General features: G+C 38.7%; 2 protein-coding genes across 2 annotated transcripts; one reads left to right on the top strand and one right to left on the bottom strand.

Moving 5' to 3' along the window:
• Positions 1-14,425: 14,425 nt before the first annotated feature.
• LOC122043887 (NAD(P)H-quinone oxidoreductase subunit 5, chloroplastic-like) lies at positions 14,426-24,266 on the top strand (the record flags this gene model as incomplete). Its single annotated transcript, XM_042604452.1, has 3 exons — positions 14,426-14,751; positions 19,847-19,999; positions 22,859-24,266. Coding segments are annotated over exons 1-3 (1,887 nt in total), but the record flags the coding sequence as incomplete, so codon positions are not given.
• Positions 24,267-37,561: 13,295 nt separating this feature from the next.
• LOC122043888 (subtilisin-like protease SBT4.3) lies at positions 37,562-41,958 on the bottom strand. The gene is made up of 11 exons (XM_042604453.1): positions 41,877-41,958; positions 40,478-40,500; positions 40,292-40,383; positions 40,128-40,219; positions 39,805-40,042; positions 39,187-39,700; positions 38,983-39,068; positions 38,698-38,907; positions 38,505-38,616; positions 38,206-38,419; positions 37,562-38,106 (listed from the first exon to the last, which is right to left on the bottom strand). The coding sequence occupies exons 1-11, from the start codon at positions 41,956-41,958 to the stop codon at positions 37,562-37,564; spliced, it is 2,208 nt and encodes a 735-aa protein (XP_042460387.1).
• Positions 41,959-72,089: the final 30,131 nt, after the last annotated feature.

The following is a 72,089-nucleotide window of genomic DNA, read 5'->3' on the forward strand; positions in this document are numbered from 1 at the left end:
ATTTTCACCAGATCGAGTCAAAACTCGATCTGAACGTTGGGGGATAAAATTTATTCCCCCCAGGGCGCCTGGAACCCTTCCAGGCGCCCCGACCAAGGCTATAAATATAGCCTTGGTCCAGAAGCTTTCAATTAACTCAAAATTTACATTCCAAACACTTGTGCGCTTCTGTTCTAGTTTAGCTTCTGTCTTTTGTGCTTTCACTGCTGTAAGAGGCTTCTCCGCCTGAAGGAGATATTTTAGTGCACGTTCATTCCTTGGATTAACAACCTCCTTGGTTGTAACCAAGTCAAGTTGTGAGCCTCTTCTTTCTGCTTTTTATTTATTGCTAATTTACTTTATGCAAGTGTTCTGTTGAAAGTTCGAGAAGGGTCTTTTCTGTTTATTTTTTTAAGCTATTCAACCCCCCCTTCTAGCCAGCCCAACGGTCCAACAAGTGGTATCAGAGCCGAGACGCTTCAAGAGGACTAACCGTCGAACGAAGCAACGAGATGGTCGGATCTAACATCCACCCACCAAAATTCGACGGGGACTTTGCAAGCTGGAAGAAGCACATGGAGGTATTTTTCAGCACCGATTTTGATTTATTACTAATAATGGAACTCGATTTTGAAGCTCCCGAGGGCAAAGCGAAAAATCAATGGACAAAGAAAGAGCAGGCCGAGTACATGGCAAACAAGAAAGTAGAATTCCATTTGCTAACCGTACTTCCGCCACAAGAAGTCAACCGTGTCGGCACCTACAACTCGGCAAAGGAGCTTTGGGAGAAGTTCCTTGAATTACATGAAGGAACATCCGAAGTCAAGCTTGCAAGATGGGACTTACTTCGCAACCAGCTCACCAACCTCCGTCTTGAAGAAGGTGAAACAATTGCACATCTACACTCAAGGATACAGGAGCTCATCATCGGACTTTCGAATCTCGGAGAAGAGGTAAGTAATCGAGATTCGCTCAGGTACGCTTTAAATTCCTTCCCTAGAAATTCAAAATGGGCATCACTAATAGATGCTTTTTACATTTCGAAGGACTTAGAAAAAATTTCATTAGAAGAATTTTTTTCAACATTTGAAGTACATGAGTCAAGATGTGCAGGAATGAGGGAGCCAAAGAACAACGTCGCCCTCAAAGCTTCGAGAGACGAACCTAAATCAGAATCTTCTCTCGACGACGAAGAAATGGTAATGATGGTAAGACGATTTAAGAAGTTATACAATTCTAGAAAAACTAACCATCCACAGGGTAGAAAGAAAAGAACGATCCGCTGCTACCATTGCGACGAAGAAGGGCATGTCAAGGCCAACTGCCCCAAGCTGAAGAACAAAGACAAGGAAAAGGGTAAGAAGCCTATCCAAAAACGAAAGGCCCTGAAGGCGACGTGGGACGATACCTCGTCCGAATCGGAAGTCGAAGCATTCTCCGGACTCGCACTGATGGCGAGTCATCGAGACGACGACTGCGATTCAAGCTCTTCCGAAATGAGCATCGAGAGCATCGATGAAGGGGGAGACACGTCGGAAGAAAGCAGCAGCTCAGGGGGAGAAACAGACAACGAGATCGACAAGGTAAGTCAGGTATGATCTCTTCCTCCCGATAAAATGTTTAAGTTCGTTAAACTTTTAACAAAAGATTGCTGCAAATTAGATAGTGAAAATAAAAATTTAAAAGTAATTCTAGCTAAGTCTTGTCCCTTAGAAGAAGTAGATAAATTAAAAATAGCAAATGAAAAATTGAAACTTGAAAATGATGATTTGAAAATTCAAGTAGATAACTTGAAAAACTATGCATGTTCATCTAAAACCAATTTTAGAAGATTTAATAATTTAAATTGGTACTTTAAATATCACCCGGGACAAATTAGGAATATTTCAAGAAAATATGTCCCTAAAAGCTTTTTAATTAATCCAGTAGGGTGGAACCTATATTGGGTTCCTAAAACATGCCTAAACTAAATTATAAAATTAGCGCTTTAAGTGAGAAAATTAAACAAAGAATTTCCTTATGAGGTTTTGTCAAGGAAGTGGTTGTTGCTCCAATAACCAAGAAGGTCTAGTGCCTCGCCACGACCTGAAAGCCAAAATATTGAAATAAATGTTTAATTAACTTACTAATAAAGCATTAATACAAGAATTAATTAGTGCTTTAAAAAGGTTATTCAAAACATTTTATTTTAGAAATTTACTTAGAATTTTTTTTCCCCTAAGTCATTTTTTTTGCGCTTAAAAATTCTCAAAAATTTAAGTTAGGATTTTTTTCTTACTTAGAAAAATTCTCAAAAATCATTTCTTCCTAAGTTAAAAAAAAAAAAAAACTTTTTCCTGAAACTAGAAATCTCAGCTTAAATTACTTAGAAAAATTTTCTAAATTTCTTAAAAACCTAGAAAATTTTTTTTCTAAGTTTTTAAACCCTTAGATTGTTTTTTCTAGGAACCTCACTTTTTTTGTGATCAAAGGGGGAGAAGGGAAAGTATAAGTCTAGGGGGAGGTAGATAGATTTAATTTTTTTCTATCATTTTGCACTTAAATTGTAAATTAAGTTAATTTACTTAATTCTATTTTAACCCTAGCATAACTTGGGTTGATCACACCAAAAAGGGGGAGATTGTTGGAACACAAGGTTGTTTTGGTGTGATCAACAAGTTAAGTTAGGTCCTGTGTGTATTTAACCTTGTGTCTAAGTGTGCAGGAGCTTAGGAACACAGGTAGTCGAGCGGAAGACGCAGCTAGCGAGAAGGACGGCAGTCCGAGGGACGAGGTGCTGCGGAAGAGTACCCCAGTGGACGAGAAGGAAGCGTGCGGTGGTTCCGAGGGACGAAAGCCAGAGCAGAAGATTGCTCGGGGAGCAAGAGACGCAGCTAGCGAGAAGGACAGCACGCGATGCATCTGAGGGATGAAGACTGCGGATGAGTACGCCGGCGGACGAGAAGGAAACACGCGGCGATTCCGAGGGACGAGAAGCCGGAGGGAAGCCCGCTCGAGAAGACCGGAAGTTGGGTTCCAGTGAGCCCTTTTCCAGATGGCAGAGATCACCCAAATGAGCGGATCCGGAGGAGAAGAACCGGACCGAGGCGGGACTGAACCAGAGAAGAGGTCCTGGATGAAAAAGTCAACGGTCGTTGACTTTGGGCTCCGGGGTGCCCGGACCCAGTATTTTCACCAGATCGAGTCAAAACTCGATCTGAACGTTTGGGGATAAAATTTATCCCCCCCCAGGGCGCCCAGAACCCTTCCAGGCGCCCCGACCAAGGCTATAAATATAGCCTTGGTCCAGAAGCTTTCAATTAACTCAGAAATTTACATTCCAAACTCTTGTGCGCTTCTATTCTAGTTTAGCTTCTGTCTTTTGTGCTTTCACTGCTGTAAGAGGCTTCTCCGCCTGAAGGAGATATTTTAGTGCACGTTCATTCCTTGGATTAACAACCTCCTTGGTTGTAACCAAGTCAAGTTGTGAGCCTCTTCTTTCTGCTTTTTATTTACTGCAAATTTACTTTATGCAAGTGTTCTGTTGAAAGTTTGAGAAGGGTCTTTTCTGTTTATTTTTTTAGGCTATTCAACCCCCCTTCTAGCCGGCCCAACGGTCCAACACATATAACATGTACATGTAGATGCAAGATGTTCCTTTGAAAACATGCATAATGAAATGAACATATGCAACATGTGTTTTTTTTTAATATCACATACATACTTGAACATAATATCAACATAAGGGCCCAGTTTGTACCACATACATACATAAATGTGCGTAATCCCTAGGACAGGGTAGCTAGCCCCGAACCTACAAGGGATCTAGGTACGTTCATAGTCTGTCGACCTAGGGGCATACTAAGGAGCCCATCCCTTTTTACGAGGCCCGTTTCATAGACCATCGACCTCGGGGCGCTTATGGAGCCCACCCTTGGTACAAGCCATACAAAAAGTAAAATAGCATGTCATACATATCATGTATCATAGTTCTTATCATGTCATCATACATATCATGTTCTTGTCTTATCATACATGTCATATCATGAAGAGAGCTCTTGATCCCAACTTAAGGGAAGCATCTCTTAGGCTTTTCTTCTTACATAAGCCTTTCATAACATATCTCATAAACCATAACATGTTCTTATCATAACATAGAGCATAGCATGTTACATGAAACATAGCATTTATCATGTCATGAAGCATAGCATATCATCTCATGAAACTTAGCATATATCATATCATGAAGCATAGCATATCATATCATGAAGCATAACATTTATCATATCAAGAAGTATAGTCTATATCATTCCATGAAACATAGCATATCATATCATGAAATCATAGCATATAACATATCATGAAGCATAGCATATCGTATCATGAAGCATAGCATATATCATATCATGAAGTATAGCCTATATCATTCCATGAAACATAGCATATCATATCATGAAATCATAGCATATAACATATCATGAAGCATAGCATATCATATCATGAAGCATGGAAACTTAAACTAACCATATATCAAGAATCATATATTATGAGGAAACATAAGCATGCATAGTTAGATTCAAAAACTTTTCCCTAAACCTATTCTTTCAATCTTGGCCGAAACCTTACTAGCATGTATTCTAACCTTTGGCCACCATAAGGAGCATGAAACTTCAACCAACTATAGATAAATAATCATACATTGTAAAGAAGCATAAACAAGCATAGTTAAATTCCAAGACCTTGCTCTAACTCATATACTTGCTTGGCCAAACCGTAAGGTGAGGTTCTAAGATCCATTTGTACAACATGTAGCATGGAGACTTATCTAATCTCATACAAAAGATCATACAACATGTAGAAACATAACTAAGCATAATTAGGTTATAAAAACTTAACTCTAAGCTTACACTCTACCTTGGCCGAAACCTACAAGTAGGGTTTCAAGTCTTCTAGTGCAATATGTAACATAAAGTCTTAACCTAACTTCATACAAGGTATCATACTTCATGAATGAACATAAATAAGTATGTTTAGGTTTTAAATTTTAACCCTAAGCCTCATATCTTATCTTGGCCGAAACTTCACTAAGGTTTTCATTTTTTTTTTTTTTCATACAACATGAAGCATAAAAAAAATCTAAGCTATCAATACATAAGAGTTCATTCATCATGAGGGCATAAACAACATATTATCATTTAAGTTTCAAAAACCTTACTCTAAATTTCATTCCTATTCTTAGCCAAAACTTGAAGATAAACTTATCCTAATTTTATACAACATGGAGCATGAAAAACCTAAGCTATCAACATATAAGAAAGTCTAACAAGTTTTAGGAGCATAAACCATATGTTTCCTTTTTAAAGTTTTGCCCTAAACCTTATAACTCATCTTGGCCGAAACATTAGGTTAGAGTTCTTAAACTTTTTAATATCATATGAGATATCCAACTTAGCTAACAACATATAAAAGATACTATATCATGAAGGAACATAGACAAGCATGTTACCAAAAGAAACTTTGCTCTAAACCTTCTCCTTTTTGTCTTGGCCGAAACTTCAAGGTGAGGTTCTAAATTTCTTCTTTTTTTTTTGTACAACATAGAGCACAACTTGTAAACTTGTTTATCCTAAGTGGCCACTAACCTATCTTGGCCAAAACTTGCAAGGAGATCTCTAAGGTTTCGATAACATTCACATACAATGAAAATCGATAGCTACTTGTACTGCAGTGAGGGGATACTCACATCCTTGCTTGATTTACTTAGGGAAGAAACCTTGCTTGTGGAGCCTTCATAGAGAGGAGCTTCTCTTGATTGGGTTTCGGCAATGGTGTGGAGGAGGAGAGTTATTTGGTCACGGTGGAGAGGAGGAGGGAGGAAGAAGAGACGAAAATGAAATTATCTCTTTCTCTTCTCCTTTTATTCCTCATGAAAAGAAGAAGGGAAAATGAATTTTTTTTCCTTCTCTTTTCTTTTACTCATCCCTTAATGAAAAGAGAAAGCAAGAATCCTCTTTTCCTTTGAGAGGAAGAAGGCAATTCCAACTTCTCTTCCTAAATGAAAGAAATCTTCTCTTACTCTTAACTATATTGTCCCTTCTCTTCCTAACAATACATTCTCTTGATTCATTGGTTATCACATGCATGTATCTAGTAAGAGGTCCAAGGTTCAAACCTTGGTCATCTCTTTTTGGTTCTATTTTATTATTTTTTGCAAATTTCCACATAAGGCCTATTTTTAACCATGGTAAAATATATAAACTTGCTAGATATCCTATGGGTGTTACATCAGCCAACCCTTAATGAATTTCGGACAGTTGTTTTATTTTTTTTCCAAAAAATAAAACTCCAGTAGTGAACCATGTGGGGGAAGTTAAAGCAGATCAATTGGTAGCACACAAGTGCTACATAGATATTATCAAAATTGAAGCCAACACCACTTGAAAAAGTCAATGGTCGGAAGTTAACACTATTCGGGAGGTACCCCTGACTTTGGTTTATGAAGAGAAAGAAGAAGTACAAATTTGACCAAGCTGATCAAAAGTTACTATCCATATAACAGCTAACCTGACACAAGAACTTAAAACTGAGCTTGTGGCGTGCTTGATGTACGACAATGATATCTTTGCCTGGAAGCCTGATGTGTGTAAATTATATATGTTCTTAAGTATTTTTTAACACACATCTACTTGTATTTCATGCATATAATCTATGTCTATTGCACCCTATTTAATTATTATGTTATATTTTCATTCTATTTGTTCGGAGATATGTTCTTCGCATGTTTTTATTGATAGGATGAAATTTAGAGCGAAAACAGAGCAAAAGACGCACATTGGAGCAATTTGTGAAAATCCAGCAATCTGGTTGTGCCAAAAGGCATGACCATGTGTTCTTGCTCGTGATAAAGCAAGGGTAGGACATACCTTAAGGCACGGATGTGCCTCCCACCAGAGGCCAATCAAGGAGCGACCTTGCAAAATCATACAGTTGTGTTCCTCTTCCAGAGCTGATTCAGAGGATGATTGTGCCAAATGGCACGACCTTCCCCCCCCCCCCCCCCCCCCCCACATGTGGCCATTCATGCCATGACCATGACAATTGGCATGGTCATGACTCTCCACCAGAGGTCATTCAGGCCATGACCATGCCTCAAAGTATGACTGTGTGGCAGAGAACTCGAGGGGGTTATGTCACACGAAAATAAAGCTATGTTGAATCTAGGCAGACTGCAGATTGATTTTAAAATGACCATAACTTTATGCTTGATTGGACTTATGGGCTATTCTTTATACTAAAATGTAGCTAACTTCAAGATCTATAATTTTACTTCAAGGTTCAATAGAGAATATCGCGGTATATCCATGTGAAAAGGCACGACCGTGACTCCCATCCACGACCGTACCACACACTCTGCCCAGACTACAAACCAAACTTTGAACCAACATAACTTTTCATCTTGGTTGGAGTCATGGCTCGATCCAAATATTAGGTTATAGATAATTTCAAGGGCTACAACTTTGGTTCATGGTGAATTTCGAGAAAACTGGGTTTAAGAGGTGAAAAACCTATTTTACCAAACCCTGAAATCCAGGATAATTTGGGCAGTTTGGAGGAGATATAAAAGGGTCAAGAACCCCATTATTTGACTTATCTTGGGTTTAGGACTTCATCCCTTTCTTGGGGAAGGGTTCTTCCCATAAGGGGAAACCCTAGAGAGGTCATCTTCATCATCTCCAATGATCTGTCCATCTTCGGAGCAAGAATTCCAACCAAGAAGACCGGTGACACACTGATAAACATTCTCTTCTCTCTCAATCCATGTTTTGAGTTGTAGATGCTATATTTATTGTCTCTTGGTTGCATTGTCCTTGCAACGGAGTAGATTCTCTTGGTTGATAAACATTCCTTGATATACAAGATGAATTATGTATTTGGATATTTTCTTATTCAATTAAGTGTTTATGCCATGTTGTATGTGTGTTATGCTTTCTATGTATTTAATAAAATATGTGAATGGTGTAAATACATAGATGTGTATTGAATGTTCATCTTGTAGAGAGGATACTCTAGATTGTATGACCGGGGGGTCCTAGTGAAAAAGATATTCCTTTAAACGAATATCAAGAGTATCACATTAAAAGGGAGGACAATTCTCCACAAGGAAACATCTAATTATGCTTAATGGGTTATCTCTAATCCTATATTAATAAGTATCTTGTGTAATCTAGCGATTGTATGACTAGGGGCCATAGTGACAAGGGTATCACTTTAACCAGACTTGCTAGGTTATCTCTTCTACTTAGTAGCATCAGACACCAATAGGGGTAGCACTTTGACATGACCGTTGTAGGGTAGTGTCAGTATTTAGTTAGACTTCCTACATGTGCATAAGGATGGAGGTAAGGAGATGAACAATGCATAGAGACATTAACTAGTATTATAGTGAAACCAAACTCCTAGAATCATTCCCCCAACCAACTTCACCTTTACTCACTTGCGCTCCCTCTCTCCCTCTCTCTCTACTCTTCATACTCTCTCTCTTCTCTCAATCTCTCTCTTTTTAGCGTTCGTGAGCCAATTAACCTTTAATTATCTAGATAATTCACTATGTAAAGTTAACTAGTGTTTAATTAATAGTCCCTATGGAATCGATATTTTATTACTTGATGACAATCGTGCACTTGCGGATTGTACACATCAGAGCCCATGGAAATCACGAGCATATCGCCTGCAGTCATAGAGCATGAACTCAATGTTTATCCAGATGCGTGACCGATAAAATAAAGAAAGCAAGATTTTGGAGCTAAGTAGAATAAGATCATCCGAGCAGAGGTAGATAAGCTGCTGGAGGACAGCTATATCCATGAGGTATAATTTTTGTGTTGGATGGCTAATGTCGTCCCGGTGTCTAAGCTAGCAAACAAATGACGGGTTTGCATTGACTTCCTGGATTTAAATAAAGCTCACCCCAAAGATTATTATCCCCTTCCTTGCATCGATCAAGTGGTAGACTCCATAGCTGGCTACGAACTAATATGCATATTGGATGCTTACCCAAGTTAGCACCAAGTCCTGCTGGACAAGGATGGCCAAGAAAAGGTTAACTTCATAACCGTTGAAGGAACTTATTGTTATAATTTTATGTTGTTCAGACTAAAGAATGTAGGAGCAACATACAATGGCTCCTGAATAAAGTATTCTGAAAGCAGATCGGATGAAATATGAAAGTTTATGTGGATGATATTCTTATCAAATCTCTCCACGTGACGGATCTATATGCAAATATCGAAGAAATTAAACTTGCCAAACATTAAGGGAATATAGACTTAAGCTAAACCTCAACAAGTGTATGTTCGGAGCAAAGAGCGGGAAGTTCATGGGTTACATAGTCACTGAGCGGGGGATAGAGGCTAATCCAAGCAAGGTACAAGCTTTCCAAAACATGACTCCACCACATAATCTAAAGGAAGCACAACGTTTGATCAGGCAAATCATGGCATTATCTCATTTCATATCAAGATCAGTTTACCAGAGTTTATCCTTCTTTAAGATACTTCGCCGAGCTACCAAATTTTAATGGGGCGTCAAGTGTGATAAGACATTCCAAGAGCTGAAAGATTATTTGTTTGCCCTGCCCGTACTTGCTGAACCAAAAGTGGGCGAACCTTTGTGGGTGTATTTGTCTGCTAATGAGAGTGTCGTGGGATCAATGTTAATTCGGCAAAAGAGGAGCAAAAATCTGTATACTTTTAAGTCATCTATTAAAGAATGTTGAATGTCGTTACACCATCTTTGAAACATTGGCATACGGGCTGGTCTTAGCCACTCGAATGTTGCGTCCTTATTTTTTCTTCTCATCCGATTATTGTGCTGACTAACAACATTTTAGGTTGAGTGCTTATCAACCCGGAGGTTTCACGAAGTTTGATTAAGTGGATCAAGGATCTTAGTGAGTATGATATACAGTATGAGCCCCTAGTAGTCATCAAGGCTAAGCCTTAGCCGATTTTATAATAGAGATACAAAGCTTCGAGTAAGAAGAAACCTGGAAAATATACATGGACGGGTCATCCATCCAGCAAGATAGTGGGATAGAAATTCTAGTGATATCGCTCAGGGAAGACAAAATGCATATGTCAGTTCAGCTAAATTACCGGGCTACCAACAATGAAGCAGAAGATAAACCATTAATAACTGGCTTGTAGGTCGTCTGACACGTAGGGGATGCCCGATTTTTAATTTACTCAGATTTCTAGTTAGCCGCTCAGCAGTTGATGGGTAACTTTGAGATTAATAATGAGCAGCTTAAACTATACGCAGAGGCATTTGGAAAGTTGAACCCCAAATTCTAAGAGGTAATTATATAAAAGATCACTCGGTCGGTAAATCAAAAGACGAATGAATTAGCCAAGTTGGCTGACTCCATAATTTCATGAAATTTGGATAAGTCAATTGAGCAAACAATGGTAATAGCTCACATCGAGAGGCAGGCCGAACAAGAACTCCAGATGGATGGCTACAATAAAGATGTTGAACCTATGCGACCAGACTAGGCAATATTAACGGTCTGCTACCAGAGCCACAAATATTTTAAAAACAGTAGGTCCTTTAAAGAAAAAAATGTCCCCCAAACACTTCCGCGAACCCAAAAATGAAAACCACCTCCTCCTGGTGGCAGTACTAGAGTGAAGAGTCCGGAGGCAAGGAGGTAGAGGTGAGGAGGGGAGCGTCGGCGGCTTTGTCGGCGCCAGTGAAGGGCGTGAGGAGGAAGGTCTTCCTTGGCTGGCGGCGGAGGAAACGTGAACCGGCCTCCTCTCTCCATGAACAGTGCTTCCTTTAAATCAAAGCCCTACTCGTGCCAAAAGACCAAAATGCCCTCTCCTATTTCCCTAGTCACTCCCATGCCCCCGGCTGCATCCGCATCATTATATATTGACAAATTAGTTGATTAGTAAAAGGTTGATTAATCGATGATTAAAATAATTCAATAGAAAGGTTAATCAATTGATGGATAGATTAATGAATGAATGTAATAATAAATCTATAGGGTGATAAACCAGTTTTATTATTCTAGTACTTAGATTGACTTTGTATCATATACTTATAGGATTCAAGCTTGATGTGACCTTTGGACTTGAAGACGGTTAAGATATTCTACTCTTAAGGTGGGTAGATTTTGCTTATCTTCTTGATAGTTTTGATTATAGTACATGATTATTTACTTCTATGTTTTGATGAGTTTGATATCTTATTGGTTATTCTTATGTGTTGATCATTTGTTGATAGTTATGTAGTTATGTTTAATATTCATGATTGTGTTTATGAATATGCATGATATTACCATACTGTAGTGTAGGACAATGGATATTCTGCTAGACCCCTTAGTAGATGATTTGATTCTATGTTTATTGTTAGGATGATCATACCATAATATAGGATATCGAGCATCTTGCTAAACCTTCGTTTATTGTTTCATGTTGTATTGTTGGATATTGAGTATCCTAATAGACCCTTATTGTTATTTAGGCATATAACTTATGTTCATGAATTTACGTTATAATATGGTTATATACTTAGACTCGTGCCTATAGATCACTATATTATAAGTAGTATAATTGTATACTAGTGCGAGGGCATATATGTTAGTGAGATTATACTGACCTATACTTGATGGAAATCACTCTCTAGTAAAAGGGTAGTGTATTCCACTAAATTTTCCCCTCTGAATCAACCCCTAGGATTTCTTGATATTGATTTCGTTGTTTATTATATCTGTGATGATTCCATTGAATTAGTCGAGATATTAATGCTAGGTGACTAGTAACTTAGGGACTTGATTGTTTATTTTCAGTCCATATATTAGTAGGATTATATCGTAATATAGGGTACCGATAGGGCTGTAAATGAACCAAGCATTCGTGAATAAGCTTGGTGTTCAACTTAGTAAGAGCTTATTTATGTTCGTTCAATATACATAAGATTAATTAAACAAACAAGTTTGAACAACTTGTTAAACTAAACAAACAAACTTGAACAGCTCGTTAAGCTAAACAAACAAGCTTGAACACATATGTGTTCAGCTCGTTAACGTTCGTGAACAACATTCGTGAATAATGTTCATGAACAACGTTCATGAATAATGTTCACGAACCATATTCATTAATAAAATTCTTTTCAATATGCTAAATAAACAATAAAATAAATAAATAAATTTAAATTATCAAGCTCAATAATCAATCAAATAACTAAAAGTTCCAAACAATCAAACAAATTTGAATTGAGAGCTTCATAATATCTAAATAAATCAAGCTCAAGCCAAGCTTGAATTGAGAGCTTGATAACATCTAAATGAACCAAACTCAAGCCAAGCTTCAAACAAACTCAAGCTCATAAAAATTAAACCAAGCCAAGCTTGAACACTTATTTCAAAAGCTTGGTTAATTTTAAGCTCAACTCAGCTCGACTTGGCTACCTTATCAAAAAAACTTGAACACCCCAAAGGTCGGCTCGGCTCGGCTTGTTTATAACCCTAGGTACCGAGTATCCTAATAGACCCTTGTTATATAGGCTCATGCCTATACATTAGTAGAATTATACCATAATGTAAGATTTCGATGATCCTACTAAACCCTTGGTTGTTATACCTTATCGACCATTGTCTCTCATTCATGGTTGAGAGAGTCATCAACAACCATTGGTATATCATGTCGACCATTATCTCACATTTGTGGTCGAGAGAGTCGTCAGCAATCATTGGTATATCCTGTCGACTATTGTCTCCCATTCATGATTGAGAGAGTCATTAGCGATCGTTAGTATATCATGTCTCTCATGCGTGGGTGAGAGAGTCGTTAGTGACCATTGGTATATATCTTGTCTGCCCACGGGATCATCCGTGGTAGAGCATTCTCCCGTAAACAGTGACTAATTATTTACTCTGCCCGCCCACGAGACCATCCGTGGTAGAGCATTCTCCCATAGATAGTGACTAGTCATTTACCCTAACTGCCCATAGACGTTCTCCTGCAATCAATGTTTGTTATATACTTGCTATATGTCGGTCATATATTTGTGCGTACAGGTTTGGATGTACTGTATGTACTCCCGATTTGTTGGTCATACTCAATTGAGCAGGTTAGTGAAATGCTATATTATTGATTATACTTTTGGTTAGCTGGTGATTATGTTGGGACACCTACGTTGGTTAGTAAATATTATACCTGAGACTGCATCCTTTGATCTCCTGTCAGTTTATTATTCATGCACTATCTTCTTCTACCCACTGAGTGGTTGTACTCACTACCATTTGCTTTTCCCTTGACTTTCAAGTTAGCAGATAGAGGATGTATTGTGTCTCTCAGAGGTCCTGGCTGCCAGTCCCGCTCGAGTTGGATTTATATTGAGTTGTTTATTTTTATGGTTTCCGTTGCTTATAGTTGTAGTTCTTTCTGTTCTGGATTTTTTTGAGTGCTTCACATGTATATGTATACATACACACATTGTCATTAATGACTTGGTGTTGTTATATTACATCAGTATTTTTTTTTATATTGGCTTGAATTGGTGTGATCTCGATTATTTCGTATATTGTCACTAGGGGGTGACACGAGAGTCTAGGACATAAGCGCAAGGGCATGCTCGCTTATAACTCACAGTTGGGGTGAGAGTTTGAGACAGTCGATCGGATGATCGTTGAGAGTGTAAGCCATGCACGCTTATAACTTACAGCTGGTGCGAGAGTCTAGATTTTAACCTCAAAGATTGAAGGAACAACGTTGGAGGCATGGTGTATGACTCGAATGCCTTAAAGAGTGGAGGTACGGTGTATAACTCGAATGCCTAGGAGGTGGGAGGCATGGTGTATGACCCGAGTGCCTAGGAACTAGAAGGCACAGTGTATTGCCCAGTGCTTGGGAGTTGGGAGGTACAGTGTATGACCCGAATGTCATGGAACTAGGAGACACGGTGTATAACCCGAATGCCTGGGAGCTTAGAGGTACGATGTATGACCCGAATGCCTTGGAATTGGGTGACACGGTGTATGACCCGAATGCCTAGAGTTGGGTGACATAGTGTATGACCTGAATACCTAGAGCTAGGAGGCATGGTGTATAACCCAAATGCTTGTGAGATGGGAGGCACAGTGTATGACTCGAATGCCTTGGAGCTAGGCGGCACGGTGTATGACCCGAATGCTTGGGAGCTAGGAGGCACAATGTATGACTCGAATGCCCTAGAGATGGGTGGCATGGTGTATGACCTGAATGCTTGAAATCTGGGAGGCACGATGTATGACCCGAATGACTTGGAGCTAAGCGGCACAGTGTATGACCTGAATGCCTTGGAGCTAAGCGGCACAGTGTATGACCAAAATGCTTAGGAGTTGGGAGATCCGGTGTGTGACCATAATGCCTAGGAGTTGGGAGGCACGGTGTATGACCTAGATGCCTCAGAGCTGGGAGCCACAATGTATGACCCGAATGCCTTAAAGTTGGGTGGCAAGGTGTATGACTTGAATGCCTTGGAGCTAGGAGATATAGTGTATGACCCAAATACCTTGGAGATAGGTGACATAGTGTATGATATGAATACCTGGGAGCTGGAAGGCATGGTGTATAACCTAAATGCCTTAGAGATGAGTGGCACAGTGTATGACATGAATGCCTTGGAGATGGGTGGCATGGTGTATGACTCGAATGCCTTGGAAATGGGTGGCACGGTGTATAACACGAATGCCTTAGAGATGGGTGGCATATTATATGACCCGAATGCCTTGGAGATGGGTGGCACAGTGTATAATCCGAATGCCTTAGAGATGGGTGGCATGTTATATGACCTGAATGCCTTTGAGCTTGGACTTTTTGCTCTGCTAAAAAACTAGGGATATGTTTTGAATTGAACTTGTAAAGGTAAAGTTTCCAACTTTACTGGTCGAGTGAAGGAAGCGGATTAAAGTTGAGCCGGTTGAAATCTGCCGATCAGCACTACCAACTGTGAGTTGCCGATCGGGACTTAGTTTGAGCGTCAGCTCTTCTTGCTATGTTCTTGAAGGGAACCCTCGAGAGAAAATCGAGGGTGATCTTTTATTCACTTCTCTTGACTCCGCCAGTCGACGGAGTATCTTGGCATATTGATGGCATTCACACGTAGAATGATGATAGGATAGATGATAAGTGCAATATTGAGATATCCACTAGAGGTGTTCAGTAAAAGAGGTCTGAATGACCTTGACGTGTTATACTTCTCTCGCTTCTCAGACCGGCGGAAGATTCAGTCGAGGGTCTCTAGAGCGTACTAGAGGTGGTGGGGGTCCCTAATTGACATGGTCGGTCGAAGCTGGGACAGTCACCTCCTTCTGTTAGGTGGCCTGAGCTTCCTCTACATTAATATATTTAACCATCTTTCTTAGCAGGTCATTGAAGTCCTTTTGTTGGCTTTCTAATAAGGGCTCAAAAGAATTCTCCTTCCAAAAGGTCGTGAGAGAAGGTACTTATTAATATTTCGGAAGTGGCGGATCGAACATTTAACACCACTTGGTTGAATCGCTTGATGTATACTTGCAGATCCCTTGGTAGCTTGCTTGAGTGTGAATAGACTGAAGTTGGTCTTTTGATACCTCCTGCTGTTGGTAAAGTGGTGCGGGAAGACTTTTCTAAATTTCTTAAATCAAATAATAGATCTGGTTGGCGATCGAACCATCTTTGCACCGTGCATAATTGAGTAGTCAGGAACACTAGTAGTCAGGAACACTCGGTATTTTATTGTGTCGCTTATTGCTGCAGTAGAGCGGCATTCTCGAATCTTCAGAGGTGATCCTCAGGATCAGTGTTACCTCCATATGTTAGTATTAGCCCTAGTACCAATTATGAGATAATTGTAAATGGTTCTTTTTGTATCATATTTCATTATTAATAAAGACAAAGTTGGTTATTATATTTACTTCAATTCAGTACCAAATGAATAAATATAACAATATCCTAGAATAGAAGGTTCTAATCTAGAATATATCAATTGGATGAATTGATAGTGAGATATTGTAGATATACATAGAACACTACTCTTAACTATTCCTAGTCAAACATTAATATACAAAGACAATATTAATACGTTGAGACTAGCATGTAGGTCAACGGATGACTTAATCTCACAAGTCATAAATATAAGATATCAGATATCAGATTAGCACATGAGTATATATTAGAGAATATATACTGAATGACCCGTCATGAGAATGTTTTGTTGGGTTTTTCGGGTCGCGAAAACCGCTTTTTCGCATCGCGAAAACCCCGAAAGCCCCGCCTCTGGATCCGTGCGAAGAATAAAACTTTCAAAAACTTACGAGTATGAGTTTATAAACTCTAAATCTACATTAGAGTAAGAGTTTTACCCTTGATGCGTGCCTTTCGCGAATCCCGCTCATCCAAGGTGTCGGATCTCAAGTTGTCAAGGTAGACAACTCTCTATGCGTATCCACACGAACAACTCGATGGAGGGAGAACCTTAGAGTGTGCTAGCACTCCAAGAAGGTCTCGACAAGATGAGGAGAGGGAGAGCAAGAAGAGAGAACTCAAGGAGGAAGAAGATGTGAATAAGCCTTGAATTAAAAAAAATGAATTCCCATTCATTTTGAGTGGCCGGCCACACCAAGTGTAACTCCTCTCATTAATGTGGCCGGCCACATTAAAGCAAAGGAGAAGATGTAACTTCCATTAGGTGGCACACTCATGTGTTAACTATGATGATGTGGCACATCATCATTGGCCACTTAATGCCAAGTCACAAATGATGTGGCATAAAGTCAAGTTAAACTTGACTCTTCCTCTTCCTCTCCCTCTCAAGTCAAGTCAAACTTGACTTAATCTCTCTCATGGTTGATCTAATCCAACCATTTAATTCAAGCCAATTTAATATAATGAATCTAATTCATTTAATTAAATTGATTCAATGAGTCATAATCTAAATTAGACTCATTGAACACATGAATCAACTTGAGTCTAACTCAATTAGCCTAATTAGGATTACTCTTAATCCAATTTGATTCATCACATGAATCTAATCCTCTTGGTTCATCATATGAACCTAATCTCCATCTAATTGTCCTTAGTGTGTGACCCTATAGGTTCTTGTAATGTTGACAATGCCCCTAAACCCATTTAGGAGCATAAGTAATGAGTGGTATCTAGCAACACATCATTACTACCCAAGTTATAAGAATGTTGAGATCCAACATCACCTTGTGACTACTAATTGTGACTCCTCACAATATATGACAAGTGTCCTTCTATCCTAGACATCTAGATTGATCAATGTGAGGCATAGACCGTGTCATCCTCTGACCAATCTAAATCTTGAACTTCAAGTAGACTCACTAAATCAAATGAGCTCAATATCTCATATTGACTTATTTGGGCATGGCCATGCACTTCGTGGTCTCACTCTATCAAGAATATCGATGTCTCTCCCATCATATAGGAGGGATAGATCCCATCTACATCACTCACATCCCTCTGCATAATTCGTTACATACCCAGTAATCGCCTTTATAGTCCACCCAGTTACGGGTGACGTTTGACGAAACCAAAGTACATAACTCCTTATGTAGGGAATCATGGTGACTTCAGGTTTAAGGACTAGTAGTCATACTAATAGCCACATGAGAAAGTATATAACACTCATATAACGATCCATGATACTTTCTCATGGCGGGTCATTCAGTATACATTCTCCAATGCATACCCATGTGTCAACTTGATATCTCTATATCCATGACTTGTGAGATCAAGTCATCGAGTTGACCTACATGCTAGTCTTATTGCATTAACATTGTCCCTGAATGTTAATACTCGACTAGGAATGATTAAGAGTAGTGTTCCCTATATCATCTCACTATCGGTTCAACTAACCGATTGATATAGGTGAGAACCTTCTACTCAAGGACGCTATTATACTTAGTTTATTTGGCACCAATACAAGTAAGTATAATAACCAAAACAAATACTTTTATTTATATAAGAATATGATACAACAAGTCCATAATACAATCATCAAATGATTGGCTCTAGGTCTCTAACTAACATGTTCCATGGATCATTATATGAGTGTCATAAACATTTTCATGTGACTATTAGTATAAATAGTCTTTAGACCTGAAGTCACTACGGTTCCCTACATAAGGAGTTGTATATTTTGGTATCGACAAACGTCACCCGTAACAGGGTGGATCATAAAGTCAATCACTGGGTATGTAATAAGTTATGCGGAGGGATGTGAGTGATGTAGATGTGATCTATCCTTTCATATAACAGAAGTGATATCTGTGGGTCCCTTGATTAGTATGACACAAGAATGCATGGTCATGCTTAAATGAGTCATATGCAATAATGAGCTTATTTGATTGAGTTTATCTACTTAGAGATCAAGAAACACAAAGATTAATAAAAGGATGACACGGTCTATGCTTTATTGATCAATCTAGATATCAAAGATAGAGGGGTTGAGTCATACAAGATAATAGTCATGGAAAGGTTAAGTCGGATCTCGACATTCTCGTCACTTGGGTAGCAATGATGCCTTGGTAGATGCCACTCATTGCTTATGTATCTAAATGTTGATTTGGATATATTACAACATTACGAGAACCTATTGGGTCACACACAAAGAACAAGTCAATGGGGATAGATCCATATGATGGATCATTGGATTAAATCTAATTCAAATTAGACTCATTGAGTGAGACTCAATTGGATCAAACTATTGGATTGAGTCCAATTTGAATTGAACTCATTGAGTCAATTAGATTGATGATTAATGAGTTGGACTCATTAAGTGATTTCATGAATTTGAATTCATGAAGAAAGAAGAGTGTATAACTTGAATTACTCGTGCATTGGATGCATTGGATGAAGAGTGAACAATTTGAATTGCTCATGCATTGGATGCATTGGATTCATTGGATGAAGACAAATATTAATGTCAATTAAGGCAATTGACATTAAGGCATGGAGTAATTTCATGAATCTATAAAAAGGGTTTTTGGATTCATTTTCATGATGATTTTTCATGAATCTTCCTCCTCCTCTCTTCCACTTGGCCGAAACTCCCAAGAAGGGTTGATAGCACAACCTTTGGTTGTTTCATTCTCTACTTTGTGAGTTTGTGAGACAAACGAGGCTTGTTCATATGGATACCATAGAGGCGCGGCCACTTGATCGCGCTAAGATCCGCATCTAAAGAAACGTTGTTGTCGAGATTGCGAAGGGCACGCAACAAAGGTATAACTCCCTCTCATGTAAATCTTAGTATATGGTTTCCTTTCACATGGATCTTCTGGAGGAACTAGATATTTTCCTCTGCACTTTCGCGTGTTTAGCGCCCTAGTTACCTTACAGTGGTATCAGAGCCAGGTTACGAAGGCATATACTAAATTGTAGTAGAATGTCATATGTGATATAAAAATTGCATGACATGCTTATTATGATTTGCATGATTATAAGCAAGTTTCGACCAAGAGGTTTTTAGCGAGACCATCATGGCGTTGAGGCTCATAATTAGTTGTTTAAATCATAGTAAATTTTATGTCATAATATATTATGAATGTTATATGGCATGGTGCATGGTTATGACCCTTAAACCCCGATGTGATTGGATGTGTGTTGTAATTCATAATATGGCCTACGTGTTGTGGCTCTGGGGAAGTAGAGGAAGTGTTTGGATAAATTGGATAGTAGCGGAAGTGTTTGGGGGTGGACGTTGACGGAGTTCTCATGGCCAGACATCACCTAGCAGTGTACCTACGCCCGTCCTTGATAAAGCTGCAGGACCATCATATTCACAAGTTATTTATTATGCATCATTATATTTTAACTTTATCCTATTTTTGAATTTTCAGAACATCCCTAAACAGGGTGGACGTTGACGGAGTTCTCATGGCCAGACATCACCTAGCAGTGTACCTACGTCCGTCGTTGATAAAGCTGCAGGACCATCATATTCACCTTACCCAGTACAGGCAGGACCATCACATTCCCCTACTCCAGTACAGGTAGGACCATTACATTCCCCTTCGCCAGTACATGCAGGACCATCACATTCACCTTCTCTAGTACCTTCACTACACCATTTGGTAGATCTAGTTCCTACTAGATACTCATTTTCTGAGGTCCAATATGTTTTAGAATTTATAGTATCCTGCAGAGATTCATAAGTATAAAAAAGAAAGGAAAGAAATCCCTATATTTGAATTATAATTTCTATCTTATAATAAAGGAAAGAAATTATAAATGTGAGATACGACAATTAGATAATAAGTGTTGTCAAAGAAATATATAGGACTAGTGCAGTAGACAAGAGGGGAGTGGATTGACCTGAAAATATAAAGCAAAAATCCTTCTCAACTTTTTGAACTAAATTAAGAAACACTTATTTAAAAAGAAACCACTTAAAATAAAGGATCGAAGAGGCATAGGAATTACTTGATTTGCAATCAGAAGATTGCTAGTCCAAGGCGTTGAAAAGCTCACTAGAAGATCTCCTTCTGGTGGAGTAGCCTCTCACAACAGTTTAAGTATAGAAACAGAGAGTAGACGGAAAAATGAATTGGATTACAAATGTTGTTGTGAACTATTGAGACCAGGGCTCTATTTATAGTCTACTGGTCGAATTTGACCATTTGTTAACGTGGTAACTCTGGACACTTGGATGGGGTTTGGGTATCTGGACGTGGATAAAACTTTATCCAGGTCGACAATAGCTAGCGGATAGAAAGTTATCCTGGTCCAGGTGCCCAGACTTAGCTGACGTGTCCCTGCTCAACGTCTTGTTAAGGAGGCACCCCTAGGTGCTCGGACAGTCAACATTGAGTTGAATGTCCTATTTCTCCTTCGTTCTAGCTCCATTCGCTTGGGTGATTTTGACCCCATTCGAAATTGGGCTCACCCGAACCCATCTTCTGTCCTTCTCCTCGAGCAATCTTCCACTCTGGTTTCTCGTCCCTTGGAAATGCCACGTGCTTCCTTCTCATCCGCCAGTGTGCTTAGGGGTGTAATTGAGTCGAGTCGAGCCAAACTCTTGAATGTTTAAGTTTGGCTCGTTTATAATCGAACCGAACTCGAGCTTTATTTAACAAATATATTCATAGCTCACAAGCTTATTTAAACTTTTATCCAGCCTAAACGAGCTTAATACATATAAATTATAAATTTAAATATTCATTAAAAATTAAATTATATATTTAGAGAAAATTTAATATTCTTATTAAAATTTACAATTTTATTCTAATAAATAAATTTAACATATTTGTCTATATTTTCATGAGTGTAAAATCTATAAATTTAATATCAGAACTATTATTTTTTTCATTTAAAAGTCGATTCATGAGCTTATTAATGAACATGTTCATGAGCTAACGAACCGAGTATTGTGAAGGTTAAACTTGATTTGTTTATCTTAACGAGCTCAAACGAGCTTTTATCAAATCGAGCTTCAAATAGCTCATGAACAGCTTGGTTCATTTACACCCCAGAGTGTACTCTTCCGCAGCACCTTATCTCTCGGTTACACCGAGCTTGTTTACTCTCTCTCGTGCCATCCTTCTCGCTAGTTGTGTCTTTCGCTCAACTTTTTGTGCTCCTAAGTTCCTGCACACTTAGATACAAGACATCAAACATACACAAGACCTAATTTAACTTAGTTGACCATATCAAAATTACCTTAGGATACTTACAAAATAAAGTTAAGAAAATTATGGGAATTTTTAGGTATATTTTGGGGTTAGAATTGAACCCATATGGCCTCATTAAAGGGAGAAATGGGATTAATCACTCTTATGCTAATTAAGTTGATTAAACTCTAACTATATAAGTATTACTACAATGACCTAAATCTTTAAACACCATTTCTCTTCCTCTCCTTCCTGACTCCTCTATCTGTTGCATCTCCACACCTGACGCCACCAAAATCCCAATCATGCCGACATCATCGAACCCCCCCCCTCCCCTCCTCCGTCGGCTGAGCCACCTATTTCCTCCACTAATCTCTTGAGTCCGTTGAGCAGTCGTCCTTCTCCCTGAGTCCCCACCTCTGCATGGGCTGGCCTTTAACCAAGAGGGGGAAATTCGAGCCCTAGCTTCAATCTCCCATAGCCGCACCTATGAGCCATAGATCCGACCACCAAAATCATCTATACCATCCAACCTTTGCTAGAGACTGAGCTCTCTCCCTCCCCGTAGAGAGATTTGACTCTAGCAGGGATTTGGCCATGGGTGGCTAGCTATAGCCACTAGATTCTCCACTCCATCTATCCTTCTACCTCTAGGATTAGTGCTAGACCTCACCCCTTGGTCCCTTGTGAAGTTCTGAGCAAAATCCCCCAAATAGCATTATGTTAGCCAAGCGATATCAATCTAGCCAGAAAGTGAGGATCGATTGAGGGTAAGCTGTCTAGTTTAAAGGTTGTGGATTAAGAATTTGGGTCTAACGCTCAAATGTGAACTTGTTTATTGTGTTTTAGGGTATTTGTTTTGGAGATCAATAACTCCACCTTGCTCTAGCAACAATTTTAGATAGCAGGCACCTTCGACCATGAGTCAATAGAGGAGCCTCCAAATTTGGGTGAGTTTTGGGGAGGTGATACATGCTTAAATCTATCATAAGTGGGGGGGGGGGGGGTGGAAAGGTTAGGATTATTTAATCTAGTTTGATTGTGAAATTATTAAGACTAATTAAAGATCTAATTTAATCTAATCAGTTGGATGGATTGAACTAGAGTTGGGATTAGATTTGAATTCATTAATAAGGAAAATTAACCAAGATTATCTAATGATTTGGGGTTAGCTGTTTATTTCGGGATGTGATTTAGCTATTTGTAAAATATGTAATTAGCTAAATTACACATGTGATATAGGACTCTGATTTGTAAATTTCTTGTAGCTCGACTTCTTCCTCTTTTCATATCCATACCTTACATAATGAATATTATTTCTTTAATAGGTGTAATAACAGTACTATTAGGAGCTACCTTGGCTCTTGCTCAAACAGATATAAAAAGAAGTTTAGCTTATTCTACAATGTCTCAATTGGGTTATATTATGTTAGCTCTAGGTCTAGGTTCTTATCGAGCTGCTTTATTCCATTTGCTTACTCACGCATATTCTAAAGCTTTATTATTTTTGGGATCTGGAGCCATTATCCATTCAATGGAACCTGTTGTTGGATATTCACCAGATAAAAGTCAGAATATGATTCTGATGGGCGGTTTAAAAAGATATGTTCCAATTACAAGAACTACTTTTTTATTAGGTACACTTTCTATTTGTGGTATTCCACCTCTTGCTTGTTTTTGGTCCAAAGATGAAATTCTTAATGAGAGTTGGTTGTATTCACCAATTTTTGCAATAATAGCTTGTTTCACAGCAGGATTAACTGCATTTTATATGTTTCGCGTGTATTTACTTACTTTTGATGGGCATTTGCGTATAAATTGTAAAAATTACAGTAGTACCAATAATAGCTCGTTCCATTCAATATCTTTATGGGGAAAAGAAGTTCCAAAAAAAGTTGATAGAAATTTTCTTTTATCAAAAATAGAAAATATGGTCTTCTTTTTTTCAAAGGATAGATATAAAATATCTAGTAATCTAAAAAAAAGAAGATCATATACTTTCGAAAAAAAGTACACTTATACTTCTATGTATCCTCACGAATCGGACAATACTATGCTATTCCCTCTGTTTGTTTTGGTACTATTTAATTTGTTTGTTGGAACAATAGGAATTCATTTTGATTATGGAATAATATATTTTGATATATTATCAAAATGGTTAACTCCATCGACAAATCTTTTACATCCCAATGTGAGTTATTCAGTGGATTGGTATGAATTTTTTACAAATGCAATTTTTTCGGTAAGTATAGCTATTTTTGGATTATTAATAGCATATGTTTTATATGGGTCTATTTATTCATTGTTCCAGAATTTGGAATTCATTAATTCATTTATAAAAGGAGGTCCTAAAAGAACTTTCTTGGACAAAATAAAAAATAGAACATACAATTGGTCCTACAATTGTGGTTATATAGATATTTTTTATACTAGAGTTTTTACCTTGGGTATAAGGGAATTAACCAAACTAACTCAGTTTTTTGATAGAAATATAATTGATGGAATTATCAATGGGGTTGTTGTTGCAAGTTTATTTATAGGGGAAGGAGTTAAATCTACGGGAGGTGGACGAATTTCTTCTTATCTATTTTTATATTTATTTTATGCATCAATATTTTTATTTATTTTTAATTCTTTTATAATTTATTTTAATTTAATATTTAATAATTTTAATTTTATCTTTTTTAATTTTTCTTTTTGATTCGGCCATAAATACACTGTATAGAAATTTTCTTTTTTGTAATGAATTGATCGTCTTTTTCTTTTTTATATGAAGAAAATTTCATTGATTCTTTATTGTGAATCGTACAATTTTGATTGATTTTTTTTGCAATGCAAGCTCAAATGGTTTATTATGCTCGTGATCCAAAGGAGCAAGATTGGTATTGTGTCATTCCTCACACACTAAGAGATACATAGAACATGGGAAATGAAGATGATATGGATATGATACATTTTATTCATAATAATTTTTCTAATATGGAATCAATATTAAAGGATGTAAATAGAGTAGAAGTTAAATTAATTAGAACTGATGTAGAAGGTTCAATAGTTGATACACGGGAGAGAGTTGACAGGCTCGGTGCTTCCGAGGGATGAGATGCTGTGGAAGAGTACGCGAGCGGATGAGAAGGAGGCGCACGCCGTTTCCGAGGGACGAGAAGTCGGAGTGAAAGATTGCTCGAAGGCCAGAAGTTGGGTGCGGGTGAGCCCTTTTCGGATGGCCGAAATCACTCAAGCAAGCGGAGCTAGAGCGGAAGACCTGGACCAATGCAAGCAGAACCAGACCAGAAGACCTCGACAAAAAGTCAACAGAATGTTGACTTTCCAAATCCGAGCGTCTGGAGTAGGTTTTTATCCAGAACGTGATGTGGCGCCTTTCATTGCGACGGGGATAAAAGTTTATCCTCTCAGGCGCTTGGAACCCTTCCAAGTGTCTTGACCAGGGCTATAAATACAACTCTGGTCTCAAAAGTTTAGATAGAACACTTGTAATCATTTCTCTTTTAATTTAGCTTTCTGATCTAGTGCTTTAATGTATGTAAAGAGGTTTCTCCGTCTAAAGGAGAGTTTAGTGAGCTTTCAACTTCCTTGGATTAATAACCTCCCTGGTTGTAACCAAATAAATCTCGTTGTGTCTCTTTCTTTTTAGTTTCTTATTTCTTTTATGCAAGTATTGATTATTGTTAAACTATAAAGTCAAGAAAGGTATTTTTGTGTTATTATTGTGTAGACTATTCATCCCCTCTAGCCGGTTGCCAAAGGAACCAATAGGAATATCATGTGTTTTTTTCAACCATAGAGGTAACTATTTTGGGCCAATAGTGGGCTATTGGCAATTAGAAAATTCTTAACCTAATTAGTTGGTATATTTAGATTTAAATTAAATATGATGTGTAATTTGCAAGGTTTAAAAGTCCACTAGAAACTATAATATATTTTGATTGTCCAGTATGATTGTTTTTTATTCTTATGATAATTGAAGTTTGTCAATTTAGGTAGAAATTCTCTCTCTCTCTCTCTCTCTCTCTCTCTATATATATATATATATATATATATATATATATATATATATATTTTATTGATTGAAAATAATTCTACTTTAAAATTATATGGTGATTTTTATAAAAGAGTTTTTGGTTATTATGATTAAGGATTTAGCTCAATTGTGAAATTGTGTTTTAATTTAAAGAATGATTTTTATTATGATGAACAAATAGAACTTTCAGTTTTATTATCAGTCTAATGATAACTATGAAATATATAAGATTTTCATCGTATTTTTCACTACATTTGACCTACTTTTACATGCATAATTAGATATAACTTGATTCTATACTTCATTTTTATGTTTTATTATTCTTAGATACTACTCTTGTTTATTATGGATGACAGGAGTAAAAATTAAAGCAATACAGGGAGCAAAAAGACCAAGGCATGGAGCCCTGTTTACCATGAGCGACCATGGCCAGCGCCACGGCTCATGGCAGGCTCTACCGTCTTGCCACGGGCAACTGTAACCAGTGCCACGGCTCATGACAGGCTCTGCCGCCAAACCACGGATGGTCGTGGCCAGTGTCACAACCCATGGCAGACTTTGCTGCCACACCACAGCTTGGCCTTGGCAGACTCGATCGCCACACCACGGGTACTCGTGGCTATCTGATTGCGGAACGCCTCGCCACAGGCGGTCGTGCCCAGCGACACGACCCGTGGTGAGCAACCAACCCAAGTGACTATAAATGATGATTCATTCATCAAAACTAGGGAGCTTAATTTGGGGTTGTCCAAGGACCCCCAAGACGGCGGAGGATTCTTTGAAGCTATTCCAAAGCCATCTACGCACCAAAGAGTCATCAGGAGTATCTAGGAGGAGGATTTTTCAAGCAATCTGAGCATTTTCTTTCTTTTCTCTGCTTTCTTTGATTTTAAAATTGTTTGATTGCTATTGTTAATCATGTTTGTTGGCTATAACACCTTGATTATGGGATAATTTATTGGAGTCTAGGGTTAGGGAGTAATTCCTATGTGATGTAAACACATTGCTTTGATCTATGCATGCTTTCTATCTTGCTTCTATGATGTGTTGGATCATGGTCCGGATCTACTATTTTAACATGATCTCAATGCCAAAAGTACAATATTCGTATCCCATGAGAGTTCGGAGATAAACCAAAAGGAAAATCCGACCCTCAGACTCGTAGACAGCCGAGACGCAGAGAGTTGGATACGAAAGTGCTACTTAGCTTTTCGCGAGGAACCCTAGGCAATCATAGAACTTACTAGATCATACCTAATACGTTAGACACACACTTAAGGTTGGTATGTCGCTGTAGAAGCAAAAGTTCACATCAGATATCTTAGGATTGTCTACCTACACAAACTAATATTGAGGACAAGAATTAAAATATAAATCAAGTGTTTACTTGCATTGAAATAAAACTGAAGTCCTATGATCATTCTCTTTGATTGTCTTTCCTCTATCTACTTGCTTTGATCACATTTTGGCTTACTTTTGTGATCTCTTCAGATTCCCTCTCTCTCTCTCTCTCTCACTCTCTCACTTTTTTTTCACATTTAGATTTTGATTTGCAATCATGACAACCAACACTTTTGATTTTATCTAGGCCGTTAAGTTTGATTGGTAATCTAGTACTTGATCCCCAGTCCCTTGTGAATTCAATTTTATTATTACTTGACAACACTTTCTTGTAGATTTACCACAAATCATGTTACTCAATGGTCCTTAATTATTATTAACATTTATAGTGTACAATATTAATATATATTTTTTATTTTTTATAAAAAAATAAATTTAAATTGGTTAAATAATAACATTAATATTAATAAAATAAAATAAATGAGCACTTATATTTACTTCCCTCGCACTCCTGCCCCAACATTTTGCATTCCCTCTTTATGTCGATTACTCTCCTTCCCCATTACCTTACCTTACACTCCCACCCTATTTCATTGACTATTCTTCTCTTCGTTGCTTGTGTCGTTGTTTCCACGACTATCAATTGGGTCGTCTCTCAATTTCCTTGCAAGCCTGTGTCGTCGCATCTAACCATTATAATAGACTCTTCTTTGTGTTGCCTTGCAAGCCTATGCTGTTGCTTCTCCACCCTAGCCGATTTCTAGGTTTCCAAGGTAGTTTTTTTAGCTTAGTTTTAGAGTAGTTTTTCATCTTAATTTTATAGTTCAGAGGATGAGGGTTTGCTTTGGACATGTTCAAAGATTTAATTTTGTTTGGATTTGAACATGAGTCTTTTCTACTTTTATAAAGATCATGGGGATTTGCTTTGGGTTTTAACTCTCTTTTTGTGGTAGCATCAAATACAAGTATTGTGGTTGTTTGAATGTGAATTTTTAGCATTTTAGCATCTTATGCATGCAGATAGAGTTCTAGAAGCACCTTTTGGTATAAATCTGAGCTACCAGAATTGGTCCCTATACATTTAAGTATTATAATTTTAAATTTTTGTGTGCTAGGTTCTTCCTTCATCTATGTTAGGATCCTTCGTACGGCTAGAGAGGGAGGTGTGAATAGCCGCCCCAAATCGCTCTCGTTTCTTCCTACAATTAGGTTAGTCGCAGCGGAAAATACAAAGAAACGAAAGAGAAGAAAACCAAACCTTAACACGAGGATGTAACGAGGTTCGGAGATTAGGGCTCCTACTCCTCGGCGTGTCCGTAAGGTGGACGAGTCCAGTCAATCCGTCGGTGGATGAGTCCCCGGAGAACCGGCTAATACAATATACTCCTTGTGGGTGGAGAAACCTCGCCACAAACGTTTGCAACAGCAAACAAAGAGTACAAGAACAAAGAGTAAGCAAGAAATACAATAAGAATACACAAGCACTCTACCAATCTTGCTTTCTCGTCGACTGGAGTCCGGATGAAGCAGCAGCTTCAAAAACTCTAACAGCAGCAGCTGTTCCAGTCGGGGAAGCTCACGCGAAGCTTTGGACGAGCTCAACAAAACTCAAGCACAGCAGCACTTAGAACAGGAAGAGAGAAGTAGAGTCTATGCACAGACCTCGATCCTTTTATACCTGCGAAGACAGAAGCCAGCGGAGAAGAAATCTAGCCGTTGCGTCGCAACGGCTAGTGCCCTGATCGGTCTGTGGACCGATCAGGGAACCTACTGATCGGTCCCCAGACCGATCAGCATGATTCACAGAAAGTTGCCTTTCGTTTCCTGATCGGTCCGTGGACCGATCAGGTCACACTGGATCGTGAGACAGGTACCTGCGTCTCTGATCGGTCGTGGAGACCGATCAGTAAGCTCACCGAACCGATGCGCTTTGCCTTCTGTTTGTTATCTGATCGGTCACCAGACCGATCAGATACACAAACGTATCACTGGATCGGTCTGCAAACCGATCCAGAGCTTGGTTTTTGCCCAAACCAAGTCCCAAGTCTCCCAAACCAACATTCGGTCAACCTCGACCTGTTGGTACTTAATTCCTAGCATCTGGTCACTCCCTTGACCTGCTAGAATTCCCCGCCAAGTGTCCGGTCAATCCCTTTGACCTACTTGGACTTTCCAACACCAGAAGTCCGATCATCCCTGATCCATCTGGATTTTCCCTTGCCTGGCTTCACTCACCAGGACTTTCACCTGGCTTCACTCACCAGGATTTCCACATTGCCTAACATCCCAGTTAGGACTTTCCCACTGCCTGGCTTCACTCACCAGGACTCTCCACACTGCCTGGCTTCACTCACCAGGACTTCCCACACTGCCTAACATCCCAGTTAGGACTTTCTCATTCACCTAGCTTCACTCACTAGGATTTTCACCTGGCTTCACTCACCAGGATTTCCCCGAATGCCTGGCTTCACTCACCAGGACTTTCACCTTCACCTAGCTTCACTCACTAGGATTTTTCCCCGTGCCAAACTCCCTGTTTGGACTTTCCCCGTGCCAAGTCTCCATACTTGGACTTTTCGCGTGCCAAGCTCCCTGCTTGGACTTTTCCAGTGCCAAGTCTCCATACTTGGACTTTTCCAGTGCCAAGTCTCCATACTTGGACTTTTCCAGTGCCAAGCTCCCTGCTTGGACTTTTCCGTTGCCAAGTCTCCATACTTGGACTTTTTCCCGAATCAGGTCAACCAGGTCAACCTTGACCTACGGTTGCACCAATAATCTCCCAAACATCTATTCTTGTCCCATATCAAGAATAGAACTCTCTCACGAGTGTCAAACATCAACATGCAACTCAACTAGGTCAACCTTGACCTAAGGTTGCATCAACAATCTTCCCAAGTCAAACATCAAAATACAACTCGAGTCAAGTCAACTCGAGTCGGGTCAACCAGGTCAACCTTGACCTAAGGTTGCACCAACAATCTCCCCCTTTTTGATGTTTGACAAAATCATAATCAAGTTAGGTTAACCCGATAACCTAACTTAGGTTTTCCAACCATCTTCCAATGTCCAATGTTCTTTCCTTGAACATTCTCTGGACATTCTCCCCTTAGGTTAACCCGATAACCTAACTTGGGTTCTCCAATAATTCTCCCCCTTTTTGACACACATCAAAAGGTATTCCAATGTTCTTCCTCGAACATTCCTTGACATTCTTTCCCTAGCTTAGGTTAAACCGATAACCTAACTTGGGTTCTCTAATAATTCTCCAATGAACACTCTCCCCTTTTTGACACACATCAAAAAGAAAAAGGAGGGTATCAAGGTCAAGAGTTTCTTCCTAATGAAAGTCCCATACCTTTCATTGAAACTCTTATTTTCCCTTTGATACTAAGTTCAACAATCCACTTAATGATAATCCCATATCACTAATCCTCAAGGAGTAAAAACTCCCCTAAAAGCTAACTCCCCTTGACCATTGCACCAACAATGTCTTGGAGAGTTTCAAACCTTTATAAATCTAAAAACCAACTGTCACCGAAATTTCAGACATGCAGTCGAATTTCAGACATTGGCACGCTATCAGACCTCACTGGATCGGTCACCGGACCGATCCACAACACTCTGGATCGGTGACCGATCTAGCCCTCCCTGGATCGGTCCAGCGACCGATCCAGACACTGATCACAGGGATTTCTGATTTTTCTTCTCCCGAAATTCAGAAACCCCTAATAAATTCCAGAAAATTCGAAAAATTGTGAAATTTTGAGGATACATTCCTCATAACATACATTATCATGGAAAAATAGTTTTCTATGAAAATAGTTTCCATTTTCAAATCTTGATACAAAATTCAAAACTTTGAAATAGTTCAAAGTTAAGTCATCTTTGTATCATCTTGCTCAATGAAGAATGCTATCACTAGGAAAGCTTCATCAAGGTTTTTCAAATCAATTTTAAAATGCTTTTAAAACCATTTGAATTTAGGACCATAATCTTAGGGCTAAATGTACATGACTTGTACACAAGCTTTCCTATGATCCCTATTTTCTTGAATTAGGCTCATCTAGGTACAAAACCTATGCACCTTGATCCTAACTCATGATCCTAATATCTCACACACATCTAAAGTGTATCAAACACATCCAAGTCAATTTTGATGTGAGATATGGGTTAAGGTCAACTTAGGCTAAGTTCTCATGCATTTTCTAAACACCAATTTGATCTCAATATCAAATTATATGTTTGTCCTTAAATCAATTCAATTGATTATTAATGCAAGAGATGATGACATGGCATAAAATGGTATCATAAATGAAAACATGTGCCAATGTCATGATGTCATGGCATAAAGTTTGAAACTAAACTAACACATGACATATAAACTAGCCTAAGCATTATCATGACATTTCAAATGATAATAAAACTAAACATGATGTCATGACATGTGAGGGTAAACAATCATGGCAAGATTTAGCATAAATAAATATACCTAGATTACCTATCTAAGTATCCTTAACCACTTTGCTAACCTAAAATTTAACCCTTGATTGCCCAAAGTGCTCCAAGAAAATGTCAAAACCCAAATTGGCATTTCTTGATCTCTTGTTTGATTTATATCATTTGAAATTCTACAAGAGTAGCACTTCTAAATTAAGGCCCGGATTGCCTTGATTACCTAAGAGAATATCAAAATCCCAATTTGATATTTCTCTAGGTTTTTCCAAATTGTGTCACATTAAAGTAAGATTAATATATTCTCACTTTGGCACACTTTACTCTTCCAAGGAGTGAATGATAAAGATTATTCCATTTCATTTTCAAAGGTTTCCAAAAACCTTGAAAATGCTCCTTGAGTGTCAATTTCCTCAAAGTTGGGTTAACTACCCTTCTTATTGGAGTTGACACTCTCTAACCCATTTATGGGGTAGAGAAGATGCTCCTAGGAACCCAATACCTATTTGAGCTCATTGGGTTCACTAAATATTCACTAGGGATGACTTCCCTAGCAACCCTCCTAATGACCCTCTTAGGCTTTGAAGCCTTGGTCATTTGGGTCTCGTCAAGGTCAACTATAGGGGTGACTCCCCTTGTAACCTTGGTAATGGTCTTCCTAGCCCTAGGTTTTGTTCCATAATCGAATGGAACATTATGATAAGTGGGCTTGACCATTTGGGACTTAGGTTTGTGACCCAAACCTTTCTTGTCCTTGGACTTGGGTTTTTGACTCTTAAACCCTAGAGATGACTTCTCCATGTTCTTAAGAGTCTTTTCTAAAGTATCAAGTCTTGACTTCAAGACTTGATTCTCCTTCTCTAATACCTCAATTTTTGATTTATCACTCTTCCTTGAGGTATTCCTAGGCATATGTCTAGTTGATTTAGGATTCCTACCTAGGTTATCCTTAACCTTAGAAGTGTTAAACCTAGGGTTAGCATTCCTAGTAGTATCCCTATCTAGGCTGACATGTTTAGCACCTAAGCACATGTGTTGATTTCTAGTGTTAACATGCTCATCATTATTGACTAATGCAATAAAATTACTAGCATGTATCCTACTAGAATTGCACGAATGAGCCTTAAAAGATACCTTAGGGTTTGCCTTAGCTCCCCCTATCGATGTGCTCGATCTCTTGTCCTTGCGAGGTTTCCTCCCCTTCGGACATTGGCTCCTATAGTGTCCCCGTTGCTTGCATTGAAAGCACACCACGTGCTTCTTGCCTTTGCGTGTTGGGACTCCGGCTTCCTTGACCTTTGGTGCCGGTGGAGTCTTCCTAACTCTCTTTGGACATTTGCTCTTGTAATGTCCACACTCCCTACACTCAAAGCATATTATATGTAACTTATTTGAAATTGAAATGCTTGAGTTACCTAGGTTTGGGCATGGGTGTGAGCTCTCTTCCTCATCCCTTCCGGAGGTAGATGCCTCTTCTTCTTGCTCCGAACTTGAACAAGAGGAACTCTCCTCCTCTTCTTCCTTGGATGTTGAGTAGCCCTCAACTCCCAATTCGCTCCCTCCATGATGTGAGCTACTTGGCTCACTTAGCTCCTCTTCATGGCTTGAACTTGAGCTATCCTCATGGAACTTTGCCAAGTTGTTCCACAACTCCTTGGCATTGTTGTATTTACCTATCTTACACAAAACACTAGTAGGTAATGAAAATTCAATTGTTTTAGTTACCTCATTGTTGATCGTGAATTGGTGGACTTGTTCCTTCGTCCACTTGTTCTTCTCTAGAGGCTCTCCTTCTTTATCCATTGGAGGAGTAAACCCTTCTTGTACACAAAACCAGTTCCACATATTAGTCCTAAGAAAATACATCATCCTTACCTTCCAATATGCGAAGTTGTCGTTGTAGAAGGGTGGAATGGTGATGTCTTCTCCAAATTGATCCATCTCTAGCTTGTGTTCTGAATGTGTGTGCTAGGTTCCTCCTTCATCTATGTTAGGATCCTTCATACGGCTAGAGAGGGAGGTGTGAATAGCCGCCCCAAATCGCTCTCGTTTCTTCCTACAATTAGGTTAGTCGCAGCGGAAAATACAAAGAAACGAAAGAGAAGAAAACCAAACCTTAACACGAGGATGTAACGAGGTTCGGAGATTAGGGCTCCTACTCCTCGGCGTGTCCGTAAGGTGGACGAGTCCAGTCAATCCGTCGGTGGATGAGTCCCCGGAGAACCGGCTAATACAATATACTCCTTGTGGGTGGAGAAACCTCGCCACAAACGTTTGCAACAGCAAACAAAGAGTACAAGAACAAAGAGTAAGCAAGAAATACAATAAGAATACACAAGCACTCTACCAATCTTGCTTTCTCGTCGATGGAGTCCGGATGAAGCAGCAGCAGCTGTTCCAGTCGGGAAGCTCACGCGAAGCTTCAGAGGAGCTCAACAAAGCTCAAGCACAGCAGCACTTAGAACAGGAAGAGAGAAGCAGAGTCTATGCACAGACCTCGATCCTTTTATACCTGCGAAGACAGAAGCCAGCGGAGAAGAAATCTAGCCGTTGCGTCGCAACGGCTAGTGCCCTGATCGGTCTGTGGACCGATCAGGGAACCTACTGAACCGTTCCAGAGTACAAAAAGACATGTATGGGTCTCGCTTTTCGATCGGTCGTGGACCGATCGGCACGGATCGGTCCACAGACCGATCCCACCTCTCCCGGCGTCTCGATCGGTCGTGGAGACCGATCAAGCCCTGATCGGTCCCCGCACCGATCAGATGCTTGCCTTCTGTTTGTTATCCGATCGGTCACCGGACCGATCGACACAAGTATCTGATGATCGGTCTGCAGACCGATCCCGAGCTTGGTTTTTGCCCAAACCAAGTCCTAAGTCTCCCAAACCAACATTCGGTCAACCTCGACTGTTGGTACTTAATTCCTAGCATCGGTCACTCCTTGACCTGCTAGAATTCCTCGCCAAGTGTCCGGTCAATCCTTTGACCTACTTGGACTTTCCAACACCGTAAGTCCGATCATCCCCGATCCATCTATTTTTCCTTGCCGGCTTCACTCACCGGGACTTCCCGGCTTCACTCACCAGATTTCCACATTACCTAACATCCCGCTTAGGACTTTCCCACCGCCTGGCTTCACTCACCGGACTCTCCACCGCTCGGCTTCACTCACCGGACTTCCCACACCGCCTAACATCCCGCTTAGGACTTTCTCATTCACCTAGCTTCACTCACTAGGATTTTCACCGGCTTCACTCACCAGGATTTCCCAATGCCCGGCTTCACTCACTGTGACTTTCACCTTCACCTAGCTTCACTCACTAGGATTTTTCCCGTGCCTGCTTGGACTTTTCCCCGTGCCAAGTCTCCATACTTGGACTTTTCGCGTGCCAAGCTCCCTGCTTGGACTTTTCCAGTGCCAAGTCTCCATACTTGGACTTTTCCAGTGCCAAGTCTCCATACTTGGACTTTTCCAGTGCCAAGTCTCCATACTTGGACTTTTCCAGTGCCAAGCTCCCTGCTTGGACTTTTCCGTTGCCAAGTCTCCATACTTGGACTTTTTCCCGAATCAGGTCAACCAGGTCAACCTTGACCTACGGTTGCACCAATAATCTCCCAAACATCTATTCTTGTCCCATATCAAGAATAGAACTCTCTCACGAGTGTCAAACATCAACATGCAACTCAACTAGGTCAACCTTGACCTAAGGTTGCATCAACAATCTTCCCAAGTCAAACATCAAAATACAACTCGAGTCAAGTCAACTCGAGTCGGGTCAACCAGGTCAACCTTGACCTAAGGTTGCACCAACAATCTATACTAGCAGCTTGTACTTAGAATGGAAACATACTTGTATCTAAATTAGAATTTCTTTTAGATGAGATATTCAAATTTTCTTTGACTAATGGTGCATGGAGTCAGTGGTTGACACATAATTAATTTGGATAGATTGAATAAGCATTTAGATTGAGTGGATAAAATATCTTGTATTTTTTTAGTGCCCTATGTCTATTCAAAGATAGATGGAATATATCACCACCCCCAATTACAATATTTATTTGTTTTGTATCTTTGTGATTAACATCATACAATTCTATATTGTTATTTTTAGGTAACTTTCGAAAATAGCAAACAAAGGAATACAAAAGCTAATCCAAAATAGCTAAAGATGAGTACCAGAGGAGAAGATGATGAAAATGAATCACAAGACAACATTTTATTCACAATTGAAGATACAAAATGATACACAAAATGAGAAGGTTAATGACCAAGGTGAAAAATATTTTTGGATATAAACAGTGAATAATTTTTGCAGCACTAAGTGAAAATTATATTTTTCAAATGAAAATGAGGTCATCTCTTCATCCCAAGCTCAACAAAGAAGACGTGGCAAGATTATTATGAGAGATATTCATGAATTACACCCCGATCATGTGCTAGTAGTAAAATTTAATAAAAGGGGATAGCCTTATGGGGTGATCTTCAACTGACGCGTGTAAATTTTATTAGGATTATTGCATGGAATAGACTTGTACTATTGCCTCTAAACTTTTTAGATTAAATTAAAATGCCGATAAATAAGTTAAATGATGCATGAAAACTTGTTACTATAAGTTGACAAGTGTTTTCAATTTTGAATTTAAAGCATGAACATATTTCATTTTATGTTTATAGGCACATTTCCGTATCCCCAATTGACATAGAAGAGTTATAATGCAAATATTGGGGGCCACATGGAGATGGTGGAGGACTGAAGTGAATGCTATAACATATGATTCAAATATTCCACTAGAAGAGCTTGTTGCAATATGACCCATTCCTCATGGGCTGGCGCTTCAAATTTGGAAAGTTTTATATAACTATTGGAAGTTTACTGAGATACAGTTAATATTAATTGCTTTCGATATATGTTTATAGATGTTATAATTTTATTATAAATTTTTATGTCAGAGAACTTCAAAAATCAATAGAGAAAATGCAAACAAAAAGAAAGAGACTCATGCACAGGAACACACTAGTATTTCGTCATTGGAATAAGTTTGTAAAAATCAAATTATTTCTTTTCTTCCTTTAAGTTAGCTTCTCATTGCTCATTTACTATTTTACACTTTAATGCTCTTATCCTTGAAGTTCTAAGGTTTTATGGGATTCTAGATATTGATTACAATGAATATAATGTATATAGTTAGCTTTTGGTGGAATGTGTAAATTAGCAATATAAGTTATTGCGCAGATATACAAATTTATGTTGTTAATATTTGGTATTAAATGTGAATTTGTTATCATATTAATCTCAAGAGAAGTAGAAAACTAAGTCATATTGGAACACAACAATTGAGTTGAGGAAATATGTGAATTTTCTTCCTTTGATGATGAGGCAAAACGAGCCGCGGTAATAATATATTTCACTATTTAAGTTTACTTTTATTTTTTTCATTTTATTAATAATTTATTTAATTGTTAGAATTTATTTAAAGAGACTATGGATCATCACCTAGATAAACCTAAAGGAACACTGCTGGATTTTCGGATACGTATTTTAAAAATTTGTTTTAAAAAACAAACAATAGAACTTTAATAATTTCCTAAATTATTACAACTAACATATCACACACATACAAGATGCACACATGCGCTAGATATAACCATAGATCAAAGTGTTCATTTAGGAATTATACATGTGAGTTCATAATCGAACCTGATAGAGAGTGTTTGCCAACCTTGCAAGCCTAGCCTTTATCGAAATCAACGAGCAAGCTTACCGAAGTTTGCCTCTATCGATATCTATGTCGCACGGTCAATCACAGCTTCTACAAGTCGTCTTTATGCATGCATGTATCGGTTTAGGACCGTCTATAAAAAATATTCACAAGCAGTTAATAATCACTTCTAAAGGTATGCATTAGAAGTGGCTGGATGGTTTAAATCACCGGTTAGTTTTAAAACCGCCTCTAAATTAATTTTTTTTTAGTGTTCATATTTATAAAAATGTCATTTTCAAAATAGAACATTGAATTGTAATATAATTTTAATATAATTATCAAACGATAGTTTACATTGACAAAATAGAATTGTAATATAATATTTTCTTACACATTGTCATTGATCAATCAAGAAAAGAAATCTGTATAATCCGTGTAGACAACCATCACACTCCTCACTTGATGCTTCCCGTCCGACCAAATGACCGTCGCCGGCACCGTCGAGTTCCCTGGCAATGGCCCGCCTGAAACCGACACAGTGAACTGCCTCTTCTCCTTCAACTCCGAAAACTTCAACTTTCTAGGATTCACCACCACATTAAGTCTGTGATGAGCCCAGACCTCCGCCTTGTACCTGCAGCGTCGGGCGCCGCCGACGTTGGTCACTGTTCTCAAGAACTTCGCGGCGAAGGCTTTACCGGACTGAACATGTAAGGCCATGGAAGGGTAATTGAGATCCCTCGCCGTTCCATTGCTGCTGGCAGAGCAGGAACTGGCGTCGCCGGTGACGATCCTGATCATGGTTTCGTTGTAGCCTGAGTTACAGAGCATTTGCACGTAGTCACTGGCACCAGCGTCGTAGACAAGACCTGGGTGGACGGCCTTCACCGGGTTCAGTTGCCCGGCTCCATACGATAATTCGTCTTGGCGGGCCGAAGGATACATCGGTTTGGCTGTATAAAGCATGGACGACAAATTAAAATGAGAAATTTCTCTAGCTTCAAAAAACAGGGTTGAAGAACAAAGGTATATATAATGTTTAGTCATGAGACCTGTCGTCATGAGCGCCGACATGATGGCTGCCGGCGACCAATTTGGGTGGAAAGACTTGACGTAGGCGGCGGCGCCGGTTACGTGGGGGCAAGCCATGGAAGTGCCCGAGATTATGTTGTACTTTACGACCCTTGTGTCGATGATGATGCCTGACACTGGTGCAACCCGTGACCAGGCGGCCAAAATGTCAATTCCTGGAGCACTTATATCAGGCTGCATATGCAAACATAAACATTTCCAAGTTGCAATAAAAATATATATATGCCAAAATAATCGAACTGAATGATGAATTAATGACCTTGAGGATGTCAGGGGTGATGGTGTTTGGGCCTCTCGATGAGAACGAAGCAACCAGGGGAGCCTCGGAGTCAAAAACTTCTTCGCTTTTGTGGATGTTGGCCACGGGATTTCTGGCCAAGATCATATATATTCACGGATTAATACTACTACCTATGATTTCTATTTACGAAATATTATAAATAAACACTCACTTAGTGTTGTTTATGTAGCTCAAAAGTTTGAGCCCATCCAAGGAACTGACTGTAATGAATGGAACTGGGTATAAGTAGGAAACGTCAAGTGAAGAGTCATCTATAGATATCAATCCTTTAATGCCTGTACTAAAAATTTCGTCAGAGAAGTACTTGCAGAGAACAATCTTCCCTTTCACCATGTTTATATCTGGCAAAGCAGTGCAATCCCTGAAACAGCAATAGACAAGTTTGATAATTATTGAATATATCATTCCGCATATATATATAGCATTATCTTCATACCCTGGTGAAGTAGTTGCATTTCCCTGCAAGTAGAACAAGGGATGATCATCCCTATTTTTTGTCGCAAACGTGTTGACAGAAACTCCCTGCATTTTCCCACCGAGATTAATAATAATTTCTTATTTTCATGCAACATGATCTACGAATAACACATAAATAAGACTACGTACTAACACAAGTTTTTTGCATTAATTGATTACTCACCAAAGTGGACACATGGTCTCCGGTGACCACCTTGTCTATGATGTGCCTATCGATGCTGCTCGCAGTCGCGACCAACATCCACGGTGCCACGTTGCAGACTGTGCCATGGTATGGCCCTGCATTCCCCGCAGAGGTCGACGTCAAAATCCCGTTCGCCATGGCGTGGAAGGAGCCAATAGCTATCGAGTCCCGGAAGTAATCCGCGGCGGTGGAATGGCCGACAGACAGGGAGATGATGTCGACACCGTCGGAGATCGCATCGTCAAATGCCGCCAAGATGTCTGGATCTGTGCACCCGAACGACCAGCACACCTTGTATATTGCGAGCCTCGCCAACGGCACTGCCCCTCGGGCCATGCCCTTGGCGAGGCCGTAGAGGTTGGCGTGGGAGACGGTCCGGCCAGCGGCAGTGGATGCTGTGTGAGTCCCGTGACCTTCAAAGTCGCGTGGAGATGGCTCGCTCAACTTGTAATCACCTAAAAATCTATTGTAGTAGCGCGCCCCGATGATTTTACTTAATTAATAATTCAATCAATCAAAAATTTATGTTAGTAACCACTTTAAATCAAGTCAAATATATATATATATATTGCAAATGATCGAATTTTATCAGTATACTTGTTGCATGTCATATTTACACAAGCACCCTTCCATTTCCTAGGCGGAGGCCTCAATCCTTGATCGTTGAAGGACTTGGATTCCGGCCAGATTCCACTATCGATCATTCCGATGATGACATCACTTTCCAGTATGGGATTCTTGTTTACTCTTTGCGGGAAGTTGAGGAAATCCCATGATCTCGTCGTGTGAAGCTTCAGCGTTTTACTATGAAACACTGAAACTATTCCCTCCATTTCTACAATATAATTAATTCGTGTTAAATTATCATTAATTTATAACATATCTACAATTCAAACTATTCCCTCCAATGGAAATTATACCGCTTAATTTTTTTGCCTCATCTATAGAAAGTTTGGCAGCAAATCCGCTGAAACTCCTTTGGTAGCTATACACCAAAGACTCACTAGGCGAGCTGCATTATCAATTGTTTTAGTCTTAGAATTTGATAAAATATATAATATTTATATATACATCAATTTATTACCTGTTCACAAGAATTTTTTTAAGCAAATTAAGATGGAATTCATAGGTTGGGTACTGGGATGAGTGTTGAGCTCCCATATACACAATATATACCTACAGGATGACATTGATGTATGGTAATATTAATTGTAATAATACAGATTAAAGAACAGTTTTCAAAATGCAAATTTACAAACTTCGGAATTACCTTTCTTTCTTCATTTGAAGATGCTGACGTAAAGAAAAGAATAAAGGATACGAAAAAGGCAAGAGAAATTTGATGCGAAAGTAGAGAAGTCATTACTCTTCCGATCCTATGAGTTTCTGTCAATGTCCATCAAGGTACATGGAATTTTATAATGGATGCCAACTAATGGAGAGTTTAGGATTAATGGACATGATGAATTACATTGTCAGTTGTCGCGGTGTCACTGCTAGAATAGAAATGATTATTGGCAAAATTCTAGGGGCTAAAATAAATTGTACAGGTAATTTACTAAACAAATATAATTTTAACCAATGAAATATTTAGAACTATCAATAAAAAATAATTTTAATTGATAATTAAAATCATTCATAGTAAAAATAATTTTGACTTATATTTTTAATTTTTTATCCTCGAAATGAATTTTGCAGATATAAAAATTTAACTAGTAATTATATTAAATTTGATTCATAATTATATTAAACTTTAGCTAATAAAATATTTTAAAATATCAGCAAACAAATTTTGATCACTAAATATAATTATTTATTATTATAATTATATTAAGATAATTTTTAAATATTATGATTTTGTATTCATAATTTTTTTCTATAAAAAATATTAATGTTTTTTAATGTAAAAAAGATATGTGCCTAGAACAGTGCTAACTTTTTTTTTCAGATTAATTTCCATAATAATTTTTTCTCTTATAAAGGTGTAAATGTAGACTGATTAATTTTTTTTCATATTTGTAAATGAAATAGTCTTATAATTTGGGACAAATTTCGCATTTTTGTATTAACATAATATGAAATTAGTATATTATGGGTTTAATGTTATTTTAATTATTCTTAAATTTAAAAATGTTAATGATTTCAGAAATCAAAATTAGAACCTAAACTTTAACAAAAGAAATATTGTTTAATTTATGACTAAAATATTTACCGTCAACTGAAATAATATTTATTTTATATCTAATTAATTTTATTAATTAAACTAATTGAATCTTTATTGGTTATGTATTTTTTTAAAAAAAAAATAGTTATTTTAGTTATTTTTATTGTATCGTGTGAATTGTGAACCAAATCAAATGCAACATTTTACCAAGGGCGTTTTTGAAGTTTAAATGATATACTACAAAGTTTCATATTTATTAAACGGCCATTTAATTTTCAAAATACCTGTATAGTTTACATTGATGAAATAAAATTGTAATATAATATTTTATTAATTACATTCATTAAAATTCTTAAATTCGAAATGTAATATAATATTTTTTATTCTATACATAGATAAATCACAATCATAATAAATATGTGTCGACAACGATCCCACTCCTCACCGACCACATGACTGTTGTCGCCGAAGTTGTTCCCTTGTTGCTGGCGAGCAGAAATCTTACCTCCATCTGCTCGCAACTTTTTTTTCGAGTCGACGAGATCCTCGCTTTCTTCCCATCCAGAAGGTGCAAACTGCAAAGCCATCGCTTGAACTCTCCCTCTTCGAGCCGAGCGAGAGCTGCTCGGCATTTTTCCTTTCTGCCAGTGACCCCCTGCCTTCATCCTTCTTGTTTACCGACGAGGATCATCTGGCATCTCAATCATCTCCTTCACGCAAGTAGACTTCTCCCAGTGAGCAGTAGCCCACCGGACTTCAGCCAGGTTCCTTGCTGCCGAACTTCGATCCACAACCGCCGACCACAAGGTAGAAGTTCCTCCTTGTCTCTGTCCTTGCTGCTGGACTTCAACGAGCTTGTTGCCGCCGTCTGGTTTTCTGCCACTCCTAGTCAAAGGAGCATCTCTTTCACAATTTGCAGAAGTTAACATCATCTACAGGACAAGTTATTTTACTTTAGATGTCAAATATTCAACAACATTAAGGAGACCAAAAGCAAAGTTCAGATCGATTTCAAATTTATCACATCATTGGTCATATTAGAAATCAATGCTCTAGAAGATTTGATTGGTCATATACTCGGAGAAAATGTCAAATTTGTCTCAGAAATGAACATTTTGGTATTCAATACCCTAGACAATTTGACTCAAATTTTATCGGTAGTCCTACAACTTTAAGACAACCAACTGCTTCACAAGTCTATCCTAAAGTCCTCTCGTCCGTGGCTACTCATAGTAAAACCCTAGAGTTTTCATCTACTAATTAGTATATTGACACTGTAGCAACTTATCATATCACATTATATTATAATATCCTTATAGACTTAATGTCATATTATGGCTTAAATGCGGTTCAAGTAGGCGATGATACATGTTTGCAAATTGTTGATCTTGGAAACATATATATTCATTTATCTAATCATACTTTTCACATGCGCAAAGTCTTTCATATTACATCCATCACTAAAAATTTACTCTCTTCATGCTAGTTTTGTCTTAATAACAATGTCATTTTTTAGTTTCATCATAATCATTATCTTATAAAAGATAAAGGAACAAATACTATTGTGTTTGATGGGAGAATCAAAACTTGTCTCTACTATCTTTAAAGTTTTTCAATCAAAATTTTTGTTGGTGAATGCATAAATAAATCAGCTTGGCATACTCGACTTGATCATCCTTCTCTTCACATTGTTCAGTCAATCATCAATAGATATGGTTTACCTACTTCCTTTACCTCATCTCCATCTCATTCATATAGAGTCTGTATAGAATCTAAAAGTCATAAGTCACCTTTTTCTTTATCTGATCATGTCTCTAATTTCCATTTGAAATAATTCATTTAGATGTTTGGGGCCCTGCACTTATTTTGTCTAACTAGGATTTCTCATATTATGTTACTTTCATTGATCATTTTAGTAAGTATACTTGGTTCTATCTTATGAGAAGGAAATCTGATTTATTAGATATATTATGTAATTTTCAAGTCAAGTTGAACTATATTTTGATCGTAAAATACTCTCTTTTTATTTTGATTAGGAAGGCGAATATCAAGTTCTCTATCATCATCTTGTTTCTTGTAGAATTGTTGATCGAGTTTCTTGTCCTCACACTCTAGAACAAAATGACTCTACTAAGAGAAAACATAGACATAGTTGATCGAAACTGTCTTAGCTCTTTTTCATCATGCCTCAATTCCACGTAAATTTTGGAATGAAGCTATTAGCATTGCCATATATCTCATAAATCGACTTCCTACTCCATTGCTCAATCATAAGTGTCCTTTTAAAAAACTTTATAATCAAACTCCTTATTACACTTTTCTTTAAATTTTTGGTTATGTTTACCATGGTTACGCCATACTCTAAATACAAACTTTACTCTCGTTCACTACAATGCGTTTTCCTTGATTATAACAAGTTGCACCATGGTTATCGTTGTGTATATACGAACAGGACAAATTTATATTTCACAACATATTACTTTTGAGAAGTATCTATTCCCTTTTTCAGCAACTTCTTTGATCTCTCCTCCAGATACAGGTAGCACCTTCTTGATGCCACCTAATATTATCAAAAGTGATGACATTCTAGGTCCTGTTATGAAACTCTCTAATAACTCTCATATATCATCAGAATCACCTCAAACTATAGATCCAATCTTCGAAGCTTCACCAATCGAAGATAATACAAGTCCATCATCAAAGTCACCATGTCAGTCTACTTTCTCGTCGTCATCAACAAGTGATTCATATGATAATCTCCTCATCGCATGCTTCCCTTGAGTGACATATATACACGATGTTCACCAATGACAACTCGACATCCCCTTCCACGAGCTCTAGTGATTTCTTCAAAATCTATTGAGCCAACTTGCTTTACACAAGAGATCAAGAATCCAAATTGGCATAGTGCAATGACTACAAAATTTGATCCACTTTTTCACAATGGAACATGGAGTCTAGTTCCATGCACTCCCTCCATGAATATTGTGTACTCAAAATAGGTATTCCGTCTTAAGTATCGAGCTGATGGTTCTCTTGAACAGTACAAAACTCGACTTATAGCCAAAGGATTTAGTCAACAATCAGGTATTGACTTCAATGACACTTTTAGCTCAGTCATCAAAATTACATCTGTTAGACTATTATTATCGATAGTTGTTAGTTCTAATTGGCATATACGACAATTAGACATTTTAAATACATTTCTTTATGGTCATCTTGACAAAACTATATTTATGGAGCAACCACTTGGATTCATTCATCCACAATTTCCGTCTCATATTTGCCAACTTAAGAAATCCTTATATGGTCTTAGATAAGCTCCTCGTACATGTTTCATTGACTATCTAATTGGCTACATGTTCAAGGATTTTCTAGATCAAAGACCGACTCATCTCTATTCCACAAATATAATGATGGATCTAAGTTATTTTTTCTTATTTATGTGGATGACATCCTGATAACCGGCAATGATCAGAAGGGTATCACAACTTTATTGAGTTTTCTCAATCAAGAATTTTTTACTCGAGATTTGGGTATTGCTCATTTTTTTCTTGGTATTGAACTTATTCCACATAAGGAAGACTATTTTCTCTCTCAGAGCAAATACATTACTAGGGCTTCTCCAAAGAGCCAAAATGGATGGAGCACGTCCGATCTCTACACCAATTACTATAAACAACTTTACAAATTCATCCTCTCCTTCTTTGTCTGATCCATAGATTTATCGAAGTATTGTTGGAGCCTTATAATATGTCACTATTACACACTCTGATATTACCTTTGTAGTAAATCATGCTTGTTAATTCATGCATGTTGCAACTGAACAAAATTAGGATAATATTAAAAAAAAGACTTCGCTATCTCAAAGGTACTATTCTACATGATCTTCTTTTATATTGCCAATCGTCTCAAAATTTACATGTTATAATGATGTGGATTGGTTCTCCCGAAGATAGACACTCTACTAGTGGATATGTAATATTCTTAGACGGAACTTTATCTCATGGAATTCGAAAAAGCAACCTACAGTATCTCGTTCAAGCACTGAGACAGAATATAAAGCTATAGCAAATACAATGTCTGAAATTATTTGACTTCAATCACCTCTGTCATGCCCCAGAGGAGTCCCTGTCCGAGAAAATTTTGGCAGCATCTCCCCTGTACGGTGGACAATCTGAAACTTTTCTACATCTCATATACCTCAGCCACAGGCGGCTGGAATAATAACAATAAATAAAAACATTCACCACGCAGTTTATAATAGTACATCACAATACTACACTGACTCGAAATCCACCCTACTCCACTACACTCGTAAAACTCAAATCCGACGAAACTCACCCCTTCTGCCGTCCAGGCAGGCATGTAGTAAAACCATATCGAATAGAACATCCATCAATATCAAAAGAAAAACATACGATGTCCAAGTATCCAAATAACCAAGTACACACATAAGCAAATAAAAAAAACCAAACCAAATGGTAAATAAATCCTCGAGGTCTGCAGGGATCTAGCACTACGTGCAGTGAGGACTAGCGACTGGAACTCCCTCCGGACAGCATCAACCTGAAAATATAACAACAATGGAGGCGGGGTGAGTCCAACACTCAGCAGGTACAATTGATATGCAAAGTAAAGAAATAACACCTAACACTAATCATGCATACAGTCTCCTGATATAAGAAAGATATAAATATGCATCTGAAGTAAACAGAAGAGGAACTGTACTAACCAGGACCTGAGTATAAGGACAAACAGTCCAAGTGGTATAGGAATCCTGTATGCATGTCAAACATAGGTATCCAAACAATATGCAGCATATAAATGCAACAAGCACAAACACACGCAATAAATGCATCATGCATATGATGCCAATGATGCGTCCTGGTCACCCCTGACGTCAGTCGATCATCTCACACACAATAGTGAGGCCGAGTGGGTAGGGCTGTGACAACCGTGCACTCTGTCGTCACTACTCCTGATGAGTGACCGAGTGGACGGGATGCTGTCGGAGTACACCTATCCTCCTACCCCAAATCATAAATGGGGGAGCGCAATGCTCTCATCTCCTGGTACTCAAAGACGGGGAGGAATCCCTGCCGGATAACACATTGTGTCACACTACCCATGAGCGGACCAACGGTGCCTAACAGAGTCCCTGCTGCAACACACTCAGCCTGAATCGACCACTAACCCATGAGTGGTGGTGTGTGCAGATCCATGTAACTGGCGATGTGCTCGACAATAATGGAGCGGACTATCGCACAGCATGCAATCATGCAAATGGTGCATGGCACTAACCACAAAATATCCTGACCTAATCCATATGTATATAAAAATGCATCATAGGTCAACGAATCAAAACAATCCAAAGGTACACAGAAGGTATAAAACCTAGGTCCTGAACATGGTAAAGCATGGTATATCACTACCCCTATAAGCATGTATAAACATGTAAAATATACATGAGATGCAAACCAATCAATAAATCAAGCATGTATCAAGATTTGGGTAGTGATTAACCGAAACAGATAAGAAACACAATTAATGCAACATGTTAATTTCATTACTAAGCATATCAAAGACAAAAAAAGTCAAAAGTACCCGCCTCCAATAAGAAAGGTCCAATCAATCCAAATCCGAACGTCGAGAAACTCGTCTCGCGTCAAGGTCCTGTGATAAATCCTACAATTTAGCTAAGTATAAACAAATAGCTAAATAAATTCCTAATCCATCAACCATCTAGGGTTAGTTTCATTAACCCTAATTACACCATCAATCAAAGTCAACCAACATATTTGATTGTATTCATTAAGCCTTACCTCTGGATCAAACAAAAGGAAGATCACAGCGGTTAGTGCTCTCTCTCTCCAACAAGGTCTGCAAAGGAAGTCACCATATAAGATCTACACAGGATTTAATATAATTAACCTTATGCTTACATAACAGAAGTAATACCAATAGCTCAGACCATCGAAATCATCCAATTCATCTTCCCAAACTCATCTCAACAGATTCCAAATTCTTCAGCCGAGACCTCCTTGCTAAAGTTTTCCCCACAACGCACAATGCTTGGCTAGAAACTCTTCCTCACAGCCCAGATCCAAAGAACATCATAAATCAACCTAGAAATCCACTCACAACTTCATTCCAGCCACAAAAAGAAATGTGTTTCCCTTACCTCAAATTCCACAGTCGTTCTTGCTATTGGAAATCAAAGAGTTTGCTGGAAGCAGTGACTGCCAGATCCAAGAAAAACCCCACAACAAGTCTTATCCTCATCTGAAATTCATATACCCTGCTCGGATCAAAGGTGAGGTCAAGAGTGAAGATCACAATCAGATTCGGGATTCAACACAGTATAGAATTAAATCCCTATTAACCTAATACCAACCATACTTACCTCCAAGATTCGGCTAGGGCACAACTCTGTGTTGTCTTCAGCACTGTCAAGCAGAGACACAAGAAGGGAAGCTTCGGACGGTGCACAGAAATCCAATCTAGAGTTCAGATACTCGATTTTCGGGGAAGATCGACCGAAGCAGGCGGCGGTCTACGCGGAGTCTGTGGCTCGGGAATAAGTGGCAGCGTCGGCAGGCACAGGGGTGGTGGCAGCCGGCGCTAGGGCAGAAAAATCACGGCGACGCTGCTCCCTTCGGCCTCAAGTGGTGGCGCTGCCCAGTGCGGCTCGGAAAGGAAGAAGAGAGGGAGAGGCCGGCGCTAGGGCTCGGACACCGACGGTTCTGGGTCGGAGTGGCGATGACACGGCTAGGGCTCGGCGGCGGGCCGACGCTAGGGCACAAGGGTAGTCGCTGGAGCTCTTGTGGCCGATGCTCGGCGTCGGCTGTGGTGGCGGCAGAGGAGAGGAGAAGAGGAGAGAACCGCCGAGTGGCCGGCGGTTAGGGCTCCTTTTTGGCGTCGGGTTCGGGAGTGAGGGAGAAGAGAGGCGCCCGGGGTTTTTTCGGCGAGAAAGAACAAATAAAGAAATTAAGAAAAAGAAAATGTAATTATAAACATTTCCTCGCTTAAATGGATAGCCTAAACAGGCTTTTCCGGACCCCGTTTTTATCCCCGTCAACTCGTCCATACGAGCTCCGAAAAATTCCCGAAAAATTTCCAAAAATTCCGGAAAATTCCCTTATTAATATTCGCCTATTTTCCGGTATTTTACAACCTCTCTCTGAACTTCATCTTGCATCAAATATTGCACTAAGAATTCGATGTAATAATATTGGAGCAACATATCTCATAGCAAATCTAATCTTTCATGTTCGTACAAAATATGTGAAAATTGATTTTCATTTTGTTCGAGAGCGTGTGGCAACTCAACAATTATCAGTTTCTTATATTTTTATGGAGGATCAAATTGCTACTATCTTTACTAAACCATTATCCAAACAACGTTTCAACAAGCTAGCAAACAAACTCAACGTCAAAGATCTCCCGGTTACGTGAGGGCAAGCCATGGAAGTGCTGATATTATATATGTTGTACTCTACGAACCTCGTGTCGTTGGGAAGCCGGATCGGATATTGACACAACCTTTGACCAAGCGGCCAAAATGTCAATTCCCATGTCGCAATACAATTAAATCCCTTTAAAATATGAAGATAATTGAACTGAATGGTGAATTAATCACCTTCAAGATGTCAGGAGTGAAGAGGTTGGGGCCTCTTGATGATAATGAAGCAACCAGGGGAGCCTTGGAGCCAAAAACTTCTTCACTTTTACGGAGGTTAGCCACTGGATTTCTGGCAAAAATCATATGCATGGACTGATTAATGAGTCAAGATTAATAGTATATAATTTCTCTTTACACTATTAAAAATGGTGACGATTAAAATAGCTAAAGAATAGCAGGGAAAAAAAAATGCACAGTTATGTTTAGATGAACACGTATAGCCAGGACATGCTTCGATGAACTATAGAAACTTTTATCATATCTAGCAAGTAAAGATGCAAGTGCAATTCTTTCTTCAACAAAGGTTAAATTAAAATGCTAATTGGTCCCTCAAGTAGATATAAGCACTCACTTAGTCTGGTTTATGCAGCGCAAAAGGTTGAGGCCATCTGCGGAGCTGACTACAAATGCTTGGCTTTGGAAATAAGCAGGAAACGTCAAGTGAAGAGTGATAACTCTCTATATATACACACACACGTCTCACTCATAGTTTTTTTTAACATGCGGTTATACCAGTTTACCTTTAAAATTTAGGAGTTAGGTTATTAGGTGTGCATGGGGTGTGCAGATTAGCGACATTTCAAAACCATATATATTATTTTCATGTGTAGATTTGAGAATAGAAAATATGGTACACTGCACCAAATAGGACTTGCCGCAGCATGCAAATATGCTATCCGCAGCGCGCATTACACGCTGTACAACTACAAGCTGTTAAAAGTCATAAAGCATTGACTGCAGTTAAGAGCATTCGTAGCGCAGGTCGCATGCTGCGATTACGAGCATTCACAGCACGCGTCGCGCGCTATAGTTAAGAGTAATCAATAGCATTGGCAGCGTGCGCCTCACGCTGCGGTTACAAGCATTTGCAGCGTGTGCCACACGTTGCAGTTAAGAGCAATTCACAGCATTTGTAGTGCGCACCGCACACTGCAGTTAAGAGCATTAGCAGCACGCACTGCACACTGCGATTAAGAATATTCACATCACGCACCACACACTGCGATTAAGAGTATTCACAGCGCGTGTTGCGCGCTGCAGTTACAATCATTCAAATACGTACCACATACAGATAATACATACAATTATAATGCCACACACAAATTATAATATCACATATGTTAGATTATATATTTATTTGTTTATAGCTTTTAGGGTAATTTGATCTTTTTCCCTTTTATATTTAGAGTTTTGGATTTCTTAACTAAACTATATAAAGACCTTATACTCTGTATTTCTAATTATCAATTTTGGATTCAATAATATGACTAGTTTTTTTTCTTCTTAATTTCTACATGGTATCAGAGCAAGGTTCTCTTTCTCTGACCTATTTTTTTTTTGTTGTCCCCTGTTATTGCTTAGTGTTGCTGCTGCTGTCTCCTCCTACTGTTGCTAATTTCAGTGCCGACGCCCTATCCTGCCGATTTCAACGCTAACGACCTGCCCTGCCTATTTCGGCACCAACGCTCTTTTTTGCCGATTTCGGTGCCAACGCTCTTTTCTCCCGATTTCAACGCTGACGCCCTGTGCTGCTGATTTCAAAGCTGACGTTCTTTTCTGTCGATTTCGGTGCTGATGCCCTATGTTACCGATTTTGGTATTGACACCCTTTTCTAATGATTTCAACACTGATGCCCTATGTTGCCAATTTCTACGTTTAACATCTTTTTTTTGCCTCAAATTCTTTATGAGACCACGAGTCTGTTGGACCCCGTAGATGTTTTGATGTGATCAACCAAGTTGGTTAAGTCCTGCTTTTGTGTTTGATCCCTGTGTCTGAGTGTGCAGGAGCTTAGGAGCATAGGAAGTCGAGCGGAAGACGCAGCTAGCGAGAAGGATTACACAGGAAGGGAGCCGACGGGCTCGGTGCGTCCGAAAGACGAGAGAGCTGCGGAAGAGTACACCGGTGGGCGAGAAGAACGTGCGAGGCATTCGAGGGACGTTAAGCCGGGAAGGAAGGCTGCTCGAGGAAGGCTGGAAATTGGGTTCCGGTGAGCCCTATTTCGGTTGGCCGAATCACCCAAACTATCGGAGCATCGGAAGCCAACACAATGGAGCTGGAAAAGAAGCACAAGCTGGAAAATCAGCTTGAAGGTGCCTTCATGAAGCATGAAGGCACCCTCAACATGAAGGCGCCTTCAAGCTTGATGAAGGCGCCTTCAACAGGTCAGATTTGACCGTTTGCGCTGCGGATAAAACTTTATCCGCTGACCGAGCTGGAGGCGCCTTGGACCCTCGGGATAGAACTTCCAGGAGCTATATAAAGGCCCATGGAGCTAGGAAATATTCATTCAACTCAGTATTAGCTTTCCTAGCAATTGTTGAGCTTTCTAAGTGTGTAAAAGGTTTCTCCGCCTTCAGAGAAGGAGTTTTCTTACTGTGCTTTTTCATTGCCTTGGATTAACAACCGTCTTGGTTGTAACCAAGTTAATTCCGGGTCTTCTCTATTTCTTTCTGCTTAATTGTTTTATTTTATTGTTGCTATTTTTGAGTTGAAAAACCGAGGAGGGTATAATCTTTATTTGCAGGCAATTCACCCCCCTCTTGCCGGTTTCCGCTGCACCTACAATTGGTATCAAAGCCAGACCGCCTCAGAAGGACTAACCGACAACTGAAGCACAACGATCAAGACGATGGCCGGAGCAAATATTCATCCCCCAAAGTTTGACGGAGATTTCGCCACATGGAAGCGAAAAATGGAGGTATTTTTTAAAACTGAATTTGATATACTTTTAATAATGAAATATGGATATGCAGCGCCGAAAGATAAAGAAGAAAACACGTGGAGCAAGAAGGAGCAAGCAGATTTTGTCGCCAACGAAAAGGCTGAGTTCCACCTGCTCAGCGTTCTACCACCTTAGGAGGTAAATCGAATCGGAAGTTATGACTCCGTGAAAGATCTCTGGGAAAAATTCCTGGAACTTCACGAAGGTACCTCCGAAGTGAAACTAGAGCGGCGCGACATCCTCCGGACCCAGTTGACGAACCTCCGGATGAACCAAGGCGAGAAGGTAGTGCAACTCCAAGCGAGGATTAAAGAGCTGATCACGCAATTAAGCAACCTTGGAGAAGAAGTAAAGAACCGGGACTCGATCCGGTACGCGCTCAACGCCTTCCACAGAACTCCAGAGTGGGCCTCCTTAGTAGATGCATACTACATCTCTAAGGACTTCGAGGTAAGTACTCTAGAACAATTGTTTTCTACTTTTAAACTTCACGAATCTCGAGTTGCAGAGCCTAATGGAGTAGAGAAGACTAGTCAGAACATTGCCTTAAAGGCAAGAATAAACGGTTCTGACTATGAAGCCTCGGTCGACGAATCCGAAGCGGCACTACTGGTAAGACGCTTCAATAAATTTTTTAAATCTAATAAATTTAGATCGCAGACAAAGAGTCATCAGCAAAGAAAAAGGACGGTTCGTTGCTACAACTGTAACGAAGAAGGGCACATCAAAGATGACTGCCCAGACTTGAAGAAAAAGGGGAAGGAGAAAGAAAAGACAAAGTACAAGAAACCAGAATCATCCAAGCACAAGAACCTGAAGGTCACTTGGTCAGATTCGTCTTCTTCCGAATCAGACGTCGAAGCCTTCTCGGGGGTAGCAATGATGGGTAACCATCTTCCCAAAGATAGTCTAGGCTCCGAGATGAGCATAGATGAAGGAGGAGGAACATCAGAAGAAGAAAGCTGCAGTGAAGGGAGAGCATCACCAAGTCAGGTAAGTAAGGTGCGTAATCTAACCCCTACTCAGTCATTTCTATTTATCAAGTCTCTTTCTAAAGAGTTAGATCAATTAGAAAAAGAAAATGAACATTTGAAATTAGAGAATACAAAATTGAAAAATGAAATTGAAAAATTGAAATCTGCTGCATGTTCAAATGTTTTTCAAAAATCTAAATTAAAAATTTTTGGTAAATTAAACTGGTATATTAGAAAGCATCAAGGTCAACTTAGGAAAATTCCTAAAACTTATGTACCCCCTAGATTTTTAATTAACCCGGTAGGAAGGAATCTATACTGGATTCCAAAGTCTTTGATAAATTATAATTATTAAAGTTAGAGCTTACAGAGAGTAAATTAAACAATGAATTTCTTTATGAAGCTTTGTCTAAGGAAGTGGTTGTTGCTCCAATAACCAAGAAGGCCTAGTGCCTCGCCATGACCTGGAAGACGAAATATCGAAATAAAATGTTTAATCCACTTTCTGGTAAAAGCATTAAAAGTTAAAAAATTAAATAATGCTTTGAAAGTTTTTCAAACTTTCTCTTGAAAATTCTAAAAATTCATTTTTAACTTAGAAAATTTTTTTCTAAAAAAATTCAGTTTACTTGAAATCTTCAAAAATTCAGTTTACCCCATTTTTGTTGTGATCAAAGGGGGAGAAATAGGTACAAGTTTAGGGGGAGTTAGGAATATTTAATAATTTCAAAATTCTTTAAGTATTGCAAATTTTTATTGCAATTTTTATGCTTAAACTGTTAGTTAGTAATTTCTTTAAATTATTATTTGTTGTTATACCCTAACTTGAGCTTGGGTTGATGCACATCAAAAAGGGGGAGATTGTTGAACCCCGTGGATGTTTTGATGTGATCAACCAAGTTGGTTAGGTCCTGCTTTTGTGTTTGATCCCTGTGTCTGAGTGTGTAGGAGCTTAGGAGCGCAGGAAGTCGAGTGGAAGACGCAGCTAGCGAGAAGGACAGCATGGGAAGGGAGGCGACGGGCTCGGTGCGTCCGAAGGATGAGAGAGCTGCGAAAGAGTACACCGGTGGGCGAGAAGAACGTGCGCGGTGTTTGAGGGACGTTAAGCCGGGAAGGAAGGCTGCTCGAGGAAGGCCGAAAATTGGGTTCGGGTGAGCCCTATTTCGGTTGGCCGAATCACCTAAACTATCGGAGCATCGGAAGCCAACGCAATGGAGCTGGAAAAGAAGCACAAGCTGGAAAACCAGCTTGAAGGCGCCTTCATGAATCATGAAGGCGCCCTCAACATGAAGGCTACTTCAAGCTTGATGAAGGCGCCTTCAACAGGTCAGATTTGACCGTTTGCGTTGCGGATAAAACTCTATCCGCTGATCGAGCTGGAGGCGCCTTGAACCTTGTTGGAGGCGCCTTGGACCCTCGGGATAGAACTTCCAGGAGCTATATAAAGGCCCCTGGAGCTAGGAAATATTCATTCAACTCAGTATTAGATTTCCTAGCAACTGTTGAGCTTTCTAAGTGTGTAAAAGGCTTCTACGCCTTCAGAGAAGGAGTTTTCTTACTGCGCTTTTTCATTGCCTTGGATTAACAACTGTCTTGGTTGTAACCAAGTTAATCCCAGGTCTTCTCTATTTCTTTCTGCTTAATTGTTTTATTTTATTGTTGCTATTTTTGAGTTGAAAATCCGAGGAGGGTGTAATCTTTATTTGCAGGTAATTCACCCCCCTCTTGCCGGCTTTCGCTGCACCTACAGGGTCATCCTGACACTAGTTTGTACAGATAGTACAGATGTGTATCCGTATAGTTTGGTTATTCTGAGTATTATTCATTCTGTCATCATGCCTAGTCGTGCAGATACTTCATGGAAATCTAATCCGTATATGTTGAAGCAGTTTCAATAGTTTCTTGCTGCACAACCCTCTGCCATGTTAGCTTTCTCTCATATAGGTTTGTCATCGTCTGATATTTCAGGTATATATTCATCCTTATGGATTTTGGACTCTGGTGCCTCCTATCATATGTCATCTAATTTATCATCTTTTGTTTCTGTTTCTCCCCATTCATCTATATCTATTGTGATTGCTGATGGTACTCCTGTGTCATTAGTAGGTGTCGGTTCAATTGTTACATCTTGTTTATCTCTTACTAATGTTTATTATATTCCAATTCTTATATTAAATCTTGTTTCTGTTAGTCAATTATGTGAGTCTGGATACCTAGTATCTTTTTCTTCATCCAATTATTATGTTCAGGACCCCGCAATCTCAAAGGCTGATTGGGACAAGTCGTTGGCAAGGAGTGGACTCTATATTTTAGATCAACTCAAAGTACCAAAAGTTATAACTTCGAGTGTGGATTTATCATCTTTTCATCTGAATCGTTCATCTTCTGATTTTTATTTGTGGCACTCTTGTTTAGGTCATGTTTCAGCATCTTGTTTACAGTATTTAGCTTCTATAGGAGTGTTAGGACCTTTAAAAAGTTCTGATATTTCTGATTGTAGTGGTTGTAAACTGGCCAAATTTCCTGCCTTACCATTTTCTAAATGTCTTTCTTTTTCTTCTGCTCCATTTGATCTTATGCATTCTGATGTGTGGGGACCCTCTCCTATTCCTACAAAGGGGGGAGGGTCAAAGTATTATGTCTCATTTATTGATGATTACACTCGTTACACTTGGGTCTATCTTATAAAACACAGGTCTGATTATCTTACCATTTTCAACAACTTCAGAGCTCTTGTGAAAACTCAACATTCTAGTGCCATAAAGTGTTTTCGTTATGATTTGGGGGATGAACACACTTTGAATCATTTTTCACAATTACCTGCTTCTGGTGGTACTATTCATCAAACCTCTTGTACAGATACTCCTGAATAGAATAGTGTGGTTGAACAAAAACATGGACATCTTGTTGAAGCAGCCCGTTCATTTTTATTATCTATTAGTGTTCCTAGTACCTTTTGGGGGGAAGCAATCCTTACCGTTTCTCACGTGATTAACAGAATTCCAACGTCACACAATTCAGGCTTGTCACTTTTTGAAAAATTGTATGGGCATGCTCCTCTCTATTCCTCTTTGCGTGTTTTTTGTTGTACTTGCTTTGTCCTTCGTCCATATGTTGAGTGTAATAAATTAGTCTCTCGGTCTGCTCTTTGTGTCTTTTTGGGTTATGGTATTACTAAAAAAGGATATCGGTGCTTTGATCCCGTTAGTCAAAAATTATATGTCCACTACAAGAAAATTGAGATTCTACAACACTTAAATGACAACGCTTTTTATAAAAAGCGTTGTCTATTTTTTTTTAACAACGCTTTTAGTGAAAAGCGTTGTCTATGTCATTATTTTATTATTAATAGACAACGCTTTTCTAAAAACCGTTGTCTATTAGTGATTTTTACGGGTCAAAGACAACATTTCGTAAAAAGCGTTGTCTATTAGACTTTTTTTTAGTGTCTACGACAACGTTTTTTAAAAAGTGTTGTCTATTGTTAAGTTCTCATCTAAATCTTGATTAATACAAACCGTTGGATCTTGGATTTAAGGTAGAAAACCCGAACCCTTCTCCCAACTCCTCATCTCACGCGGCCTTCTCCATCCAACTCCTCTCCGGCCTTCTCCATCCAACCCCTTCTCCATCCCGAACCACTCCTCCGAACTCTTCTTCGTCAAGACCACACCTTCGTCAAGCGGCAGATCCCGGTGCTGAGGCGATCGACCACAACAGATCGACCCATCTCTTCGCCTCCTTCGCCCCGACGTTGAGGCAGTGTAACCACAGCAGATCCCGTTGTCTTCTGGTATGCTACTGTAACCCCAATGATTCCTTGTCCTAGTACCTTTTAAGTTGTTCCTCCAAGCCTTGAAACTCCTTGTGAGAGTGATTTCATCTGGTATGCTACTGTAACCCCAATAACGCTGAGGCAGTAATTTCATCTAGTACCTTTTAAGTTTCCAATGGGGCACTTCTTATCCTTTACAACTCTAACAATCCCCAAATGAAATGGCGATGTCGACCTCGCTCAAGTCTGCGGCTCTTCTAGAGCAGATGAAGGTCCATCTCGCCACCGACGCTGGAAAGCAGATTTCCAGCAAGATAAGCCTCGTCTACCAGCTCAACAGCGCCCCAAAGGTCCTTTTCCATTCTGGTTCCCATTTTCCCCAAACCCTAAAAAAATTCTATTCCTTTCTCCTTCGCTCTGCAGAAGATTGGAGTGGATGAGGAGATCTACGTTGTCGATCTCAAGCAAGGAACGGTCACCGAAGGTCTCTCCTTTCCCTATTTCCCATCGATTTTGTCGTTGATGTATCATTCTAAAATTTGTTGCTTTTTTTTTTTCTAATCCCCCTTTTTTTCCTTTACAAATAACGATTTCCTGTCAATTGCGACAGGGAGGATGAACTCGCAGATTGCATTCGTCAGGTAATGCTCTGCCTTAAATTTATGTAAAGAAAAAGTTTTTGGGGGTTTGATTACGGATTTTTTTTCTCCCTTGAATTATTACAAAGGAGCGATGAAGATTAAGGGAAGTATAAGTGCAGCTCAAAAGTTCACACCTGATATCTTCCCCAAACCATCAAAACTTTAAACCGAAAGCCCGGTGATGCTCCCTTTACTGCAAACTAGTGTATGCTCATCGTTCTGCTTGTTCTAGTCTTTATAAAATAAAAGATAAAGGAAATCAAAATCAGTTAAAGGTTTGAGTTGCATCATTTCACTGAACAAATCATACTCTTGTTATTTGTAGACATTGTTTTCCTAAATGAAATAATTATTGTGTTGAGGTAAGCTTATTCCTAGTTATTTATTTGTTTGTTCAGAAATTACTTTGCCAGTCTTTACCAGCTTCCAAGGCCTATTTCTACCTCTATTGAGTTTCTTGGATTGTAAATGTCGTATGATATGATATTGTTGTTTACATCGCACATTTGCTGCAGAACTTACCATTGAAAGCCATCCAACATCAGCCATTTTACCATATCACACCCTTTGTATTTAATCTTTTGATCAAATCGCACACTATTTATTTTATACCAAATTACATTCCCATCATAAATTTTCCCATATTGTGTCCTTAATTTTCAAGCCCTCCCAGAATGAAAATGAAAACCGATTTACAAATTAGTTTGTCAATCAATTAACACTTGGATTTTGGAGGTAACTTAAAACACCAAGGATAATATCTGAAAATTTTATTGCCATTCAAAAACCACGATAGTGGAGCATGATTTGATCAAAGCCAAACATAACGGGTATCTCGTTTGGTACAATGCCCTTCTACATTTGTTTTTTTTCCATAGTTTTTAAGATTAGTTCTCAAGCTAAAAGACTTTTGCTTCTGCTATTTATTATTGTTGGAGGAATGATAAATATATTTGCATTTCTCATTGTATTTGACTTTTATTTTAATAAAAAGAAATGCAGGTTAATTTCATTTTCAATTTTTTCCAAGCAAGTTGGTGTTCTTTGTTTTTTCTCTCATCCATTGACAGATTTAAAAATCTCAGCACCTAACCAAATCACATGAACACTAGTATTGGTGCCATGTAACATCGGGTAAGTAAAAATAAAACATCACTTCCCATTGTTGTCTTCCAAAAATGTATTGAATTATATGCACTAATTATGTGTTTGTGCATAGTTTCCATTGGATTCTCACTATCATTGACCCTTACAATGAAGTTATTTATTTGTTGGATTCTCTAAGGCACCGCATTCATGATGAGGATTGGAAATATATAGTGGAAATGTGAGTTCATATTTCTTTTTTATTAAGCATTTATGTTAATACAAAATTCATATATAAAAAATCATTAATGTATGAAGGGCCTTGAGATTGTTTAATTCAAACAAGGGAAGGAAAGGTAGAAAAAAGGCAATGTGGGTAGTAGTAAAGGTATGTGTAATTTTTATAACATATATTTTAATGTGTATGTTTATCATTAATAATTTGTCTCTAATTACCATAGGCTCCTCGACAACAAGATGCCAAATAATGTGGTTATTATGTGATGCGATTTATGAGACAAATTGTTGAAGAAGTTGAAATTATCGAGAGAGATTCACTATGATCTATAGTAATGTTTTCTTTCTTAATTATGTCTCAAATTATTTGAAATAAACTATTTAAAATTTGCAAAGTCAATGTTGATTTTTTTCATTAATGTCACAGTTCACATAAGCGGAGTATTCTCGAGAAGAAATTGATGAGGTGTGATCGGAGTTGGCAAAATGTATACAAGATCATATTTATAAGTACGTGCGTTCAAGTTTATGTAAGTTCATTACCTTGTTTTAGCTAAAGTTTATGTATTCATTACCTTCTTGATGGCCCAAAAACATCAGATGAGTTTAGGAATATGAATTTGGGATTGTCGTACCTTTGCAGGTCAAACAAAATATGATTGACAGAACTCATCAACTTCTAGATGCTCGATCAAAGGGCAGGTAATATCCAAGAGTCAGCTTCAATATCTTGTAGAAAATACCATGTTTACTGGTTCAAAAATGGTTTTTTGCTACCTTCATGTTGACATGTTGAATTTTTAAATCCTTTCTTTGCACTCTAGAATCAAAGTCATATTTTATATGTATAGTTTAGTACACCGGAAAACTACATTTGCTACTGGAAAATTTCAAGTCAAATTGTGTTTGATAAAGTTACAAGTTCTGCAAACCAAAGAAATCAGAACATATGCTGATTTCGACTATAGTTCTTGTGTAAGAACTCAAATGAAATATATGTTATTCTTTTTGCACTGCATCTCTAATTATGTATTTAGGTCTCATAGTGCTAATCTTTTTGCTATATTTCCATGGCGGAAACAAAGTAGCACATGCATTTTTCGTTTGCTCTATTCCCCGTTATTTTATGCTTAATTCTTTTTCTCTTAAAAATTATTGTATGGTGTGAACAGTGACCTTTATTTTCAGCTATTACCACCAAAAATTTCTTTTGCATAATACTGATGGTATTATTTTCTGTGACAGATACACAGTGGTAGCTGTTTTGTCTCAGTCTCAAGCCGTCAATCCATTTTGATCAATATATCTAGTAGAAGTAAACATGCAGATCATTGTCTTCGAGGCTGGCTAGCTATTTTGTGCTTTTTTTTGTTTTAAATTTGAATGTCACTAACTACTTTGAAACAGAAATATTTAGTCTTTGTGTATAGTTGAATTCTCCTGTAAATACTAATACTCTGTAGTTGAATTCTATTGTTTGGTACGAGTTTGAAATCATTAGCTGAGCTAATTAATGCTATTTTATATGTCAAATTCGAATCTGGACATGGTAAAAGAAAATTAATAGTTTTGTAAATATAAAAAAAATGATTTTGTAAATAGATTTTTTTTATTTTTTTTAAAAAGACAACGCTTTTAAAGCGTTGCACAAGTGTTGTCTTTGCGAAAAACAACAACGCTTTTAAAGCGTTGCAATAATGGTGTTTCTGCAAAAAATACTCAACGCTTTTAAAGTGTTGCAAAAGCGTTGTCTTTGTTACAAATGACAACGCTTTAAAAGCGTTGTCGTTCAGCAGACTTTTAACAACAGTGCCTTTAACAACGCTTTTTCAGGCACAAAGACAACGCTTTAAAAGCGTTGTCTATTAGCTTTTTTCTTGTAGTGGTCTCTCGTCATGTTATATTTCTTGAGTATATTCATTCTTTTCTATTCCAGCTAGTTCACATAATATGACAAAGTCATATCTACTGTGTATTGATCTTTTCAATATCGACATTGAGGAAGTTTCACCCACATCTCCTACTAGTAGCTCAACTGAATCTGGTACTTTGGTTCTAAGATATCCGCTCCATATACTCCTCCTTCTGCCAATATACAGTCATCTCCTGAGGTTGCGGATGATCCTTCTCTCCACTGTCGTCAATCCACTCGTGTTCGTAAGTCTACTAAACTGCCAGATTTTACTTACTCTTGTTATTCTCATTATTTTATTTCATTTGTTGCATCTATTCATTATCTTTTTGAGCCTATATCCTATAGAGAAACTGTTTGTAACCCACTTTAGCAGAGTGTTATGGCTGAGCAACTAACTGCTTTGCATCAGACTCATACATGGGATTTGGTTCTGTTGCCACCAGGAAAATACGCTATTGGTTATCGTTGGATATATAAGATCAAAACTAAATCTGATGGATCTATCGAGCGATATAAAGCTCGTCTTGTTGCTAAAGGTTATTCTCAGGAGTATGACATGGATTATGAGGAAACATTTGCTCCTGTTGCAAAAATGATAATTGTTCGTACTTTGATTGCTGTTGCTTTTGTTCGTCGATGGAGAATATCTTAGATGGATGTCAAGAATGCATTTCTAAATGGTGATCTTCATGAAAAAGTTTATATGACACCTCCTCCTGGTATTTCACACCAATCTGGTGAAATTTACAGGTTTTTTAAAGCGCTTTATGGTCTCAAACAAGCATCTCATGCTTGGTTTGAGAAGTTCTCTACAGTGATTACTTCGCTTGGTTTTTATCCTAGTAATCATGATTCAACATTGTTTGGTAGATGTACGAGTCAGGTTATATTCTTTTATCATTATATGTTGATGACATGATTATTACTATTATGATTCTGATGGAATTGCTTCCCTAAAGTCTGAGTTGGCTCATCGTTTTGCTATGAAAGACTTAGGTATACTATGCTACTTTCTGGGCATTGAGGTTGCTTATTCCCCGAAAGATTATCTTTTATCCCAATTAAAGTATATATCTAATCTGTTTGAGCGTACTCGTTTTACTGATGATAGAGTCGTTGATACTCCTATTGAGACTAATACTCGATATTCTCTATCTGATGGCTCACCTTTGTCGGATCCTAATTTGTACAGAACTATTGTTGGAAGCCTAGTTTATCTCACTGTGACTTGTCCAGATATTGCGTATGTTGTTCATGTGTTAGTCAATTTGTCGTTGCACCAACTACAATTCATTAGGTTGTTGTTCTTCGTATTCTCAGATATCTTCGGGGCACTCAATTTCAAAATCTTTTATTTTCTTCTACTTCATCTCTTGAATTGCGTGTATACTCTGATGCAGATTGGGTTGGTGATCCCATAGATCTTAAATCTACCACTGGCTTCTGCGTTTTTCTTGGTGATTCCCTCATTTCTTGGAAGAGTAAGAAGCAAGATGTTATTTCTAGATCTTCCACAGAAGCTGAATATCATGTCATGGCCTCAATTACTTGTGAGATAGTTTGGTTGCGTTGGTTGCTTGCAGATATGAGTATTTCTCTTCATCAACCTACTCAATTATATTGTGATAATCAGAGTGCTATTCAAATTACACGTAATTCATTTTTTCATGAGCGGACGAAACATATTGAAATTGATTGTCACGTTACTCATCACTATCTTCAGATTGGCACAATCACATTGCCTTTTGTTCCTTCAAAGCTATAGATTGTTGATATATTTACCAAGTCACATTCTACTTCACGCTTTCGTTTCTTATTTGACAAACTCTCAATGCTTCTAGTTGTAGCATCGTGAGTTTGAGGGGAGATGTTAGATTATGTATATTTATTTGTTTATAGCTTTTAGGGTAATTTGATCTTTTTCCCTTTTATATTTAGAATTTAGGGTTTCTTAACTAAATTATATAAAGACATTATACTCTGTATTTCTAATTATCAATTTTGGATTTAATAATATGGCTAGTTTTTTTTTCCTTTTTCTTAATTTCTACAACATACATATACCACATACACATAATTATAAAATCAAAACTCAAACAATTATAATATCGCATACAACCATAAACATAACATTTAAGTAAAACAATCCAAACTAGTAGCAAAAAATTCACTTAGTAACATAACTTCTTTCCTATAAAAGAGTATATGACCTTAAAATAAATAGAATCTATATCAATCATACACAACTATAAACTTAGATAACCAAGTGGTTGTACTTCCTATTGCATCCTCGAGAAAAAGTATTTTATCATTTGGTCTAATCAGGTCTACCTTCTCAATAAAAACTTTATCAACCCAAACTTTCCAACATGATCCACCAAGAAAAACGTGATGCACTTTTCCATTTGGATATGTGGATACAATTTAACCTTCTGTCAAAACTGTTGGTGCAATCATGCCCTGGAAGTTTCAATGTGTTGACAGTTATTTAAGTTTAGGTTAATACGGTGGAACTAACATGCATTGTGAGTTTGCAGGAGGAGTTTCTTGCAGGTCAGAAGACCAGATGCAAGAGAAGACTAAGAAGGTCGAGGACTGTATTCTTGGCAAAAAGAGTTCTTGCAGGTCAGAAGACCAGATGCAAGGCAAGAGAAGTCCAAGAAGGTCGGGAACCGGATTCTTGGCAAGAGAAACCTCCTGCAAGTCACAAGATTATGTATGTGATAGGCTCACTGTCAGAGATCGACTGGAAAATTGATTCAGACATGGCTGTGCGGCAAATTGCCTCTGAATCGATCAGCCGATCGATTGAAGGTAAGGCAATCGATTGGCTGATCGATTGGTAAAGTTCTGCGCAGCACAGAATGCGTCTGGATCGATCATCCGATCGATTCAAGGTACTGAATCGATCGGCCGATCGATCCGTGAACATTCTGTGCGAAGCACAGAATCACTCTGAATCGATCATCCGATCGATTCAAGTTATTGAATCGATCGGCCGATCGATTCACGCAGCTGCTAAATTCATGAGCAAGCGTTTGAATCGATTCAAACGCTGCCCCAATCGATCCAAGTCAAATAAAAGAATCTGCACCGTTGATCTTGACGCGATGGCTTCCAACGGATAGTTGTGAATCGATTGGAATATGACCTCAATCGATCCACGGCGACGGCGGCGTGAGAAACGGCTAGTTTTCTCAACGTATAAAGCACGGAAAGAAACGGGAAAACACATACAAGAAAACACTATACTGTTCCATTGCTCTCCAAGCCTTTTGAAAGCTCTCAAGTGATAAAGATTCAAAGCAAAGGGTTCAAGCTCCTCTCTACTACGTACTGAAATCTCACCTGCAAAGAAGAAGCTGGTTAAATCTTGTAATCCTTCTCTACTTCTTCTTTGTAGCTTTTGTGATATTTATTTTGAAGAAAAGGGAGAGGTGTATTTCTGTTAAGGTTTCTCCACCTTCGGTGTGATTCCGAGAAGGAGGGTTTTCGATAGTGAAAGAGTGTGAGTGGTGTGGATCCTTGGATTAGTCACCTCCTTGAGGAGGTGGATACCAAGTAAATAACGGTGTTAGCATTGCCTTCAGATTTCCGCTGTACAAAACAAAGTTCATTCACCCCCTCTAGCTCAACCGATCCTAACAAGTGGTATCAGAGCATTGGTTTGCTTTTGAGGATTCATCGTCAAGAAAGCACAAGTTAAAGAGCTACAAGATGTCAATGAAGGAGGGACATAGTACTTCACGACCACCATTCTATGAAGGCAGCAATTTTGCTTATTGGAAGAGCCGCATGGAACACTATCTCATGACCGAAATTGATATGTGGTTCTCAATCACGGAGGGATTCATGGCGCCAACTGAAAATGGAAAAATGCTTGAGTCATCCAAGTGGACTGTTGAACAAAAAATGAAGGCTCAAGCAAATGCAAAGGCGATTGTGACTCTTCAATGTGGATTAAGCTCGGAACAACTCAACAAAGTTGGACCCTTTAAGAGTGCCAAGGATTTGTGGGATAAGCTTATTGAACTAAATGAAGGCACCAAGGATTCAAGAATTGCAAAGAGGGATTTGTTGATAAATCAACTTCAAAACTTCACCATGAAGGATGGAGAAACGGTAAGCTCACTACATGGGAGATTCAAGGAACTCCTAAATGGTCTTCATTCAGTTGGAGAGAGTGTGGAGAACCGAGATCTCATAAGGTATGCTTTAAAATCTTTCCCAAGAAACTCTTTATGGTCATCCATGGTGGATGCTTATAAGGTTTCAAGGGATTTGTCAATAGTGAAATTGGATGAATTATTTTGTGAACTTGAATTGCATGAGCAAGCTAACACAAGCCATAAGGAGAAAGGTATAGCATTGGTTGCAGGTGAAAAGAGCAAAAAGAAGCACAAGGAAAGAAAAGGAGAAGAAGGAGTCATCTTCAGAATCCGAACAAGATAGTGATAGTGATAGTGATGAAGAGCTATCATCAAGTGAAATGGCAAACTTCGTTCGAAGAATGATGAGACATTCAAGGAAGTTTGACAAAAAGGATGTTAAGAAAATCTTCAATGATGAGAAAAGAAAAGGTAAATCTCTTGTGGATTCTAAGAATAAAACTGATGTAATTTGCTATGAATGTAAGAAAAAGGGGCACTACAAAACGGAGTGTCCAAAGTTGAAAAAGCAAGAGGAAAAGATCAAGAAAAAGAAGAAGGCGTTGAAAGCCACATGGGATGACTCATCATCAAGCTCATCGGAAGAAGATGAAAGGAAGAGCTCAAAGCACATGGCTCTCATGGCCTTAAGTCATGTAGAAGATAGTGAAGATGAAGATAGTCATGAAGAAGATGTGGAGTCTTCAAGTGAGTCATCTTCTAGTGATGATGAGGTAATTTCTCCCAAGCTTGATAAGATGTATGCCACCATTGCATGCTTAACCAATGCACTAGCTAAATCAAAAGGAAGGTCAAAAGATTGCAAAGTGAATTGAAATCACTCAAAAATGAAATTGTGCCATGTGAAAGTTGCATGCTTCATGAAAATGACAAAATGATGTTGATGATCTTGAAAAGAAAATGTATCATTGAAATCACAAGTTGATGATCTTAGATGTGCTCTAGTAAAATTTACTTCAAGCTCAAAATACTTAGATATGATTCTAGGAGCTCAAAGAGGCGTGTACAATAAAGCGGGACTAGGTTTCAAATCTCAAGATAAGGAAGTTAAATTCATGTCCCTAATTAGTAGAAACCATGCTTCAAGGGTTAAGGTTGTTCAAGCTTGGGTACCCAAGCAATTTGTTATTGATGCTACCGGACCCAAAGTGTGGGTACCAAAACATTTGGTTCATCGTGTTTAAACAGGCATGCGCAAAGGGGGAGCATCCAACAACATGGTTCGTAGATAGTGGATGCTCTAAGCATATGACGGGAGACTCATCAAAATTTTCATCATTTAGACACAAAAGTAAAGGTACCGTTTCTTTTGGTAATAGTGGTGAGCTAAAAGTTATAGGAATTGGAGATATTAGAATTTCCGAGAAATTTGTAATAAAAAATGTGTTACTAGTAAAAGGCATGGCTTTTAATCTCTTGAGTGTTAGTCAACTATGTGACTCGGGGTATAGAGTTGAGTTCAACTCATCTCAATGCCTAGTCAAACATAGTGAACTAAACACCAATGTTCTCATAGGCCATAGAAAAGAAAATATTTATCAAGTTGAACTATTTGGTGCTACTAATGTGTTTGCTAAGTGTCTCATGTCCAAAGAAGAGGAGACGTGGCTTTGGCACCGGAGACTCGCTCACACCAACATGAAGAATATCAAAAATCTCTCAAGGAAGGAGTTGGTGCACGGATTGCCAAAGTTGAAGTTTCAAAAGGACAAAATATGTGATGCATGTCAAATGGGTAAGCAAACCAAAGCTACTCATAAAGGTAAAAATGTTGTAAGTACTTCAAATGCTTTAGAGCTCATTCACATGGATTTATTTGATAGTAGCAAATATATTTCTTTAAACGGTAGTAGATATTGCTTTGTGATTGTGGATGATTACACTAGATATACATGGGTGTTTTTCTTGAAACATAAGGATCAAACTCTAGATACCTTGATTGCTTTTTGTAATAGAGTAGAAAATGAAAAGGCTCATAAGATAAACAAAATAAGAAGTGATCATGGAGGTGAGTTTGAAAATGATAGATTCACAAGTTTTGTATGGAAAAAGGCTACAAACATGAGTTTTCAACCCCTAGAACACCTCAACAAAATGGAGTTGTTGAGAGGAAAAATAGGGTGTTACAAGAGGCCGCTAGGAGCATGTTAAATGAATATTCACTACATAGTTTCCTATGGGCCGAAGCAATCAATACGGCTTGTTATGTCCAAAATCGAACTTTAATACATAGGTTTCTAGGAAAAACACCTCATGAATTGTGGTTTGGTAAACAACCTACAATTAAGCATCTTAGAGTATTTGGGTGTAAGGTCTATATTCTAAACACCAAGGATCACTTGGGAAAGTTTTCCGCTAAGGCGGATGAGGGGATTCTTGTAGGATACTCAAGTCATAGCAAGGCATACCGAATTTACAACAAAAGATCAAAACTAGTTGAAGAATCACTAAATGTTGTATTTGAAGAAAATCCCTCTTTAAACGCTATAAGAACAAACAATGAAGGATTACAATTTGAGTTAGAGAAACTAACACTAAATGAGGTAAATCATCAAGGAGAAGAAAATCAAGAAAGTGATGGTGAGAAAAATGAACCTTTGCCACTTGAACCCGAAATTACAACAAATCAAGACTCAAGACCTATTAGGACTCATGTAAATCATCCCTTAGATCAAGTAGTAGGAGACATTACTCAAGGAGTGAGAACTCGATCTTACTTTAGAAATGAAGGAAGTTAAGTTGCCCTAATATCTCAAATAAAACCAAAAACCATTGATGATGCCTTGTTTGATCCGGATTGGATTTTAGCAATGCAAGATGAATTATCTCAATTTGAGAGAAGTCAAGTTTGGGATTTAGTTCCTAGGCCTAACAACAAATCAATTATTGATACAAAATGGGTTTTTAGGAACAAACTTGATGATAAAGGAATAGTGGTGAGAAACAAAGCTAGATTGGTCGCTAGGGGTTTCAATCAAGTAGAAGGGTTGGACTATGATGAAACTTATGCACCCGTAGCAAGATTGGAGTCAATTAGAATGATGCTGGCCTTTGCCGCCCACAAGGGCTTCAAATTGTACCAAATGGATGTAAAATCAGCATTTTTAAATGGTGTGATAAAGGAAGAAGTATATGTTGAGCAACCACCGGGATTTGAAAATTTGGAGTGTCCAACCCATGTATATAAACTTAAAAAGGCCTTATATGGACTAAAACAAGCTCCTCGGGCTTGGTATGAACGATTGTCAACATTTCTAGTATCAAAAGGGTTTCATAGAGGCAAAATTGATCCTACTTTATTCTTGAAAAATAATGGTAATGATTTGTTTGTGGCCCAAGTATATGTAGATGACATTATTTGTGGTTCCACAAATAAAGATTTTTAAATGAATTCATTAATCACATGGAGAGTGAATTCGAAATGAGTTTGGTTGGTGAGTTGACATTTTTCCTAGGATTACAAATTAAGCAAACAAAAGAGGGCATTTACATTCATCAATCCAAATATGTCAAAGAGCTATTTAAGAAATTTGGAATGGAAAATGCAAAGGAAATATCTACCCCCATGGCCACAAATACTAAGTTGGATAAAGACATTGAGGGAAAGAAGTTGACCCAAAGTGAATCGGAGTGCTATAGGAAGTCTTCTCTATCTCACGGCTAGTAGCCCGGATATATTTTTCACCGTAGGTATATGTGCTAGGTATCAATCTTGTGCCAAGGAGTCACATTTGAGTGCCGTTAAGCGAATTCTTCGTTATCTCAAGGGACTCAAAATGTTGGTCTTTGGTATCCTAGAACCGAAACTTTTGACCTAGTGGGCTATACCGATTCCGACTATGCCGGATGCAAGTTGGATCGCAAAAGCACTAGTGGTAGTTGTCAATTTCTAGGGTCCTCTTTAGTAAGTTGGTCAAGTAGAAAACAACATTGTGTAGCTCTCTCCACAACCGAAGCGGAATATATTGCCATGGGAGAGTGTGTATCGCAATTATTGTGGATGACTCATACTCTAGAAGACTATAAACTTACCTATAACAATGTTCAAGTACTTTGTGATAATGTGAGTACAATCAATTTAACAAAAAATCTCGTTCATCATTCAAGAACGAAACACATAGAGGTTAAGCATCATTTTATCCGTGATCATGTAACTCGAGGTGATATCATTTTAAATTATGTTGGATCAAAATCTAACTTAGCCGATATCTTCACCAAACCTCTTCCCGAAGTTGAATTTAGCTTTCTTAGAAGAGAATTGGGAATGTGTTATATTGATTAAATCAAATCCTCCATGGTCACTTTATAGATAGAGCCTTTGGGTTCTTCACCTTATTTTTTTTGCCTCTCACAAACACATAGGGTTATCTTCTTTGTGTGATTTAGATGGGGGTGAGAGGTTAGGAATATTTATCTTGGTCATAATGCTTGTTATGATGCATTAAGTTGGCCAAGAAAAATGATTTTCACATGAAACATTCATTTGTCCAATCATAGGGAAAGCAAGTGTACAACTCATGTGCCCGTTGCCCTACGTTTATGATTGGAAATTTCCAGTTGATCATGTCACAACTCACTTCTGAAACATTGGTTGAAGTGTGTTATTCGATGGGGATTATTATGAAAAAGATAGATACAAACTTCCTCATATCTTTGAAGTTTTCAATAATTTGTGGTTTTGTGTAAGTTTTCACTAAGACGAGTTTATTTTTATTAAACTTTATTTTTCCTTGATAATATGGGACATATATAGTGTCTATGCAAAATTTCGTGATTTTTGGAGTAGTGTACAATTAGTTGTGCTTTTCCAAATCTTGGTTCTGAAAGTTTTTCAGACATGCACAACTATCAGGCTTCCCAATCGATTGGTCAATCGATTGGGAGGCTCGCACTTGGCCACAGAAGGCACCTGAATCGATCAATGGATCGATTCAGAGTACCTCGATCGATCAATGGATCGATTGAGACGTTCGTCGGTTTTTCACAGAAGGCATCTGAATCGATCAATGGATCGATTCAGAGAACCTCAATCGATCAATGGATCGATTGGGACGCCTTTTCGGTTTTCCACAGAAGGCGTCTGAATCGATCTATGGATCGATTCAGACATTCGTTCGATTTTCACAGAAGCCTTGTGAATCGATCGACCGATCGATTCAATTACTCTCAATCGATCGGTCGATCGATCGAAGCCCTAAAACCCGTCTTAAACCCGTGGATCCGAATCGATCCCTTACTTTTTCCTTTTCTCTTTCTCTCTCTCGACGCGGCTTTTGCCCTAGGCGATTTTCCAGGCGACGGCTCTGCCTGTCTCGATCGTCACTCCGGCGTGCTTCTCCACTTCTCTTCCAGTTCTCTCTCGACACACTGGGCAGCTCCTTTCCTCTTCTCCGCGTCCTCACACAAAATGCGGACTCAAAACCCTAAACCTAGGTAAAACTCGTTGCTCTACTCCTTGTTGTTCCTTTTTGCTGCTATTCTTGACCTAATCTGTATTTTTGTATGTCTTTGTGCATTGCATTATCCCTCATGCATTGCACTTATTGCATTACCCTTAAATCTTTGCATTACTGTCAAACCATTCACTGTCCTTTTCTCACGCACTTTGTATTCCTTCCCGTTCACTGTCAACCCTGGGCATCTCGTGCATTTGTTTTCTATCCCACAGAAAGAAACAAAAGGTCCGTGAATCGGGCGAAGGGTCGTCTGTTCCTTCCTCACGCCCTCAACCTCCCACTGACCCTAGGTTTCCAAATGCTGCAATGCAACAATCTTTCACCAAAAACACCTTCAAACTTATTCCCCCTAGATCAGTGAATTTGCAATATTATAGATCTTCTTGTTTTGATACCTATAATAGGTTCAAGCATTATAAACTTGACTCTTTGTTGACTTGTGAGAGGGACATCAATATAGGTCTTGTCTCCGAATTCTATAATAATTTACACACTTCAGATGGTGTAAATTATCGCACTCGTGTTGCCAAACGGAGCCTGGACTTCTCTTATGAGATTCTTCAATCTTATCTCGAATGTCTTCCCTCAAACAATGACTTTGTCTTTTATCCGAATCTTCCCGATGAGCTGCCTCCACCTTTTGAGCATATTAGCGTTGACTCCATGCATCAGTTCTTCTTTGGTCGTCCTCGTCCGGATGGGCCAGATGCTCATATCACTAAGTTTTCTTCTCTTGAGTTATCGGCTGAAAATGCCGCTTTGTTTAAAGTGATCATCAACTGTCTTTTCCCCATTGCCTCTCGTGCCCTAGCCATTCTACGACCGCCTCATATGTTTGCTCTTTACGCCATTCGTCATTCCCTTGACATCAACATCACTCTGAATATCTTTCATTGCATCATCCATTTCACCCAGCCCGTGCAGCAGACGATACATATGCCTTTCGGGCATCTTATCACAGATTGGCTGGCGTCCCAGAAGGTTGATGTCTCCCGGGGACGGCTGGAGCACATGACAGTGGCTTATTCTCGGATTTCTTCCCGCTCTTTCAAGAAGTCGGGTCCGATTGGTGGTCCAGTCGGAGTTCGATGGATCGATGGCCGTGCTTTTGGGGAGGGACCCCGGGCTCGCCAAAGGGGGATGCACAGGCCTTGGCTCCTGCGGAGGATGAGGCCGAGGAGGAGTTCCACGGGCCAGCTTCTCCGACTCTTGAGGAGACGGTTTCCACTCGCCTTGAGGAGCCGACCCTGGAGGTAGCTAGCCTGCGTACCACGTTGGATACCGTGGTCCAGCAGTAGACTTCGATGCAGGCGACTCTGGATACACTGTGGACTTAGTGGGCTCGTGGGTGACGGTTCACCCGTCTCGGTCTGGTCCTTCCCCGCCCCTGTTCCCCCTGCCGAGGATGCCCCTGATCCCGACTCTGCGGCGGTTCCTGCTCCGGCTACTACGCCTGCTCCAGCTGCTGATCCTGATCCTCCTCCTCCTGGCGACGAGCTTATCGAGTTTTATGTTCCTATATGATATGTTTTTATTTGTTGTATGGATGGTTATTCTGGAGTCCTTTTTGTGAACTCTATTTTATTTTGAATGTATGATATTTTTTTTGCTACACTCTCCTTTTGATTCTACATTTCAGTGTTGTTGTGTTCTGTTGATATATGTGTTTTAGGGGGAGCATTCCTTGGATGTATCATATTTGCCTTGTGCACTTATTGAGGGGGAGTTATTCGCTTTTGATTTTTGACAAAGGGGGAGATCTATGTTGAAGTTCATGCTTATTGCTTATGCCTATCGTAGTAAATTAAAATCAAGCTTACTGCAATTATGCAATTATTATTTCAGCAAGCTACAATCATTATTTATCATTGTATTGGAAATTAGCCTAAACTTAAATAGATTGTCAAACATCAAAAAGGGGGAGATTGTTGGTGCAATCATGCCCTGGAAGTTTCAATGTGTTGACAGTTATTTAAGTTTAGGTTAATACGGTGGAACTAACATGCATTGTGAGTTTGCAGGAGGAGTTTCTTGCAGGTCAGAAGACCAGATGCA

Source organism: Zingiber officinale, chromosome 2A (genome assembly GCF_018446385.1).
Source record: "Zingiber officinale cultivar Zhangliang chromosome 2A, Zo_v1.1, whole genome shotgun sequence".
NCBI classification, from domain to species: domain Eukaryota; kingdom Viridiplantae; phylum Streptophyta; class Magnoliopsida; order Zingiberales; family Zingiberaceae; genus Zingiber; species Zingiber officinale.

Coding starts and splice junctions, on each gene's coding strand:
- LOC122043888 (XM_042604453.1), bottom strand. CDS start 41,958: ATGGCTTTGCAGTTTGCACCTTCTGGATGGGAAGAAAGCGAGGATCTC. Junction 39,701..39,804: donor GTAAATATGACATGCAACAA/GTATACTGATAA, acceptor TTATTAATTAAG/TAAAATCATCGGGGCGCGCT. Junction 38,908..38,982: donor AATGCAACTACTTCACCAGG/GTATGAAGATAA, acceptor TTGCTGTTTCAG/GGATTGCACTGCTTTGCCAG.